Here is a 72,089-nt window from a genome sequence, read left to right as displayed (position 1 = left end):
TTCAATTGAGTCGAGTTTGATGCCAAAGACTTCGCATACCACCCACATCAGCAATGCAATTTAATACCTCTACCTGGTATTTTAGACATACCCCCTACAATATAGAGAATTTTTTTATACACCCTGTTTATAGGAAAATGACTTATATACCCTCTTCTTCATTAATAAAAAAATTCTTATTTTTTCTTTTTCAAATCAATTATCCTAAACTTTCATTTTCAATCTAATTCAACTTCCAAATTTCAAGACTAAATAAGTTTTTTTTTAAAGTAGAAAACAATGAAATTATTGGTAAAAATTGAGGGATTTTTAAGTTGCAAAGGGCTACGTTGAAATTGAGAGATAAATATATGAAAACAATTTACGCTTGAGATTAAAGAATTTAAAAATAACTCAAAAATCAAAGATATTTTTTTACATTAACCTTTCTAATAATAACTTGAATTTTCTACCCAAAAATTCCTAATATTTCATATTTCTCAACAAAAAAAATCAATATATTCTCGTTTTAAAGATTGAAGATGATTGATTTTAATGATGGAAAATAAAAGATGAATGTTTTTGAGATTTTAAATTTTTTCGTGAAGATGAGGGTATCTAAAATATTTTCTAAATTCTTACTTTATCAAGTTTGCTATCCAACCAACCTTAGAGTAGGTATCCACGTCATAAAATTCAAATTGATAAAGTTAATTTGTTACTTAACATACCTTGGAGTGGATTTCAATTGTATCAATTTGTGGCATCCAAAAATATTATCTGAAGATAAAATTCTAAGAACTTAAAAAAAAATATTCATTTTCACATTTGAATTTGAATTTGAATTTTAAAAGTTCGGTAGTCATTCATTTTCAACACTTTCGATCAAGTTTAAAAGAAATTTTTAATTTTTTTTAATATTGAATTTGAGTTTTTCTATAAAATCTACAAGGCTATGGTGTTGGATTGCCAATTTGATAATCCATGTGGGCCCAATCACACTTAATAAGATTTGAAATCATACTAAGTAAGTCATGCTAGTCTCATTTATAAAGTAAGGTTTATTCTGTAACAAACTTGATGAAGTAAGGGAGTTTCGTAATAAAATTGCAAATCTGCCGAGTAAATCTATCTAGAAATAAGGGTTGTACTTTCAATGAATTAACTTTATGACTGACGTGGCAAGCATGCATGACGTCCAGCAAATCCTTCGCATCAAACTCTAATTCAGTTGATTTGGCATAGAAATAGGGGTCTTACCTTCAACAGAGTAACTAAATGAGAACGAATTTCCCGATCTCCATTTGAACCGGTTGTGCCGTTGTTAAGGCAATTGTAAAACTCAATAACGATTTGAATCTGAGTCAAAACTAGGTGTCCATAGGCGGGTTCGGGCTGGACTGGTCAAGCTCTGATCCAGCCCTAAACCCTAACTTGACCCTCTAGGACTTGACTCAGGTCGGGTTCGGGTAAAATAAAATGACTAAAATTCAATAATTTTATGAAAAAATTTATTTTTTTCAAATAATTTTTTGTGTGCATGTTTGAAAACTATCCAATCGAAGTTGAAATTTGCATATTATTAACTTATGAAGGTTATTGATGAGAGTTAAATTGTAATCATATAATATATTTTAGTTTTATTAGTAAAATATTTTCCTATTAAATATATTGTAAATATTTCTATAAGATTAAGTAGAAGGCCTGACGGGTTCGATACTATAAGGCCTTAGCTCGACTTGGATTTATCGGGCTGAAAATTATTAAACTTGGCCCCACCTTTACGGGCTCAATATGAAAGCCTTTGTTTTGTCGGGCAAGTAAGGCTAGTAGGCCGACGAGCTCAATTGACACCCTTATATACAGAATCTGGAGTCAACATTTTAGAAACTTCCAAACAGATTGAAGTAATATTTATAAACTTTTATTTTAAAAAATTGTTAATATAAAAAAGGTGATTTAGACATGCCCCTTGGGATTAGAAGTAGAGATGGCCATTGACCTTGATTTTTTTAGCTGAGATTGACTCAAAGTACCTTAATATCCTCATCTTCAATTTGTTGGTCAAAATGCCCATTTCGAAACTTCTAGCCCCATGTTTACAAGTTGAATAATCTTGAACCGTCCATTTTTATAAACCATTTTTTATAGGGTTAGAAATTTCGGAATGAATTGGTTTTTGGTGAGGATGATTACCTCACCATAGAGATCATCCTCACCAATAATTATCTCATCCCATAATTTTTAACTCATATAAGATAAACATAATTTGGCTATGGTGTGGGATGTCCTTTGTTATTGGAGTACCTTTAACACTATTCCTACCGAAATTGTTTGAATGAGTGATACAATGTTTTGTAATGTTGAAATTATAATTTGAGCTATGTCTTTGGAATGTTTTAATAGCGTTTTAAAAAAATTTAAGAAATTGGGTGCAATTAGCAAAAGTTGGAGTGCCAATAGCAACTCTCTTATTTGATTCTGAGGTAGTTTTAAAACCTTTTTCGTGTCTCTTTCTTCAATCTTCACTATTATACATACATTTAAGAGTTTTCTCTGTTTCAATTCGTTTGTGTTCTAGGTATCTCTAATTCACTTTTTTATGTTTTGGGTGATATTTTGAAGAAATTGTTTCTGAATTTTAATTCGTTCCACTAAATGATCTCTGATTCTTTAATTCGAGTTTGAATTATTCTTTTTTCTTCTCATTTTGATTTCTTGACTGTTGGTTTGAACTGCATGGAAACCCTAGAAAACTTTCTGTAGAGCTTCTAAAACTAGAACATATCTACCGTTTTGGATTAAAAAAATAAGGGTTTTGGTAATTGGGGTTTGGAAGTTGTGCTCAAACCCTAATAGTTATTTGAAATTCTTTATTGGAAAGCTGAACTTGGATAAGCCCCTTTATAGATTTGAGGGTTTCAGTGGGATTTGAGGGTTGCAGAAGGATTAGATTTGTTTCTGTTGTTGAAAGAATTTTTCCATGGATAGAACAGAGGGAGTGGAGAAGAGTACAGATTGGGAACAAGCACTCCATCTATATGAAGAAGTAATTTCTTCTAAGAGAGAGGATTTGCAAATAAGGGCCACAATCAAGCTCGGACGTCTCTCAAATAAGGTGCCTGAAAATGTGTTGGCACGCACCGTACCAATCCTCATTGAGTTTCTAGGAAGCCCTTTAAGCTTTTCAACCCTTTCGAACAATTCAAGTCTGTCGATTCAAGAAGCCGCTACTTATTGCCTGAATTGTATTGCCCGACGAAGCGAGGGTGAATTAGCTGTCGTTATTGGGCAGTCGGGTGCTATTCCTTTCATCTTGAAGTTGTTGCGGCAATCTGAAGGTAGTAGGTTTAGGAAATTGTTGATAAAATTTCTTTGGAGAATAGTTAATTCTAGTAGTCTTAATCGTGTAATGGTAGCTAGAATGGTGGGTTGGAAGTTATTCTCGATCTGTTTGGTTCATGTAATAAGGATGATACAAGGTTGTATTTGTTGGAGATTTTGAGTTCGTTGGTGTTATTAAAAGAAGTAAGGCGGGTTGTTATTAATTTGGGGGGTCTTCCTTTGGTTGTTGAATCTGCTAAGTGTGGTAGTATGGTCTCTAGAGCTAGAGCTGCTCAAGCGATTGGGTTACTTGGTGTAACAAGAAGAGTTAGACGGATTCTAGTTGACTTGGGCATAATACCTGTTCTCATCGAGTTGTTGCGTGATGCTGATATTTCTACAAAGCTGATTGCTGGTAATGCTCTTGGTATAATTGCATCTCATATTGATTATCTTAGGCCGGTCGCTCAAGCGGGGGCCATACCCTTATACGTAAACCTCCTTCTTGGACCAGAACCCCTTGGTAAAGAAATTGTGGAGGATATGTTTTGTATCTTAGCTGTTGCAGAGGTGAATGCAGTATCAATTGTTGAACACTTGGTTAGGATTCTTAAAGGTGATAATGATGATGCGAAAGCTGCTGCGGCAGATGTTTTGTGGGATATTTCGGGTTACAAGCATTCGGTGCCTATTATTCGAAACTCAGGTGCAATTTCTGTTTTGGTTGAGCTTTTGAAGGATGGGAATGATGATGTTAGAGAAAAGGTGTCTGGGGCTGTTGCCCAATTGAGTTACGATGAAGTAGATCGAAGAGCTCTGGCTGACGCTGGAGTCATCCCACTTCTCATCAACTTGTTGCAGGATAACTCAGAGGACCTGAAAGATAATGCAGCAGAAACCCTAATAAATTTTTCGGAAGATCCATTACTGCGTGACAGGGTATCCGAAGCATTTGATATCCCTTCGTTCAGAATATACAAAATAGACTTGTACGGAATCGCTCATCTGATGAACATATGCTTAGATCTTTGAGACAGATGAGCATTGAGCAGTTCACGTGGGATCCAAATCTTGCTTGAATGTTTCCATAATATATTATTTTTCTCTCAGGTATTTGTGAATATTACTTCCTCTCTTCTTGTAGTATGCTTGTATTCAATTGATTGATATTTTGGAACATGAAGCTAAATAATGAGACAAAAGAATGTGGTACACTTCACATTCCACTTTAGTGATTTTGTTTTGGAAATATTAGACCTATTTAACCATTCAACTTTATCTTTAGCCATATCTTCTGTCTAGACTCATATTCAGATCTCTGTTTTACTACCCTTATCCACGTCATTCTTAGTCTTCTTGTCAACACTTTAAAGCCTTCAAGTTTCATGAACTTGGGGGGTTAGTGAGTGAAAGTATTTGATGTGGACCAAAGGCCACTAGTTTCTCATTCTGCTATAGTTTCCAATTTTTAGCTTATGTTTGTGTGTACTCATGATGATATGGTATTCTTGCTTGTAGGCTATGGTTCTACTTGGCATTTTTACATTTTTTCATTATCTACGACATTTGGGTCATTTTCATGAATTTTGTTTTAGCCGTTCAACTCTATCTACTGTTATATGTCACTGACCTAAGCCTCTTATTGCGTACCATCCATGCGGTACTCTAGCTACTCTCTCATTGTAGCTCAAGCCAGCTTTACCCCAATGAGTCATAGGAGTTCCTCCAATTCCCTAATGAAAATATCGGGCTTTGTACCGTGTCTAGTCGGGGGGGAATAGGATAATTAAAAACTTATTCAATTTAAACTTATGGTAATTTGACTATATGTTCTAAGTTATTCGCCTAACCTCGATTTTGCACTTATGTCTCTAATTTGCATTTAATAAAAATACACATTAAAGAAAAACATTATTTTTTTTATGTCAATTCAATGGGTCATTTATATAAGATTTACCTATTCGGCATTCATGGCATCTCATGACATACAATGCATTCAAGTGTAAATTGTGGAATCATAAAACATGCATGAGACATAAGACTATAATGGTTCGGCAATGTGCTTACATCCATTCTCACGGCTTACCTTTAGTTTGCAATGTAATTGAGGTTTACTTAGAGTCTAAACATTCATTGCATGTCATACATAGTATAATATCCATTCATGGCATGCATTTATCTAAGTATAAATTGATAAAGGCATTTTCACAAACAATTTTATAGTGGTTTGGCAACGTGCCTACATCCACTCCCAAGGTCACCTTCGCAAAGGTCTTGGTGTTCGCTAATCAATGGGTTTATGGTTCACCTCGAATTGTACATAATTTTTTTTATACCTTAGGCTAAATTCTAAAACCTTAAGATCGAGAGAAATGCATCTTCTCGAAATGTTGTAAGTTTTGTACCTCGGAAACTCACGAACCTCTACTCTTGTCAAGAATCGTCGATTCTAACATGAGCTTGATTTTTGAATGTTAAATCAAGTAACGACATATAAGGTTTTGAAAATACAAAACAAAATAAATAAGGACTCACTTAACATTTTAAGATTTGCCAATAGTGATCTTGAGTTATTCAAGTCCTTGAGCTCACAAGTACGTCCTCGACGGTTGGATCTTCTAATCAAGTTTTCGAGTTTGTTGGTTCCTTGTGATTACTTTTTCCATCTTCTCCTTTTGCTCCTTACTCCATGAATGTACCAATATATGTGTAAGAAAATGTTTGATGGTTGAAGTGGGATCAAATGAGAGATCAAGATAGGTTGAGAGAAGGCTCACCTAATGCTAGATTCTCATGGAGGTTGTTTGAGTTAATTCAACTAAGGCATGATCCTCCAATGTTGTAGAGAATGCTCTCTAAGAAGGGAGAGGGGAGTGCACAAGTTCTTTAAGATTGATCCAACCCACAAATGAATTCAAGTTATAAGTTTTATACACATTTGGGGGATTTTTCGGGACCTACTGGTGGCGTCGTGGTTATTACCGGCAACACTAGAGGCTCAACGGTCAAATATATGACTGTTGGAGTGTGCTATCAGCGGCGCTGGTGGCACCGTTGGAACTACGGTGCTTGCTGCCTTAATGTTACCCCTGTGGCGTCAATAAAATTACCAAAATGCCCTTTTGGGTCATTTTGGCCATATCCTACTCTAGGAAATTCCGATGAACAAATCGTTCAGCGATTTTGTATATCTTAGCAAGTAGAAGGTCCTTAAACTTTCACCAATGGGTGGGTCATGACCTAAGGAGGGTAAAATTACCAAAATACCCTTTTAGCCATTTTAGGTCAAATTGAGCTCTCGGGAAGTCCAGTGATTAAACGGTCGGGAATTTAATAGATCTTGCCTATGTAAGATCCTCAAACACTCACCAAGGATGGGTGATGGTCTAAGGGTGGTCAAATTACCAAAATACCCTTTATGATCATTTTTGGCGCTCAAAAGTTCCGATGAATGAATGAGTTGAAGAATAAGATTTCCTTACCAATACGAGTCAACTTAACAATCATCTAAGTGTTGGAGAATAGTCTAGGTGGCCTCATTACCTTTTAGATTTTGTGCACACACGTATGGAGCATTTTGTTGATGTGCTTGAGGTTGAGCAGCTTTACCAGAGTCTTTACATGTCTTGAAATGTAAACTGATTCGACACTCAACTTAAGTCTCAGGATTGACAAAATATGGAACTAACACGTAATACTCTCACTCGCTTAAGAGACACAAGTGATTTAAGAAGGAAACATGTGTTTCTTTATCACACTACTAGTTTAGGTGATTCTAAAGAGGATGATTACAAATGAGGAGCTCTCCCTCTAATATTGACTTGGGGAGAATTTTCTAGAATACTATATCATTATTTTTTATAATCTTCTTAGGATAAATATAGAATTACTCTAGAAGATTCCTACTCTAGAACATTCTTATAGCATATGAGAATGTATATACATTTTATGGAACATTAGAGGATATTCTAAATTCTTCCAAACTTCTTTAAAATTTTCTATACTTTTCTATAACCTTCTGGAGATTTCTAGGATCTTTTGGAATATTTGAACATCCTCCTGATTTGATGATGAGAAAAACCTCATTGTGTACTATAGGACTGTGACATATAGCTTCTAGCTATGTTATCTCTGTTAGATAATGATATGCATCGTACAAAGATACACGGGATGCATTGTATCATTGTCACTGCATCTCATCATAAATGGAAGACTATATGAATTAGTATCCTTTTTATTAGTAAATATCGGTGATTAGGATATTTAAATAATAGGAATGATTTAAACTAATTAGGAATGCAGGATCTTAATATTTGCTTACTCTCTATATCTTGGCATGATGTAACCTGTGTACTCTATCAAAGTGAATGTAAAATCATCCAAGATCCTTTCTTACGATTGAAATCCACTCCATTTTTTGGCTCCCCCTTTTCTTTTTCTATCTTCAAGTTGCACAAAGCACTCTTCTACTGATTTCAGATCACTAAGAATTGTAAGCAATACAAGTCTTCTTTCCATTACTTCTTTGAATGTTCATTTGACGAGTGAGAAAGTTGAGGGAATTCCCAGGACTCGTTCGGGGAAAGTTGACTTGATCTAGACTGGGGATTGGTTCGAATGCAGAATGGACACTATGAACTAGACAATGGGCTTCTCATGCACTTTGCCCTTTAGAGATAGTGGATGACTGTTCTTATGAACGAGTTTTACATTGTAGAATTAGACACTAAATTACGCTGAACCCGGAACTGTGAAGTGAACGTATCGTGTATGTTGGGTCCCGTAGTTGGACAGGCTTCTATAATACCATGAGATACGAATCCCAATATCCCATGACGCCCATACATGCATCATATTCATTGCTGAACTGAAACTGAGTTCTTTACTGTATTTTCTGACCCCAACTTCACAGTAGTGGCTTGCCTGAAAGGGGAGCAAAAACCTGCCTGCCATGGTGGACCCCAAGCCTTCTGGTCTTCCATGTCAGTTATCCAACTCTGAGTCAAACCATGTTATATGGCCCTTGGTGCCAAGAAAAAGACCGGTTTTATTGATGGATTCATATCCAAACTGGAGTCTTCTGCTAATCCAATATATTCTCAGTGGATGCGATGCAACAATATAATATTATCTTGGATTTTGAATTCCTTGTTAGCTACTGGCATTAAATGCTAAATCCGTTCATGAGGTATGGAGTGACCTTAAGGAGCATTTCTCTCAAAATAATGCTCCAAGAATCTTCCATATTCAGAAGGCTTTATCTTCTCTTGCTCAAAGACAATTATCTGTGGCTACTTCACCAAATTCAAGGGATATATTAGGATGATCTCATGATGTATCGCCCCTTACCATCTTACTCTTGTGGTGCCAGGAAAATGTTGGTCTACTACCAACAACAAGAACACATTATGTAGTTCTTGATAGGCTTCAATGAGGCTTGTGTTGCAGTTCGGGGTTAACTTCTTCTTATGGATCCATTTCCGCTACTAATGTTAAACCTAAGTGATTGCTTTAGATCTAATATATTCTAAACTTGAACTTGATTATGGCATAACTTTTGATTTGTTCATCTGTTTAGGTAATTAATATATGTTCTTTTGGTGTGTTTGCGAAGATTTCTCCAGCTACATTTAAGTAGCAATCGTTTCACTATGGATGTTGTGCCAAATCTAAACTTAAAAGAAGCTCATGTTCTAGGCTTCCATTTAACTATATATATTTTCTTCTTTTAACAATTGTATCTTTTTATGTCACAACAGTATCAAATTTCAACTATGTTAGATAGGGAATACTTGATGATGATAAATCATCCAATGAGAGACAACTATCCATAGAATTATTTTGTTTCTAATCTTTTAATACCTAATTCCAACGGATCTTTTTATATTTAAGATCAAACTTTGGATGACATGCATTTAGATTGAATTTCAATTTGAAATTTAGTTTTTCATTCATCTCAAGTATTTGGGTCAAGAGATCCCTGATTCACTCTAACATTCTGCTTCATTACGTTAAGATGATGAAAAATTGCATGAATTCTTCGTGTTAAATCATAATTTTTTTCTTCTCTTTTGAAATACATCTAAAACGTATTTAAAATGATTATGAAATTAGTTATCCAAGAAGTATCTCACAACCTAATCAGGGTTGTTGCCAATACCACATGAAAGTTCTCATTTATAACTAGAATGAATTTTACATGATTTTTTCATATAAAATTCTATTTTCTATTAGCATCTTTTAAATTTCAGAGAGTTAAAATTTCAGTGTGTTTCTTTTAACATCTTAAAAATTACTATATACAAAAACTATTGAGATATTGGAGCAAACTAAATATTTGTTAAATAAGAATTTACAATGAAGTTGTTCCCATCATATTTAAGGTAATTTTGATAAAAATAGGATCATATATGAGATTGTAGGTTTTTCAAGTGGTGAGATTGCAGTTTTAAAATGACAATCTCGCATGTTTATATATAGTGAAATTAGCTAACATACCTGCATTGTCACTTTAAAACCTGAGGATGTCTACTTTTGGTAATTAAAATGAACACTGGCTGTAATCAGAATTTCGTCTAGGTAAATTTCTCTAGAATCCTAAAGTTGAAAATGAGAGGAAAAAGCTTTTCCAAGGTATAGGGTGTTTTATTTTTATTTTTTTTCCGTTACACGTGGAAGGTATTTGTATCATTTTATATTGTCTATGACAAGACTGAGGTCAAGGAGATACTTTGAAAACATGTGTAAAAGAAAAAGAAAAAAAAAAAAAAAACTTGGGGCATTTTTAAAAATAAGAAGACCATTTTGGTCACACAATAGAGTCCTTGCAATTTAAAAGAAGCAAGGATTATTTTTTTAAAATGAGAATTTATAATTAATTATTTTTTGTTTCTACTATTTTTATTTAGAGTAATTTATTAGATAAATCTCAAGCCCAAGTATCACTCAGATTCTCCTTTAAAAATGAAGCAATTTATAACTTTTAGTTTATTTTACTTTCACCAACCCATTAGTCTTTAAAAATGAACCAATTTATAACTTTTATTTTATTTTACTTTCACCAACCCATTAGTCATTAATGAAAAGATTATCCCCATGTAAATATTGGAGCAAGAAATTACGGAACATAGTCAGGAACGATAGTCAGACAAAAATAATCAATCGGGTCGTTAAGAACCTATGGTAAGTAGGCTCGGTTGCTTTCTTATTTTCTTTATCTTCATTTATATTTTTTTCACCATGGCATTCTAAAATAACATAAAAGAAACCAACAAAATTATATATTACTTAATTTAATTTTAATTGTTTAAAAATATGTTAAAATATTTTTCTATGATATTTTTCTTTTTCAACTTAAAAACCTCATAGTACAAGGAAAAAAAAATCCACTGAAAAGCTAAAATTGGAGATAAAAATTAATTTTGTGTACCATATTCATGGATATACAATAATTTTTCTTTATATTTTATTTAGAAGGAGATTGTTTCTCATCCATTATAAATGAGAAAATCTAATGGTATTGGATGTCCAACATCTTTGTCCCCAATTATTATTCTTTTGTGATTTCTTACTCAATCATGGTAAGGTGGAATCAACTAGCGTTGGGCGCAACGGCCAAACTATCCTTCCAAAGAAGGAGAGTTCTTGAGTTCAAACCCCTTCCATGGCCAACCACAAAGATTTATCCATACTTACTTGGTATATGTGGTTTGTGGGGGTATTACATGTATTGGATGAGATATGGTGCTCTGAGAGGCTAGTTGCCTTGCCCTGCTAGTCGGCTCTACAGTTTTGGAAACTGTGACATAAAAAATAAAAATAAAAACACTGTAAAGTAGGATAATCTAGACATTTAAAAAGGATTTAAAGTTTGGGAGAGGAGGAGTTGCTTCAACTTTGCTCTTTTGCATGATTTATTTAATTAGTACTCAATTTGAAGTTTGATTGATAAAAAGAGTCTCTTTTATTTATTGAAAATGTTGAAGTATTGAAATTGGCATCGTTTCAGACATTGCTGAGGTGGATGTGTCTAGAGAGTCATAGATGCTTTTCATCGAGATACGAGTACGAAGAAGAGAAAAAAGAAGGGTTTTGAAAGGATCTTTCAAAGTAGATTGGATCTACGGATGTATACTAGTGGGATCAAAAAATCAAATTCAATCACCAACTGAACTCACTCAAATGCATCAGTAAAGAAAGGATGGGAGGATCTTTTATTGATTTCTAGCTTATATATTGCAAAAGGAAATTCATAGAACTATAGAATTGTTATTTTGGTAGAAGAAGGAAAGGCACCTCTTTCCAATAACCTACGTAACCTCCATTGTACATTATCGTTTGCCGTACACTGAGAATCGTTGACCATGGTCATTTCCAAATCCAGGGAAGCAACTTTCAGACGGTTCGACTAATATCGACTCAAGTGCAACAAAATCGTTGAGAATGTAACCTAATATATCCATTTGTTTCTCAAAACCGTTAAATCCGTGAAGTACAAAAGACTTGTGGTGATCATTGGAAAATTTACAACTCATCTTCATGAATGGTAGATCTTCATTTGAAAAAAATAAGTATCATATAGATAGAGTTGGAGATTTTGCACTAAAGGGGAGGCCTTTAGAAGACATCAAATTTCAACCCCTAGACAAGTTTGCAATGACAAGAAAAAACAAGTATTGTAGATGGGATTTTCTTGTATATTTATTTTGGTGCATATGTTATTTTCTTATGGACAAATCACAAATGAAAATGTGGCAAGTTAAATTGCTAAACCAGTTGATTAAGATTTAATTTATCATATTCTTAATGGTCGACCACCGAAATGTAGTCCATTAATCTCTACTTCGACTTAGTCCAGATCTAATCCCATCACTTCAGAAGAATTGCATGCACTTCTTATATGTGATTGAGTTTGCTTACCAAGACTGAATTTCTCCTAAGAAATTAACAGCCAGGATTGCAACTCGTATACTCCATCAACCAATATTCGTCCTTGGTTTGTTGGTTTCGGTGCTACGCACCACATCACAGCTGATCTTTCTAATCTTTTAGTCCACTCCACTCCAATCTAACTAACAATCGATAAATTTGAAAATAATAATGCTGGAGTGACCTCAATATTCACATTTTCCTGACGTGGATGTGTATTGAGCTATAGATGCTTGTTATCTTGGTACGAGTAAAAATCATCTATGATTCTGTACTCACCTCCACATCAGCAAAGTGTCAAGTTCATCAATAATATTTTAAAATAAAAAATAATTATTGATGAACTTGATGCTTTAAGTCATGTTTAATTATGGTTGAACTCAACAATAAAAAGTGATAAACTCAATAATAAAAATGTTGAACTCAATAATAAAAAGTGGTGAACTGAACATTAAGTGATGAGTTCAAAAATATAAAGTTATGAACTCGACATTGTAAATGTGATTCGGATTTATTTATTTATTTCTTTCTTTCACTTCAATATTGGTCCAAAGTGTCCAACATGTTAAGAAAATAGGTGCAATTGAAAAAAAAAAAAAATTGAATCGAAAAATCAAATACAGATGCAATCACAAAAAAAAAAAAAACACAGAGATTTTACGTGATTCCCTCTAGATTGAGGTACGTCTATGGATCACACCGATTCCACTTTGAAGAAAAACTCACAGTTACAGATTACAACTTTTCACCAAAAACAAGAAATATAAATAGCATAGGAAACCTAAATAGAGTTTTACATAATATTAGTGAAATTATAAAAATACCCTTGACTTCATTTACAGTACCTCCTCGTTGACCAGTAGTATCAAGCTCTACACATCATGACACAACATCCAACCTTGACCATAACCCAATTCTTTGGCAAGGATAACTTTTTCTTGTACAACATCGTCACTAGACCCTACTAGCAGAAAACACCCATTCATACAGTGACTGTTGTGTTTTAAATTGTAGCTTTTGTATACACTTAAAGGTACCCCTACTAGGATATTACTAATTGCCTAAAAGATTATCAATTTGTGGATATTTTTTAGGTCGGGATCATCACTTTCCTGCAAGATTGTAAATACAGCGTTAAATGTCTTGATGATCATATTCAAAAGAATGTTGTGGTGATCATATTCTAAAGAAAATGCCTAATGTCGCCATTTGAGAACATTGCATAATTTTTTTTTGTTTTTGTTTTTGTCAAGTAATTGGTGATCATTGAATTGATCTTATCAAACTCTAATCTATATTTGTAGTGTTCGACGTCAATGCAATAGGGTCACAACCCGACCTTTTTTTATTTTATTACTTGTGTTTCAATTAGGAAACTATAGACGTAAGGACATATCGTGATCTTTGACTCATGAGCGGAAGCAATAAATATAATACTACCATCGATTATTCTTTACATAACAATGAAATACAGAAATTATTATTTTTGTCTTCATCTTATCCGCATCTTCAGCTTTCCTTGTGGACATGAAAAGTCCATGAGCGGTGAAGCAAGTAAGAATTTTAATCATACTAACATTAATTTAAATCAATAAATCAACCAACTCTAAAGATGTGCAAGTTTTCTATGGTACCAAGGGCGGAGCCAAGATTTTCCTGTAGTGGGGGCAAACTATGGTTAATGTATAGTGAAGATGAATGGTTTTAAGGAGAAATTAAGAGATTTTTAGTTAGTAGTTGAAGAAAATGATATTTAGGTCATTTCTAATAAATATTAGAGAAGTCCCGACAATGTCATCAACAAAAAATTAAAGAGGTGAGGGAGTGGGGACAAATGGGCATGTAATTAGTTGCAAGTCCGAAATAGATTCAGATTCAACCTATCTTGAGTGTCATTAGGCTTTAAGGTATTTCACCCATCTTTGTTATTACATTTTTCTACCTTTCGTCATCAACAAAATGGATTGGTTCTAAACCCTAAACATTTAGTAATTGGGGTGATAATAGTACCTCTATCTTTTGGATTAGATCCAGATGAGACAATACTTATTAGAATATGATAGTCAATCATGGGAAAAATCATCGAAAGAGAGAAAATTTTCAAAATTCTTCAAAGAAATTCAAGAATTTAACTAGTAACACTATTCTTGAAATTAATAAAAATAATTGTACAAAATCATATAATGTTTAACTATGTCACGTAAATATTTCAAAATCATATCCAATTACATAATTTTGCCTATCTCTGTAAAATACCCTAATTAAAATTTAAATCCATTATAACTGACTTTAAAATGAAAAAACAAGGGTATTTGAGTAGAGGTAGAATATGAAGCATTTGGGTATTTTTCCATTTGTTTATTAAGAAGACTCGTGTCAAGGGAGGCATGTCATCATTTTCAAAATACAGGGGCATCTCTAATATTTACTATTTAGTAAAATTGTAAACTAAGATTAATGTTGTTTGTTCAACGCTACGTGAAACAAGGATTTGCTGATGATTGGTGATAATATTTTTTATGATTGAATAATTGATAAAAGAATGATTATGGCTCATGTACAAATTTTTATCCTACACAAACTTAGCAATCATTGAATCATCCGATGAAGGTCAATTATATCCATAGAATCATTTTGTTTATAATATTCTGGTATTTAGTCCAATGGATCTTATAGAATTAAGATAAAACTATGGATCACTCTAAGATTGTGCTTCATTACATTAAGATGATGACATTGTATGAATTCTTTGTGTTAAGTCACATTGTTTTTTTTTTGGAAACATACCTATATTGTGAAATTACTTGTCAAGAAAAGTCTAATAGCCCTCTATCATAAAAAGGAGCCCTTGCCAATATCACATGAAATTTCTCATCTATAACAACAACCGGTTTTTGTGAGTTTTATCATACAAAAGTCTGTTCCTCCTCTCACAAATCTCTCTAGATAAAGGATTTTATATTTTTCTTTTAACATGTATAAAATCAATGTATAAATGGACTATTTAGATATTGGGGAAAACTAAATATTTGCTGAAGTTACAAAAAATTATGTCGGAAAACCTTCAAGTTAACTTCCCTGGAAAAATAGTAGATGCAATACAAAAAACTGAGTTGGAAGTATCTACTCTGGATTGGTTCATTTACAATCAGTTGATCCGTTACATTTTAATCATTTTAAGCATCTCCGACGCAAAACCATCTACCCATGCTGCCCATAAATGAGTCTATTAGGTACCATGGGTAATAATTATGGGTATTCATGTGATGTACACTTCAAGCGTGCTACCCATAAATTGTTTAATAATTTTTTAATTCTTCGGATTTAAAATTATTTGAATTTACTTATTTTCAACATAACTACCTGAATTTTTTCCTTTCCAAAAAGTATGAGTAATCCAGTGGGAGTACCTTTTTTAGGTATTGAAAATGTCAAGACCTAAAAAATGGTGAGGGATGGGTCTTGTGTTGGAGACACTATTTTTGGACTCCACTACCCAAACATCAGTTAGGAGGAGGGATGGGTATCGCATTGGAGTTTCTCTTAGTATTGTCAACGTCTTCTAGGGTTTTGTCATTTAGATGCCCAATCAAAATAGAAGAAAACTTACTAAGCATTCTTTTGACATTGGGTGTATTAATGTGATATTGGAGATTATGCAGTCGAGAAATCTCGGGATAGCATGGTGTTTAAGGATTGGTTAGGTTGTCATTATTTCTCTTGTTTTATACCAATCACGGTTTATATTTATATCATTTTCACTCCTTTGCTACTTCCACTCGTTTAAAAATGAGACTTTGGATTGATCACCTGATTTTGTTATCTAAGACTAATAGGTGATTGTGCAGTTACCATGACTCGATTGGGAATAACTTCAGCGATGACCATAAATAGAGATTGGCAAATACCAATTAAAATCCATGATTATGTTGAATATTTTCAAAATAAAATTTAGATTTTTGCGATTTAATTTGTTGATTTTTCTTAAGTTAGATTTTGAAGATTTTTGTGTATATAAGGTTTAATCTCATATTACTCACAGGTTAAAGGTAGTGTACTTTATAAGTAGAAGTCAACATAGTTAATTGTATTTATATCACACTTTTGAGACTTTGATCCGGTGCTTTGAGCTGGTGTGAAGCACCACCCGCTCACGTGCGAAAGAGGATTGGGTGTTTAGGGTGCATCGTCGCGAGGAGTTAGGGAGTCTTAAAGTTTTCGGGATATGAAACTATCCAACAATTGTGGTTAATCCATCACGTGTGATAAATCGGATGCGATCTAGTGCATTGGATCAAGTTAGTACTCGATCAAAATCGATTAGATGTTGATTCATGATTGGTATTCGATCAGGGATGATTGGATTTTAGATCAAGTGACAATTGATCAGATGCGATTAGAGCCATTCAATCATGTATATTCAACTAATAAGTGTTGATTAAAAAGCATGAGATACATACTTTCAATAGGGTGCAATTAGATCGTCAGACACAATCCAACGGCTATTGAACTAATAGACATTAAATCATGATTTTTGGTTAATAGACACATAAATAATTATAAAAAGTCAATCAGAAATCAGATTTCTTCATTGTAAATTTTTGTGTTTTCTTTTTTCTAAACTTAAACACTTGACACTCTCAGTTTCTAATTATTCCGGAGTGTTCTAGATTAAATCAGATTGTACATAATCCGATTTAATAACTTGAGTATAGATTTCTCTGCATCCAAAGACATTTATTCTTTGACCCCTTATATACTGTGATTCTAATTAATAAGAGAGAATATTTGTCTAAAAGAAATCTAATTAGATTCGAACCTAAAAGTTATTTTCTCCTTTCATTGAATTACTCCTGATTTTAAGGTCATAATTTCTAATAGATTAATGTGGTGTTGTTGCATAAGCCAACTCAATAATTCTACAATCGATATAATCTGATAACAAAAAATAAGAAAATTAGCTTAATTGGTATCTTACAATTGGTGCATCATCTCCATAATCACAATACATCAAGTAGACAGATTACATGAAATAAACATTTGTAATAAAAAAAATCAGCTTGAACAAATGATTCAAAAAAGTATCTATCAACCAAATGGACCTAGCAGGGGCACTCCAGTAAATACACACTCATATCCAAACCAAGTAAGGTGGATCCCAATAACAGATCTTCAAATGCCACATGGCAGAACTATAGCCTATTACTCTTGCCACCACAAATCAGAATGGATATCTGTACTCAAGATGAGAACCAATAGAGTGGTGGTGGCTGCTGACTTGTGGATCTCCTCATCCACTAATGTCTCCTTATACTCTTCTATTTAAAACCTCTACTTTCCTCCTCTTACTACCAATAAGTTTCATCAAAACAACACACTACAACAAATAAGCCAATCTCTAGGAATCATGTCAGCCTCTGCAATCCAACAGTCGGCATTCGTCGGCCAGACAGCTTTGAAGCCACAGAATGAGCTCGTTCGGAAGGTAGGCGACTTCGGAGGAGGTCGCATCACCATGCGCCGCACAGTAAGGAGTGTTCCACAAAGCATATGGTAATTTCTACATGAAGTTATATGCTATTATGTTTGTATAGTTCTTAACTTGTCACCATAATCTGACCCACATAAACTGAAATCTGACAAACAGGTATGGTCCTGACCGCCCAAAGTACTTGGGCCCATTCTCCGAGCAAACTCCATCTTACCTGACTGGTGAATTCCCCGGTGACTACGGGTGGGACACTGCTGGATTGTCGGCTGATCCCGAGACATTCGCAAAGAACCGTGAGCTTGAGGTGATACATTGCAGATGGGCCATGCTCGGTGCACTTGGCTGTGTCTTCCCCGAGATTCTTTCGAAGAACGGTGTCAAATTTGGTGAGGCAGTTTGGTTCAAGGCTGGGTCTCAGATCTTCTCGGAAGGTGGGCTAGACTACCTCGGCAACCCAAACCTCATTCATGCCCAAAGCATCCTTGCAATCTGGGCTAGCCAAGTAGTCCTTATGGGATTCGTCGAAGGGTACCGAATTGGTGGTGGACCACTTGGGGAAGGATTGGATAAAATTTACCCTGGTGGAGCATTCGATCCCCTCGGATTGGCTGATGATCCCGATGCATTCGCGGAATTAAAGGTGAAGGAGATCAAGAACGGTCGGTTAGCAATGTTCTCTATGTTTGGGTTCTTCGTTCAGGCCATTGTTACTGGTAAAGGTCCAATTGAGAACCTTTCTGATCACCTTGCCGATCCAGTTGCCAATAATGCATGGGCTTATGCCACAAACTTTGTTCCCGGAAAGTGAAAATGACCAGAATTCTCACCCTTTTGGGGTTGTATTATTAATCAGGCTTCTTGGGTATGTTGTAGTTCTTAAGTTGTGGAATTGGCAATAAATATGTAATTTTACTGGTAAAAACTGTTTAGCTTGGAACTACATTTCTTGTGAAGTAATGGTGAACTTTGTTGCTTCAATCTTTTGTCTATAAACCTGAGTTGGGATTCAGGAATACGCCGTCGACAAGAAAAAACTTTGAAAAATAAAAAATAAAAAGAAAAAATTTGGGGAAATGGTATTAGAATAAGAATTATATAATTGTAATGTTTGCAATTTATATAATTAACTCCCATATTAATATTCAATTAAAAATTATGAAATCCCGTATTGACATCCTCCAAACATCTACAGAAATAACAAGAAGTCCACACATTCAAGGTTAATATTGCTCGAAATATTAAAAAAATAAAAAATTACAAGTATGAATTAAAGTTGGTATTCATCAACCAATCAAATTCAATATCAACCTCATTTGCTTCTCATTCTCCATCTTAATTGTTAAAAATAGTCACCATCCTCCTTATCAAAATAATATCATCTTACTAGTGCATCATTTGAGATTAATCATGGCCTTCGTAGAAATCACAATTCAATATATGATGGAAAAAAAAATCACAATTTAATAAGCGGTTTTTTCAATAAATCGCCAAATTTGGTGACGAGTGTAAACCAATAAAAATGGCTTCCATGGAGGATAGGAGATATTGCAGACAATGTTGTGGATCAATATCTCAAAGAGAAATTAATTGGGCTCTCAGGCAGTCAGGCTTCTTATATAATTCATTCAAGAACAAAATATTAGTTTTTCTGCAGGATTTTCAACTTAGCCCTTACAAGAGGCAGGCTGCAAATTGAACAGTTTGGATAGAATCATATAGGTGATCATGCATACAGTATTGCACATAACAGTACTTCACCCAAAAGGTTCAAATCGATTCTTAATGGTGATCACAAAATAAACAAGCATAATCTACTTCCCCAACTTGCAACAATTCATACAACTTTCTGAGGAAATGTGTACTTTTTTTATTTTTCGCTTTTATAATAACAGAACCAAAACAGATCGATATGTCAAGCGAAGCAATAAAATGAAGATAAAACCCGTTTACGTCTTGAAGCACATGAATCAGATATCGTCCAGTAGGAACAAGTTAAAAACACGGAAGCAGTACTTTGGTTCACTTGTAGAGCTGCTTCAGTCTTTTACAAGCCTCTAAAACATTGTCCCTATGACCAAAGGCGCTAACCCTTATAAAACCTTCGCCACCAGGTCCGAACCCACTTCCAGGAGTTGTAACTAAATGGGTCTTCTCAAGAATCTCACCGAACACATCCCATGAGCTCCGACCAGGGAAGTGGACCCACACATATGGTGCATTCTTCCCTCCGTAAACATTAAAACCAAGTGAGTTAAATGTGTCCACTATTATTTGGGTATTTTCCTTGTAGAAACCAATCACACCACGCATGGCCTGCGTTAAACAACAACAAAAAATGCACTAGAATTTTTGTGGAGGATGATTTTGTAGCATTAACTGGATCATTACCACAAAATCTGACCTTAAGGCCCTCAGGGGAAAGGCAAGCCAGTGCACCAGCTTGGGCGATGTTGGAGGCACCGTTGAAACAAGTACAGACTATGCGGTTGAAGTCCTTGGCTACGGGAAATCCATCTGAGAAAAGAAGTTCTTTGGGAACAACAGTCCACCCAAGACGAACTCCAGTGAACCCAGCATACTTGGAGAAAGAAGATGTCTCAAGTGCAACCTACATAATTTTCATGTTAGATGCATGTTTCAAGGAAAATTAGTATCAAAGGGGGGGGGGGGGGGGGGGGGGGTCATTTTCAGACTGACCTCTTTCGCTCCTGGAATTTCAAAGATAGATCGTGGGCTGTCATCTGATGAATACATGGCATATGCAGAATCATAGACTATAATTGATCCATTTTTCTTAGCAAATTGTACAAGCTGCGTCAGCTGTTCCCTTGTTGCAGAAGAACCAGTAGGGTTGTTTGGTGAACAGAAAAATATTACATCTGTTCGTGTAACAGCTGATAAATCAGGAAAGAAACCATTCTCAGGAGTGCATCTCATGTACTCAATGTTTCCAAACTTCTCAATATCCTTCTGGAATTCACCGGTTTGGCCCATAATAACACTTGAATCAACATATGCCTGTAAATATGAAAAGTTACCACATTTAGAAAAGAAAGAATTTGCAGGGATCTAACCTTGTGCAGTGTCAACTAACTACAGCTAAGTATTTGACACTGGAGTGCCACACTTCATGCTTCCATTCCCTACACTGGAGAGCCACAATTAAGTATACTTCCCTATACTTCATGCTTCCATCCCTATACTTCATGCTTCATTTTCATCCTTTACTATGAAGACATGACATGCATGTAGGTGGCCAATGTCATTCAATTGACATGACAGTTAGGATCACCTAACCGATCAGGAAAGTCTCAACTCGGTGAGGTGGTGAAGTCTGTGTGGGTAATGCCACAGACGTGTTCAAAACCTCGCTTTCACAAATATACCAATCAAAAAATTCCAACTGATCTGATTTTGACCCACTATATGAATGGTCTGTAGAGATTCACTTGCATGTCTGCCATGTAGATAGCAGATTGCAGAAGAAAGAGCAGAAATTTAGTGGTAGAACTCATTAACAAATACTTCTTTCGTTTATATCGCACAGGTGGTGAGAGGAAACCATACATAGAATAGAGAAATGCCTTCATCCAAGGACAATCAAAACAAAATGACTTAAATGATGCTTAGTACACCATCTCCATTTCCAGACTTGAAATATCGGTTCCAATAAAAGTAAAAATAAATACATACAAAAAAAATTCAAAAATAAAAATTGAACATTAATATGAAAGTGACTAAAATTTTGTGTCGTAGATGAATGAGAATATAAGCTGCAAGAAGATACCGGGTATGATGGGTCTTGCACAGCCATTGTCACATTAGATCCAAAGAGGACCTGCCAAAAAAGAGGATAACAAATATAATGCCAAACTTCTTTACAGGGTAATAGTAGATAATCTATAGTTAGCATAAACTTAGACGCAAGCTTGAGATTCTAAACATTAACATAGCTGCTAAGTTAGAATTAACATCAACAAAGTATGCCTCTAAGGCAACATAGGCAGACATCAAGCATGAGCTCACATTCAAATAAAAAATATTAGTAAACTGAACAACACCCCATGACTCCATTAGAAACTACAGCAAACCTGAAGACGGGAAATGTCACATTTTGCACCATCTGACACAAATATATCACTTTCATCTATGCCCAGGTCGCCATAGAAAGTTGATGCTATTGCAGCCCTCAATTGCTGCATGAAAAACAATTTGTGTTATTCTTCATACTTAGAGGGAAACCTTAGGGAGGAGGGGAAAACAGGAAACTACATGAAAAAACAAAAATTTAAAAAAAATTACTGATTCCATAAGAGTTTGATTAAATATACACCCATTTTCACTCCTGGTATTAGGCCCACATGGAAATCATGTTGGACAATCCAATCACACAATGATTCACACATACAATGGAGACTAACCTCGGAAAAGATCAGTCCATTCCAACTTCTTCATCTCATGAAATGATGGCTTGAAGTTGAAAATCCAAACCATCAACTTAAATAGTTACCTCATGCCAATTTTTTACGAGATAACTAACATCAGAATTGGCTGATTTTTGGTGCTGGTGATCAATATGGTGGGGAAAACTCACAGTACAGTTGGATTGTCTAATATGATCTCCAATGGGTGTAAAAAGCTAGAGTAAGAAATGGGTATAGATATAACCAATCCATCTAAAATGGTAGGAAGTTCATAATATTCTGCCAAAGTCATCTCTGATAGATGAAAAGAACAAAAGAGATATGTTGCAGGATATTCATTTTCTCTCCATTTTCGGAGAGTGCAGACTCACAAGATATCAACATAGCACAATTTTTAATCTAATTCTTTTTGCTACTCAAATTCTTCAGGATATGAATTTAAACATTAATAGAATGTAATCAATGACGAAGGCAGTGATGGCAAAGGTCAGAATCATAGGTGTTTGTGAATTTCAAAATTGTGAGATACCCAGAAAAACAAACAAACAAACAAAAGAGTTGCATACCTTTTCACCCTGTTCAGCTCCATAACCACTGTAACCCTCCAAGGTTGACAATGCATGTGATCTCTGCAAGCATTAGAACAATTTCAGTAAAAAAATCAGGCATTTAAGAGCATGGTTTGATACAATTCATACAACAGATTCAAGTCAAGTATAAATGTCAATCACATCTAGGACCTCCGTTTAAGCATTCTTTGGATATTACCTGAATTCTGAAGTTGGAAACACAATGCTCAACTAAGACATTCTCATTGTAGTGACCAAATAAATAATAACAGCATAGACCGAAATAAGAATTGTACTGTTAAAAAAAAGAGTTTCTTGACAATGGAGATGCATATATATGGACTGGTCATAAGGATGAAAATGCAATTAAAGAACAGACCACATGGGGATCTCCAGACACTTTAAATTAGACAGGAATAGCTAATCAATAAATGCTTCTGTTTGAATAAAAAGGCCATCCAGTTACACCAACTTCACTAAATCGAAAGAAGGAATTGTAGTTTTCTGATGTTGCTAACCCTAAAGAACACTTACGCTTAAATTGTGAGGCTTAAACAAAGTAATGAGCTTTCCAATTCTATAATCAGTAAATCTCAGCAAAATGAAATAGCAATGTTCTTGTTGAACTATTTTTTTATAAGCATAAAATGTCATAAATGAACTTGTGCAGGGAAAAAGTAAGACCTCTATTGGTTGGTCATCCTGGCCTTTCCATTAAAGGAAGACCAATGTACTTTCTGTTAGAAGAACTCGTGTACAGTCATTGTTCAATGGAATCTTTAGAGAGTCATTTTTTAGGATTTGGAATTTATAAGGAGGGATAGCTTGTGTCTTATTTCTTCCATTTTTGTATTCTTTTTGCTCGATCTTTGGTAGGTCATACTGACTTCCTAGGATGGCTCGTACTGTTTGTTTCTCTTTTGACCTTTCAATAAAATATTCTATATTATAAAAAAAAAAATTTAAAAGGAAAATAAAGAAATTAATCCGGTAGAACTTGGCACAACAAAAGACAAGATGCAAATAATCATTTATTTTTTTTTATAAAGGAAGTGTTACCGCTGCCATGGCAGATGTTATAACTTCTGGAATGGGCTCAGTTGTGTCACCAATTCCAAGGCTTATCACCTGTGCATCAGGGTACTTCACCATATGTGCTGCCTTTCTTCTGGCAATCTAATTTCACAGAGGGGGAAATGAGAGAATAAGTTAAAAAAAATCTACTCAAAAACAGAAAATAGTTTCAGACATAAGGTATCAATTATAATCCCCTGCTAAATGGCAGCCAGAATTTGAAATAAAACCATGAAATAAAGAACATTCTTTAGCCATTGGGCTACACTGAACAAATTGAGAAACAACAGGCATTTTCAGCTTTCTCCTTTTTTTTCTCTTTGATCCTCTTTCAAACATTCATGGATGAATTGCATTGTTTAATACTGACATATTACTTTACAGGTTTTCCCTTCTTTTTTTTTGGGTACTGCTATATCTTAAGCTGTACAATATATTCAATCAGATAAGTTAATATTTTTACCATTCCTTTTTCAGCTATTAAAAACTGTGAAAACATTAGTTTGGCGACTTGCCTGATTCAACTCACTTAAATCAACTACCAGCAAAGTTGAATGTGACTTGGCTAACCCATTACTACTTGAAGGCATACCAATGTGAATCAATAATGCAAAAGCATATTTTGATTTCAGTCAACAAATTACACAATGTTCTTCAATAATCTAACATTATAATAATAATACACGAGCGACAAGGAGCATGTTGAGAGATCTAAAAGAGCAAGGCAGGCATGAAATGACATGTATGGATTTAAATGGAGAAATAGGACTCATGTTGCCGACTCCAGTATTTAGGATAAGGTTCATACAATGGTGATGATGATGACCGAGATTGATTAAATTCAGTCATTCAAAAATCCATGATTTTTAACAAAATGGGTTGCATCTGATTTGGCCTACTATACAATTTTTAAGTCCACCAAGGAGAGGAAACCCTGAACGAGGACAAGTCCAGAATTTATTTCATCTAATCCAAGCAATCGCCCATTTACAACATTTTATTCACAATATACATATACATAGTAACAAAATTCTCGATTTTCTAAAAAGTCATGATACTTTTAGTCGGCAAGTCTATCCTGACTTATTCACAAATCTTTGAAAATTACATTTTTATATTATATTTTAATATGAAATTTTGTAGAAAAAAATTCCCCATTTTTCCCCTTTTGCCGATTTTTTTCCAACCTTTTCCCTTGCCAAATTTTCTGAGTCCTGACTTTGTCACTATGTACATATATTATTTGAAGAACAAGTAATGGGGTATTTCTTGTTATCAAATTACAGTAAATGGCATTCAATTTGATCAAGAATAACAGAGAACAACCAGATAATAATTAAAGCAAGTAACACTTACTAACCTCAGGAAACAAATAACCAGCTTGGAGTTTTGCCATGTTTGCATTGCGAGAAACCTTCGTCTTGAAAACTTTGCAAAAACATAGCCAACATTGCAATCTTTATTACTCAAAAAATGTAAAATAATAAAAAAGGATGAATTGTGTTGAACCAGCCACGACCCAAGGCCCCCAAATGCGTCACAAACACCATTGTTTCACACAATATCAGTAATTCAAAGAAAAACAAACGAAAATAATTACCAGTCTTCTCAGTTGGAGACGTTGCAATACATTTACAGATCAAATTGTTTCTTGCAGGAACCGAAACACGCCGATTTCTGCAATGATACAAACAAAGAGATTTTAACACAAGGCTAAGCTGAGAAAAATGTAAAAAAGATTGAATTTTTCACAGAGATTTAAAATAAAACCTCGAATTTAAGCTGCTTTGGCCTAAAAAGGCGGATGAAGAAGAAGAAATCGAAGTTGAGAGCTGCATCAGTGACATTTTCTACAGAAACAGAGGCCGATTCCCTCACTGGATTTGAAAAAGAAGAAATTTTTCGTTAGTGAAGTTCGATTTGAGTAAGAAAATCCTTCAATTAAAATAGTGAAATTTCTGTTTGAGAAATTAACGAAGTTAAATAGCTTTTTTAGGGTTTTGGAATCTACCTCTTATTAAAAGTTGAAGAAATGAGAAAGCCGCCGAACGTTCAAAACCCTATTGACTGAACGCAACAATGTCTGTTATTAGAAAAAAAGGGAACTTGATTCAATGGTTTTAACTCGCCCGAGTCCACTTAGATAAATTGTTTAACTCAGTTTATAATTATTAATTAGGAAAAATTACTTAATAGACCCTGTGATGGGATTTTTTTAAAATAGTCCTTGACTTTAGGGTAGAATCTTGATAACATGATTTCAAAACTCGTCTGAGACCCGAGTCATCTCAATATCAGGTATGGATGAGATAGATGGATGGACAAGTCAATGTATCGAATAAGATTTAAAACCCCACGTTCATTTTTCTCGTTGTTGAACGAGACGTCTCAAACATATCAAAAAACTCATCTGAAACGACTTGGTATCTGACATAGACGAGACAAGACATGAAATCGAGGTTTAAAACCATGTTGATAGTCCATTTAATAGTAAAATCGTTATATCAAAATAGTCCTTCAAACTCATCTCTCCTTACAATATTTTTTGAAATATCCAAACGACTATTTTCTCAAGATTTTTCAATGGTTGGAATCATTTTCAGCAATTTTTGGCAATGAATGATAAGTGGAAAACGATATACTCCTAATTTTAAATATTAAAAATGACAAATAAAATTGCTAAATTTTTTAAAGTTTTCGTTGCAATATTTAGCTCAAGTTTTCATTTCACAACTATACATAGATTCAATTGGGTATTTTGAGAAGATCTATCCAAGTCGATGTCAAAAAAAAAAAATTGAACTTGACATTGAAAAATAAAAATGTTGATCTCAATAATAAAAAATGTTGTATTCGACAATGAAAAAATAAAAATGTTGAACTTGACACTAAAATTGTTCAGCATTGCAAATGTGATTCATATCAACATGTTGAACTCGACGATAAACAAGTGTTGAATTCAACAATGCAAAAGAAAAATGTTGAGCTCAGCAATAAAAATGTTGATCTCGGACAATAAAATGTTGAACTCAACAATGCAAAAAATGTGATTCAAGTTTTTTCATTTTTTCAACATCGATATTAGATAGATCTTCTCGAAATATTCAAAATAGATGTTTTCCTCGAGATACAAGTGAAAAAATATATAGTTTTGTACTCACCTCCTCGTCAGCGCAGTGTCCTACGGAGTCGCTCCAGCACGACTTTTTCCAAAATAGATGTTCTCCTTGAGATACAAGTGAAAAAATATATAATTTTGTGCTCACCTCCACATCAGCGCAACATCCTACGGAGTCGCTTCAGCACGACTCTTTCCAAAAACAGTGCATGACGGGCCACACCAAAATTATAAGCTAACATCTTGATCTTTCCTCATGTAGAATGGAGTAATATCTAGTGTAATCTGTTTTTGTTTATGTCATTTCTGTAGGAGTGTCAAAACTACTTATGATCGTCGGCAACCAATGTAAAATGCGAGTAGTTGTAAGATACCTAAATGTGTTGAATATTTTCATAAAAATAATATTATAAAAGTAATAAAGAAAAATGTTTATTTTCTTATACATAAGTGGTAATTAGGGGTGTCAATGGATACTCGAGAATTCGAATCAATTCAAATCTGATTCGAATTCGAAGTCGAAAAATCAGATATTATCCAAACATTTCAGATATTGGTTTCGAATTCAGATAGTTTTATATATTCAAAACTTTATTAGATATGGATTCAGGTATTAATATTTTGAATCTGATAATATACGATTCGAAATAATATATAATATATATTATTTTATTTGATTAATTTTTTATATAAATAATATAATATATATTATTTTATTTTTTATTTTTATATAAATAATATAATATGATAAGTTTTTTTTTTTTAATAATGAAAAATCAATTGGATAAGGAAAAATTATGTTTTTTTTATTATATCCAAATTATTCGAATTCTAATCGGATATTGTCCGATATCCGATAGGATAATCGGATTCGAATTCGGATAGAGTTTTAGAACATCCGTCGGACTCGAATTCGAATTCAAATTTAGATATCAGGTAAAAATTTTGGATTCGGATTTAAATATTGTTGTATCCAAACCTATAAGCATGTATTGACAGCCCTAGTGGTAATTGTCTCCTTTTCATAAGTTATTTCTTTCTACTAATTTTAGCCAAATGTACAAAATGAATTTAATTGAGAGAGAATAAGAAAGGGACATCTCTAGTAACCTAAAGTTTTGCTTGATATTCTTGTTTTGTTTAGTCCCACATCATTTGAAAATAAGGTTGTCTTTGCGTTTTTAAAAGTTAAGTTTGTTTCTTGGATCGGCTGGAGACGGACGGTGAGGTGTTTAATTATAAAACCTTTCTTCTTACTAAAAGTTTAGACTTAATTTCTTTTAATTAATTTTTAGTGGTAACATCTCAATGTCCAAAAATATAATATTTGTTACCATTTTTCTTTGACTCTTTCAACGTAATTTATTCTTATACGTTCTATCTTCTGGTTCTATGAGAATTAACAGAAGCTTTCAAGTTCTTCCCAAAACGTTTTACTCTTTCAATCACTTTTTAATTATCTGGGCAAGGAAATCTGGTGTGAATTTTGTGATACCTATCCTAGTATAGTGGATAGACGAATACTAATTTGGTGGTAATCGAGTTGTTGTATCTTGGGGGTGACATGTTGATACTTGCTTGCACACTCAATTTCCTGCAATTGCGTGAAACACCTTAAAGAGAGTGACTACGTACACGCCTCAACTCGATTTGATCTTTTTTCTATATTTCAGATCAGATTGAAGAATTTATTTATACATGAAATCGAATTGGAACATTGCTCAGGGTATTTTTATTTTGTTATTTCAATAAAATGTTACATGCACCTCACATACATGGCTATAATCCAGCATGATCAAACCTGCATTACAAGATTTGTTCCAACTAGATCGAACCGTAAACTGGTACAAAGTGAAACGGTTCACGATATGATTTGTACTAGGTTCAAGGAATAGAACGAACCATGTACTAACACAATTTGCAAAGCCACCAATCTAGTTTAGTGAATTTTGTTATTGGGTCCGATGAACCAAACATTATGTGAAAAAAGACCATATTTGACGGTCCCGTCAAATATTTTCTTGTAGAAATTTTTTTTTTTTTTTTGACAGCCCTGGAATATCAAATTATTGGAGAATGAGCTTAAAAAAAAAAACAAAAAATAAATCCATAGAGTATGACCATCGAATTTGAAAGTTTAACAAACAATAGCACGGTCCTCTAATTCACCAATCACAATAAACGAAACAATAATAAAGAAATCAAAAAAATAAAAAATAAAAGAAAAATCATAAAACAAACTCCAAATTAAACTAAACAACTCAAAATTCATATTATATATTGAAATTCCATTACTCAACAAGCTCTAATAGAAGCAATTGGGCACTAACAAATGAAATTGAGTTATATAATTACTAAAAAATAAAACACAATAGAAGCAAATGGTCGTGATGCCTTTCATCTCTTCTGGCTCTTTCCGCTCTATCGTGTCCTCTTATTTTCCTCAAGTTTTGGATTTTTCCTACATTACCACTATTTTCTAGATCAAATATTCCTTATTGGTTCGATTTTGAGATGGTTGAAGGCTTCACCGCCGTGTCAGACATATGGTTGTTTGGGATGACCGCTTTAGAACATATTTATGGTAAACATCATCTCTTCTTTGAAAATGACCAGCTTTTTACCATGTCTGATTTTATGAGGATAGGAAGCCCATTACTCATCTCTGATTACAAGAAGCAGAGGTTCATGGTTTCTACACAAGTATTTAAAGAAATGGTCCTTCTTAGCCTAGCTAAAGATCCAAAAAAGAGAGCCACTTTAGATGAGTTACTAAAAGACCACTTCTTTGAAAACTGCATGAGTGTGTATTCTCTTGTCAAGTACATCAATGAAAAGATATCACTTTCAAACCCATTTAAGAACGTAGTTACTGAATGGGATTTTAAAGAGCATTTGTTGAAGTTTCGGGTGATATATAAAACAACAAAGAAATTTGACCTGAAAAAGGAGATTTAGAATATATGATATGTTGATGATTATAAAACTAGTAGTAAAGAAAGTGTAACAGAGTGGCTTATTAGCAACACAAACAAGATGATGGCCGGCTTGAGCTTGGTGAAAGAGGGGCACTTACCTCAAGAAGTGGTCGGTCAAGTTCAGCCTTTGGAAGAACAGATGAGAGTGATCATACACACTAATGCGACCATGGGCAGTCCTAGAGTTGGTCCGAGTAATAGCAAGGAAGGCAACATTCAAAATGAGTAATAATGTATAACTAAGAGTACATGAGGTAAAGCAAAGGAGCAAGACCTGCAATGAACATTGTGAAAGTCATTAATGTATTTATATGATTAAAATCAATAAAATTTTATTTTGAGTTCTATTTGAAACCAATATAACATAAAACCAGGAAAATGTAGAATTCTTGTTACCTTAGAGAATTGGCGTTTATCTTTCATTGAAGTGTATAAGGAAGGAAAAATTGGACGGGCACAATAACAACAAACATGTAAACTAATTGCTCCACGGATTGTATTCAAATGTAAAAGGTTTCCTTTTTCTTGGAATTCGACTCCATCGAATGCACCAGTCCACATAAAACAGCAGATGATGACAATAGAAGATACGATCCCACTTGCAGATATATAAGAGAGCTTGCTCAAGTCATCTAACCACATCGAAGGTAGAATTACAAGGGCCACGATTACAATGAATCCTTGTTTTCCACTAATTTTTATCCCTACTAATTCGAAGTCCATGTTTGGTATTAAATTATGTAAATTATCCCCTTCCAATATCAACATTCCCGTTGTGACTAAGTAGAGTTCTAAGAAAGTGAAAATAGTTACTAATATTCTTCTTGTGCACCCAAAAGCACGTTCACCAATGTCGGGATAAGTTCTTATATGTGAATCCAAATCCAGCATCTCCGAATTAGAAAACCAGTGAAGAAAGTTGTGATAGCGATGATGAAAAGAAGTATCAGGCTTAGCCATCCGCCCGAGGATAGTGCATACGGAATTGATAATATCCCAACTCTTGAGAAACAAACCGTGGAAATATTTCAATTTGAACTTCAATCAACAACATTCCAAGAATTGCACAATTGGATAACTAAAGCTCCAACCATCAAAGAAATTAATAACAAGATATCGAAGAACTTCGATCCATGTAGAGAATTTTAGGAGCCAAAGTATTGGACATTATTCTATAAAACGAGATTGTCAAGTAAAATAATGGAAAACATGTTACAATCTATTATTATCTCTAAATATGGCAATGTTGACGAAAACCTTCAAGGATTGAATTGAGAGATGCTAAGACAATGAAGAAAACACCAGCAAACCTTGAGCTAAAACTATATTTTAGTAAAAATTACATGATGATGATGATCATGAGAAAGGATGGAGAGCTACTAAGATATCATTGTTACTTCATGAGTAACCCTTTCGAAGGAAGTAGTGTTTAGAGGGAGCCAATTTTACCCAAAGAGCCAAATCTTGGTTGTGGTCCATTTTAATTTCAAGGACCCGATTGACAATCAGCACAAGTATGAGTCTATTTGTACCTGGCTTCTGACACATTGATCACTTACAAAGCAGAACAATGCCATGATTTTGGATCCAATTTATAATGGAGGGATCAATGAGAAATATTGTTTATGTATGTCCTTCAAAACAGGGAAGCTTTTAAATATATATAATGGGCTAACACTACAAGTTAAAAGATAGATTGACTGAGGCACCTGTTCAACCCAATAGAATAAAAGGTTAAAAAATAGATGAAGTACTGTGTAGATTAAAAAATCTGGGTTTTAAGTTTACCAATGTTTTAGAGTTGGCCAAACAGTTTTATCTCTTACATAACACAAGGAGAATGGACCTTCATGTGTCAGGTACACTTTTGATGAATTGGGTTACAGAAATAATTTGATGTTCAGGAGACTATTTAAAAAATTAATTAATGGTTTGATTTTAATATGTAGGCATCAAAGTTGGTGCATGAATTTTCTAGGGAATCAAATTTTAATTTTAATTATCCAATTCTTGAACTGTGTATCAATGTCACACGTCATAAATGAGCCTTCTTGGCTATAGATCACTGGGTTAATTGAGGGTGACAAATCCTAGATTTATACTAAATTCCTTGAAAACAAAAAAACCTTTTGTATCGAATGAAGTCATTTCAAGAATTATTTTGATACAAAAGATAATATCTTTCTCGTGATGGTAACAAAGTTAATTAAGGGTGGCAAATCCTAGATCAAATACCCAAAATAGAAGGATCACACAAATATTCTAAAAATTCATGAGAAAAGGTCATAAGGCATTGCTTGATGTTTGTTAGAGGCAAAACATGAGGATCTTAAGAAAAGAAAATCAAAAGATGCAACTGAGTTTTTTTTATAGCAAGAGAAGAGAAAGTCTTCTTTTTATGATAGTGCCTCTCTTGCCAAAGTTTCTTTCTGTCCTCACTATCTCAATCAAGCCAAGAGATGAGGAAAACAGAGGTCTAATAAAAATTAAAGTAAAAAAAAAAAGACAAATTGAAAAGAAATGAAGGTTTTGTGTATGCACGTGTCCTTCCAAAAACAAAATAAAAATAAGGAGAGAGTGGAATACATACCTGTTGAGGTGTGTTCTGGATTGAGTCGCAATAAGAAGGGGGCAGCTCACCAACTTCTTTTAATTGCTCCTTGTTTCTTGAACAAACAAAAGGAGAAAGGAGCAAGAGAAATTTGGGAAATTAAGGAACTAAAGAGCTATGAAAGAGATATAAAGAAGAGAATAAATGGATTTACTTTGATAAGGTTGTTTAAAAAAGAGGAGAGAACTCACCTCCAACGATGATGTTTCCTTGTTGCTGCAACTTTAGAATAGCCAAAGATAAGCCTCTTTGTACCCTGTTTGCATCATTTATAAATGGATGGAGACGTGAAGTTCTTTAGCTCTTTGTTTGTGTTTGTGTTGAAGTTAAAGAGCTAGATCGGTGTTTGGGTTTAAGTTAAACTGTTAAAGAGCTACATTTGTTTCGTGGAGGAGAAGGAAAATGTGTGGGTTTAAATCATGCATGATTTGCAGCAATTGCCAGTGAGGACCCATCTCCCCACTCAACGACACATAACAGCTTAACCAATTCCAATTTCATGGAGTCAAAATGAATAGTTATAATAAAGAACAAAGTGAATTCAAAATGTTAAAACAAATGCAAAGGAATAACAATCCATAATTCATATATAATCATAAAAAACATTGGATCATGGTCAATCCAAGGCTGAGACAGAGAGGCTCAACCTTGAAGAATCTGATTCTAATTGTTTTAATCCAACATAAATTATTCCAACATATCAATTGAGAGTATAATCATACTGCACATAATTTCATAATATACTGGTATGTCAACATTTCGGAATGTTCCACCAAAGCATTCTGAAGTTGAGCAAAACTTTGTACAATGGATAAGCATAAACCAGATACTCTTATGTGCAAATGCAGCTTTTGGAACTGAAATATCTCTGCCAACCCCTACAAACTAGATGCATTCGAAAGTTGCGAACCATGAACCCAAATTCAAACAAAAGAAACAGGTAACATAAGATCAAACAGCCAAAAGCATTGTAAAACATCATATAGCCCTTATTCGGGGAAAGCTAAGATACATCAGGTCTAATTCTGAACTCAAGATCATATCTTTATTAATTTCGCACAATTATATGTGCTACAAAATCTAAAAGTAAAGTAAACTAAAAAGCTCAGTCTGCAACATTTGAAGATCAACTCTTGTATCACAATTGTAGAGAGCACTCCTCCTGGATAGCCTTTAATTCATGATAGGGCATAACCAAAAGATACGAAAAGTAGAACTCAAATCTGATATAGTCCCGCCCTAAAGCTCTTCGAACACTGAGTGGTTGAAGATTTCAACGAGCATTCCCAATATAATTACTACCTCATGAGGGACAACATCTATTGGATAAGTCATCTCTGCTGGGTTATCGTCATCATCGAAAAACCAACACTCAAAGTTCAGTCAAATTTTCGAAGCTAGTATTTGATCTTACAGTATACTCGGCAACTAGCTTTGCGAATGAGGAAGACTTGTCTTCTAATAACTTGCTTGGCGAGCCAAATTCCACGACCAGGCCTGCTCACAAAACAAGCCCCAATTGAGATTCAAACACCACCCAAGGACTTAAAAAATAAATTAGATTAAAATGAACCCATTTGATTGTACTAACCATTATCGAGAAGTAAGACCATGTCACTATCGAGAACAGAAGTTATCCGATGTGCAATTGTGATAACCGTACAGTCCAAGAACTGTTGCCTAAGTGTTTGTTGAATCAGGTTATCGGTTGCAGTATCCACCGATGCAGTAGCTTCATCAAGAACCAAGACTTTGCTCTTCTTTAGTAGTACCCTCCCTAGACATACCAATTGCCTCTGACCCATACTCCAATTCTCTCCATTTTCATTAACTGCACACCCAAATGAGTGAGCATCACATAAATAGCTGATTGTGTGTATACGTATTGGAGACGTCAGATAAAAGTATCCAATACAGATTTTTCACTTGTATGTGAGTTAAATGAGTTTCTCATGCAAATTAGATATTAGTGAACAAACCTGTAGAATCAAGCTTCGCCTCCTTCTTCCTTACTTCGTCTCCAAGTTGGCACCTATCCAGAGCCTAAAACAACAGAGCGATTTGTTTCAGCAACTTAAACTAATGTAGGATGTAAAGAACATCATCGATGAAGCAGATATGATGGATGTGCATAATGGGTGCAAATTGGCCGTGGGCCATCATCATATTATTTTGACCGAACTGAACCCTCATGTAATATATATATTCAATTAAAAATATCTTACTTCCGAGAAAATTTATAGAATATTGGCAGCCCATAGAACCAAACCGACCTTAGTTTGGTTTGGGTTGGTTCGGTTCCATTGGCATTTCGGTTCGGTTCTAATTCTTATTTAGTGGAACCGACCTATGTTAGTTTGGTTTTGGCCCCAAACTGAACTAAACCGAACCAAGTTGCACCCCTAATTTTGAGCTATGAAATAGCATCTATGTAGAAGAGTGTCCTATTGGTGAAACCTTTGTGCAAGTTAAAGTTCAACACAGTTTCTAGTATTCGTATAAATGAAAACCCACCTCCCAAATCTGTTCATCTGCGTACTCTTCGAGTGGGTCGAGGTTGCTTCGTATCGTCCCCTCAAACATGGTCGGGTCTTGTGGAATTATGCTTAACCTGGACCGCAAGTCGTGCAGACCAATCGTGGAGATGTTGATACCATCTATCAGAATCTGACCAGCGGCAGGTTCGACAATGCGAAAGAGTGTCTGAATTAGAGTTGATTTACCACTACCCGTTCTCCCAACAATACCCGTCTTCATTCCTCCAGGAAAATTGCACGTGAGACCCATTAAGACAAGTGGCATGTGTGGGGCATAACGGACCTACATACATGTGGCATAAAGATTCAGTATGAGTAGGAGTCATGTGTACAAGTGAGCATTGCTCACCTCAGATATTATGCAATAATATGTTTGACATAGAACAGATAGTACCTGCAGATCACGAATATCTACTTCTCCATTTGATGGCCAACGACTGTCTGGCCTATTTGCTTCTATAACAAGAGGAGGTTCAGTTGGGATACCTGTGTACTGAAGTATTCTCTCCACAGATATAATACCGTTCTCGAGATTGCAAAGATTCCATATGACTCTGGCTTGTAACATGTTCAAATTAAGTCCATATGTCACCGCTAATCCCGCAATGCCTATAAAACAAAAGAGAGAAAAAAATAGATTAATGTTCTTTCTGTGGGTCAATCGCTCATATTGCTTCACAATGATGGTGTCATTAATGATTTCAAATGGGATCCACTTACTGGGATCAATTACTCCCTCTGGCACAAAGATCAAGAAGATTAAAGAGAAGGTAAATGTGATTAACGACAACATATCCAAGCGAAAGCATAGCCATTCCATTGCAACAGCAGCATTAAATTTGGGCCGGGAATAACCATCCATCAGCTTCAGGTTCGTGTCCATGAATCTTGATTCCTAGTCAAAGCTTCTGATCGTTGTTGATCCCGAGATAGATTCTGAAAAATGTTGTATGACTGGAGCTTTACATACTCCAGTAAGCCGTGTTAGTTCTCGTGCTGGAGGTAAGTAGTATTGCTGGGGAAAAAAATTAAGAATTGTAACAAATCCTATTACTTGGAGTACTCAAGTGATTGGATATGGAAAAATTTTACATTGATGTCACCCTCCAATCAGCCGTGCTATTTTACATTGCATGGCGATTCTAACATTGCATTTCGTATGTCCAATACGATATTGTGCAAACTGACTCATCTCAAGAAAAAACTTTGAAGCGGCCATCCCAGTTCAAAATTTCGATAGAACCCTCTCCTTTGGATTGCACGTGGTGTCTCCAAGGAGGTATTCCAAATATTAACGAAAAAGTAGGGATGTGAAATAAATACAAAAGCCACATGTCATGTTACAAGAGGGTTTCTACAAAATTCAAAGTCGGACACCTCATCTCATACTTGAACACATCTACTGCTGCTTTGATTGATGGATTTTAATTGAGGTTATAATACTTGAGAAATAGAGTTTAAGGACATGAGTATTACCTGATACCAAATGCAGGCAGCAATGGCCGGAATAAAAATGATGAAAACCTGCGACATTACTGCTATTATTCCAAGAAGTTGTATGACTGAGTTAGTCAATCCTGAAAGTCGATATGAAATGTCCAAATCCACGGCACTTTGATCTGTAGAAACCTGGAAGAGAGTATAGCTTACATAAGTCCACTGAAGAACTATACTAGTATTTTTTAAATTCATCAAATAGACCTCAATTATACTTGCAAACAAAAAAAATGAAGAAATCACATACTCTGTTTAGTATCCGTCCACTTGGCGTTGCATCGAAGAATGACATGGGGGCACGGAAAATACAATAATGCATTTTCTGGAAGAGTAGTGTCGCTGTCTTGTAGGCAGCTTTCACAAGAAGCATGACTCTCACAAGGGCACAGAATGAGCTACCAATGGCTAAAGCAACGTAGACAAAGATGAGAGTAGTGCCTTTAACCGGAGCTTCTACATCCGCGGACACAGGAGTTGCCAAAGCCATCCAATAATTGCTCCCAATCTGAAGAATCTGAAAGAGAATCTGTCCTAGCAATATCAATGGCACGAGAGCTCCTTTATATGCCATAGTAATAAATTTCCAGTACACTTGAAGACCAACGCTGCCTTTCTCTCTCTCTTCCTCTTGAACAATCTGTGCTTTTGGCCCAATTATCTCATCTGTTTCACTTGGTTCCCCTTCTCTTTGATTTTCTTCTTTGTGCTCATCCTTCTTATCAACCTCTCTGTTTGTTGAATTTTCAGAAGCCGATCCCATCTCTACAGAATCAAGAGCTGACAAAGCTTTCCTATGTGCACCCACCAGTTCCATGAAGTCTGTTCCTGAACTGAGAATCTCGTCATACTTTCCTGCTTGTGTAATCCTTCCATCTTTCATTACCTGTTAAGTAAGAGAAGATAAATAATCACCATCGAATTGGGTTCCTTGAATCAGAGGTCACGTAGAAAAAACAAGAAGAGAAATGCTCACCAGGATAAGGTCGGCAGAAGGTAAGAACTCTACTTGATGGGTAACATAAATCACTGTTTTCGAACTCAAAAGCCCAAGCAAACACTCCTGCCATGCGAGGATTTGTTAGTTATATAAAAAATTGATCCAACTTTTTTCATCTGTTCCGGGTAGAGACTAAAGATCTCAAGCGACCAATCCATTAGAAAAACTCAAAAGTAAAGAAGTATCATTAGTCTCTTCATGCTCATTCCAAGCTCGACATATCATTCGTAGAAATAAGAATCCTAGAATGATTAAATGATTATTTACCCAAAATAGCGGGAAAAAAAGGTAAAATAAAAAGCTATAGTCTTATTGAAAGGATACCCAATGAGCTAAACCTACATAGATTTCAAAAGAAAAGAAAAAACCAAAATCTCAGTTACTAGTGAACGACAACTCAGAATCATTTTCAACGAAACAACAAGGAATTAAATGTCAAAGAAAGAAGAGTTACCTTAAATAAATGTGTTCCCGTGTGAGCGTCCACAGCACTAAAAGGATCGTCGAAAAGATATATGTCAGCATCTTGGTATAAAGCACGTGCAATCTGTATTCTCTGCTTCTGTCCACCACTCAAGTTGATTCCCCTCTCTCCTATAACTGTCTGATCTCCAAAGGACAAAATCTCTAGGTCCTTCTTCAACGAACATGCTTCAAGGACCCTCTCATACCTTTCTCTGTCCATCTCCTCACCAAACAATACATTTTCTTCAATCTTCCCACTCTGTATCCAAGGAGATTGATCAACATAAGCCTTTGTCCCACTCAACTTAATGGTGCCAGATACCTTGGGCACTTCCCCCAAAATGCACGAAAGGAAGCTTGACTTTCCCGAGCCAACAGTACCACAAATAGCCACTCTCATGCCATGAAACACTTGGAAATTAAGATTTTTCAATGTCGGATTAGTGGAAGAAATATCCCAAGAGAAATTCCCATTGTTTATCTCGATCGCGACCTTGGAAGTACCTCTCGGAAGTTTCTCTATCACATCAGGTGGAAGCTCATCGAGACGGAGGAATGACGCGATCCTGTCAAGTGAAACCTTAGTTTGAGCTGCCATTGAGATTGTCTCAGGCAAATCATAGATAGGTTCTTGCAATATTCTAAATGTTGCCAATGCAGATAAAATCTTTCCCGATTCTAATGGGATCCCTGTAAGCATACAGGTCCCGAATGTAACCAAGGCCACAAATGTGGGGGCTCCCGAAAAGACAAAGATGATCACGGCCAACATATACGAGAACTTCCTCAACCATCCTTCCTCATTCTTCCTGAGCTCAATTATCTTAGACAAGAACTTCATCTCCCATCCCTGAAGCTTGAGAATTCTCATGTTCCTTAGAATCTCTGATGTAGACTTCATCCTTGCATCTTTGGACTCCATCAATTTCCTTTGAAACTTCTCCTGTAATTTTCCCAACGGAACGTTCACCAACATCACTAGTATGGTAGCCACAAAAGCTGCAATCGTAGCAAGTCCGAGGTTCTTGTACAATATCAACAAAGCCAGAATAACTTGAATGGGAACCATCCATAAATAGTGCATGTACGAACTAAAATCACCAATCCTCTCAGCATCGACCATCATGAAATTAATCATCTCACCACTAGTATGACCCTGCCTCGATTGGCTTGAAAGGGTAAGACCTTTCTTGTAGACCGCCGCGATTAGAGCTGCACGGGCCCTAAGACCAACCTGTTGCATTCGAAAATACCAATGCCTCTGCGAGAGGCACTCAACGAGTTTCGCGACAAAGAATTTGAACTCTCGACGACCATTGAGGTATTGTACAAAAGTGTCGATCAAGTATGGACCGACATAAGAAGCAACAGTGCATATAAGCATGAACAAAGCCGTCAACATGATTTCTCTCCATGTCGAGAAGAGTAATGCCTTGACAAGTTTGAGACTTGTTACTTCATTAACATTACTAGTATAATCATCGAGCTTAGACTTAAAAATTGGGTAGACTCCATTGACACTATCTTTGCCACCCAGTTGAGGAATATCCTCGAGGTCTAATATCTTTCGGTTACCAGAGGCAAGTAAAGGGCTCATCCAAGAGAATGTGAGGATACTGAAAAAGTTCGCATTTGCAAAAGGACTTACATTTTCATCCTCACAACTCTTTCTTGAACCATCAAAATCATTACTCCTACTATCATTCAAAAGAGGGTCTTGAAGAAGATCCCCTAGTTCGACCTTCTTACTGAACAATCCGACGTAAAAGAAGAATAAACCCGCAAAGACCGATACAAAATTTAAAACCCAGATTTGGGTTGGTAAGAACTGATGTTTTCGATACGAAAAAAGGTCTGTAACAAGACAAGAACATGACACCAAAAGGTAGAGACCCCACCAAATTCTTAGAAAGATGGGGAACTTATTAAGCTCACTTGATTTAGAGAATTGGATATGTAAGTAAGCAAAGATTGCTATCCAAGCAAGTGTTCTAGTTCCTAAATCAAATTGGGTCACAAGGCTTTCATAAGACCAACCACTTCTATACCAATAAAAGTAGTTTAAAACACATAGGAGAAGATTAAGCAATGAAATACACAATGAAGAAAAAAGGTTCTGTTTGTAATATAAGAATCTGCTCTGTTTTGAGTTTTCAAGATTAGTGATTTTGTTGAGTCTCTTGTAAGCCCAATACATAGATAGAACAATCAAGAGAACAAGATGGGAAACAATAGAAAACCCATGCATGTAAATAGGTTTAGAGAGTAAATCACTAACTGAAGACATTAGAGTTGTAGAGTGTGAGAAGAAGAAGAAGAACATACCATGCTTTGTTTCATCAAAACCAACCATTTGTTCTTTGAGTTGTGTTGGATAACGTGGTGCACAAGACTTGTTGGACGGAGAGAACCAAGGAAGAGACGAAAAGCAGACAAAAAGGTTAAGGGCCTGATTGATTCAGCTGTCAGCTTCTGCTGTCAGAATCTGCTGTTAGAATCTGCTGTCAGAATCTGAAACCCTGAAAAGCTTGCTTGATAGAGCTTTCTAAAAGTGCTGTGCTGTCAGAATCTGCTGTCAGAATCTGGCAATTACTGCTTGATACAGCTTCAAGAATTTGCTGTATTAGGGTAAAATGACCAAAATACCCTTAAAGTTGATAATGCACCCAGAATACATTAAAAATTACCAGAATACTCCTATAATTATATAATTACACTAAATATATATAAATATAATAAAATTATATAAAAATTAAAATAATTATTATTTTAATTTTAAAATGTCTATAAAAATTATAGAAAAATTTATAATTCTATAGAAATTTCGGCAGCATCTCCTCTTAAAAATGGACATATGAAATTTTCCTGATAAACAAAATACCTGCATAATATACATTCTGACATCATTTAAACATCCAAAATTCACATTGTACATAAAACATCCACATTACATCGTATATACATAACACATCCACATAACATCTAATATACATTCTGACATCATTTAAACATAATAATCACAGTTAATATAATAAGTAAAACTGAAATAAAAAAAAACATGAAAAATATACATCCAACAAATGCATACAAAAGATATTTTTCATTTTCTTATTTGACTCCGTTACTTTATCTTGAGGCACATTATCATTGATAATGTCAACTTCATCTACCCACAGAAAAGACCCTGCATGTCTCTATAAAGTAAAATAACACATGAATTAATATCAATGTCACCAAATATAAATACGCACGCAACATTAACATCAATACCATATTACCTGCCAAGATGGACACCTATAAAACATCCTCCCATAATTTTCTTTTGTTTTAGCTGTGACTAATGTCATCACTCGACCACATGAACAACATGGTGGATACGTATAGTTTGCCATCAATGCTATTCATCATACACAAAGACAATAAATAAATAATCAAAGAATCTTCGAAATATACTTAAAAACATTATAATCTTTATTACAACATCGTTTAATAGTATTTATAATTACAATACAAAATAAAAAAACAGAATACATTGAAAATGTATCAATGATTGCCAGTAAAAATGGCATCAGCTATTAAATCCCTATGTATTTTCATTATTTGTTGACTCTGACGACCTACTAATGTGGGAACTGGATACTCTTGATTAGTGATACCTTCTTCTTCCACTCCCGTAGATCTTTCTTCCACTTCCATAGATCCTTCTTCCTCGAATAGAGCAAATTCTTCATCGACAATCGCTTGTTTTCTGATAAAATTATGCAATGCCATACAAGCAACAACAATGTTTCGTTGTTTGTCCAAATTATATGAACGCATCAACTTCAAAATTGGCCATTTTACTTTCAAAACCCCAAAGGTTCGTTCGATCACGTTCCGAAGTGATGAATGTAAATGATTGAATAGCTCATTTCGACCATTTGCCCGTGATCTTCGATAGTCTTGTAGATGGTATCGAACACCTCGATAAGGCGCGAGAAAACCATCCATGAGTGGGTACCCAGCGTCTACCAAATAGTATTTACCTATTATCCAAACAAAAATTACTAATTTCTAGAATTGAATATAAACAGATATAATTGACAAACTTTTAAATATATACCTGGTGGAGGATATGGAAAATTTAAACTGGGAGTATTCACTGTCTCAAGGAAGACACGTGAATCATTAGCCGACCCTTCCCAACCAACCACCACATGAGTGAACAACATGTCAAATGAACATGTTGCCATTACATTTTGTGTGAGTCCCTTATGTCCTCGATATCGTATTTGTTCTGCAATTGGTACAAATGCACTAACATGCGTCCCGTCTATCGCTCCAATACAATCCTACATATTTTTAAGGTATATTAATATATAAACATTAATAAAACAAATATTTTTCAAATATATATATATATATATATATATATAATTACCTTAAAATATGGCCAAAAACGAGGATTGTTACGGATGTGCGAAGAGACTTCATTGAGGTCGGGAGGTACAATTAAGGACATTGACAAGTTCACAATACTCAAAAGAACTTTGTTGAAATACTTGCTAACCGTTTGAGGTGAGTGATCGAAATGATTTGCAATTAATCTTTGACCTTGATTATGTCCTATTACCAATAAGAACATCGCTAGTTGTTCTTGAATAGTAACGTAACGTCCCATCTTCAATAAACCTTGATCTTTCAAAATACTACACAGATTTAGAAATACGTGTCGTTCCATTCTAAATAGTGCATGACACGTCGCACGATTATCATATAGTGTTTCCCGCACAAAGTCAATTCCCTTTAACTGACTATTACTATGTGGCTCCCTATATAAGAAATTATCACAATAAAATAATGAACCCAAGACGCCTCCTGTAGTGGCCATACGTAAACTACTTGACTCGACAGTATTGGTGGTATCACCATTTGAACCGATGGTATCAGTCGTATCATCTGAATCGATAGTAATCGTGGTATCAATTGTATCATCTGAATCCATATGACCTGCTTATAAATTCATATTAGTCCTATATATCCATCTAACCAAAAATATTAATCACAATATCCATCCAATAACAAATAAAATATCAAATATCCATCAACAAAAAATATATGATCTAAACTTCATAGTATATTACACCATAACACATCCAAAAAGTAACCAATGTATATTGCACCTTAGAAGTGCATCATAAAACCCACATAAAATATTAAAGTAACATATAAAGATGTCTAAACATCTTTCCCAGTCATAAAATCAGACATCTCGTCCTCCAGCCACCCAAGACGAACCTCTGCTGATCGTAACGCACAAAATATTTCTCTGAATTGTTTGTTCTTACCAAACATCTTCAATGCAAAACGATAAAGATCACTCTTGGGGGTTAAATCTGGTAGTTCATCTAAGAGAGACACCGAATCTTGAATACTGCCTTTCTTAATATTAGTGGGAGTGGGAGTGGGATTGGTAGCAGCATATGTCTGAACATGAACTGCATCTGCAAGCTTCTCCAATGACTGGCTAATTTGCATTGCAGTAGTCTTCTTCTGCCTACGACCATGAGGTGGTAGATGATCACCACTTCTACGTCGAGCAGGGAATGTGGGTAGGGGTACAGTATGGTTAGCATCATCCTCAAACTCATTATCAGCATCAGGAGTAAAGTCTAAAGGTGTATCAGACTCTGGAGGTTGGGTCGCCATAACATCATCTAGATCATCCGCATCAAGATTCTCATTCTGAGGTGTTGATGCAGATGGCATTGTACCAGATGCAGGCGACCACATGCGACTACCAGTGGCATATGTGCCTCCAAAAATGTAATCTAATTGTTGCGCAAACTTCAGAGGTTCCTTTCGGAATATTGCATCTTTTGGATGATGCTATAAAAAATATAAACCCTAAGTTACATAAAGAAACAAAAATTTTAAAATAAATAAAAGGTCAAATTAACAAAAAAAATATACCTCCAACCACCCATCCCACCACTCATCACTTGCATCTAATATGCCAGTCTCAATATCATAGGAGACGCCAGTATTCGTGCAAATCTTATTCCAACGTCCCCAAATGCCTTTTTGTCTATCCCATTTGTTCTTCATTTGCCCTCTATCGTAATAAGCGTTTGTTCTTTTATTAAACTCCTTGACCAAGAAATCATAACCGGTCTTATCAAGTACTTTATGCGGTCTCCTCCCCTTCTTAACTAAGTCATAACAGATCTCGACCCAAACTTCATGTTGTTTGGGTGTCCAATCTGCTTTCGTACTCTTTGAATTATTATCTTCCATCTGCCCATGGTAATAACAAGAGTAGCGTATAGAATGGAACATGTCATATTCTATTTCAATAATATAACATAATTCATTGGTTGAACAATAATTGTTGTGTGTGTGTGCGTGTAAGTTAAAGAAAAAAATATATATATTTTAACTTTTGCACAGTGTATAATCAAAGAGAGAAACCAGGAGGCAATGTCAGGTTACCATATAGATAGCCGGAAGAACGCACAGTTCTCAGTCCCACGGTGAGGGAGCCCTGTGTTCTCAATCTTTGACTGTACAATGTACAGTAATTGTTGTGTGCGTGTGTAAGTTAAACAAAAACATATATAAATTTTTGAACTAACAATCAACAGATGAAACTGAACAATCACAAGTTTTTTATTGACATAGATGAATGCAACTAGAAACAACAGATCACTAAGGATGTTAATGCATCATATCTCATCCAAAATTCAATCGAATCTAATAGATAGAAATTATATCTTCAACAAAGTTAATATTATCACATTGAATTCCAAGAGTTCTCTCAACAAGCAGGGATTAGGCCTCATCAAGTGTAGGTCTCATTCAAGATAATGTGTATCTGGACATCCAAGAAGATAGATCTACAAAAGTACTCAATGAAACACTAAAACCCAATGAATTTAAACAGAATCAAAACATAAAATAAAGACAATCCAATGTTTTGCCATAACAAGAAAGAAAATCTAAACCACAAACCAAACAAAAGTAACCAGAATGCTTAGCATCCTCATGTCTTCTCAACTCCAACTAATCATTGAAGATGGATGAACATGTGGGTTCCCTTAATACATTTAATTGGAATTTTATTATAGCGGTTTAAACATTTAAGTGGTCTAGAATTTCCCTACTTTTGAAAAGGGATAGCTTTCACATGTTTCATGGATTAATGATCACTCAATGGAGTTACATGCTTGTTTTTTAACCTTTGGAAGCCCTTTATTAAGGCTTGATTGGGAAACAACCATGGGGAACCTTTTAGCTATTCCTTTGCTAATGCTCTGAAAGAGAAGAAAAAAGATCAATCCTCACCTACTCATTGTTTCCACCATTTTTCAATTGTAAAGTTCCCAATTACCAACAATCTTCGACGGGATATCACCGTTGAATCTAGGGAAGTGTATCACCACAAGATTGATGACACCGAAGGTAATGACCAGATGACAATGATTAATAACTTACGAACACAATGTTGAATAGTGTTTCAGTGTTTTCCATCACTAATCAATCTTTCTTTCCTATAATAATCTATTTCTAGTGATTTGAATAATTGACATAGAGTTAGATTAATACAGTTGGGAAGTAAAATTGAAGATAAGTTAAAGATGAGGAGGTTTCCACAACAGATATCAAAGGTAATTAGTTCATAAACCTATTAAGAGCTATCCTATAAATCTGACCTTGGTTAGCAATTTCGTTTACGGCAAAAGTATGGTATGGGAATAAATCAGGTACAATTCGGAAAAGTCATGACCTCAAACCGAACTAAACTGAACCAAGTTGCACCCCTAGTTAAGGCAGACACAAACCAGCTACAACCATAGATAACATGCACCACAACAATCCTGATTAAGAATTATAAGCAGATCACTAGGGAGGGAATTAGAATCCAACACATAGGGGTGTGTTGTTGCCCATGGTATAAAATAGTTAACTATTTATTCCAATAAAATAGTTACTTTGTTTTCAATTGTACAAATCATATATATAGAAAGAAAAATGTTTAGTGTGTTGTTGCCTTTTGTACAAATTATAAAACATACGCATAGAAACAAATTTTTTGATTGGAAATTATTTATTACTATAAAATAATTATTTTGTTGCATATTGACTTAAATATAAAATATGAAGATAAAACATCTTTTTTCTATTTGGTAGCTATATACTACATAAAATATTTACCATGTTATCTATAGTACAAATCCAATATATAAAGAAACTTCCTTTTTATTTGTAATTATTTACTACTCTAAATAAATACTTTGTTGCTAATTGTATGACTATAAAGATAGAAGGTAGGGGTGGGGGTGGGGGGAATATTTCAGAATATTTTGATTTTTTTGGGTTTTAATTGGTTCCGTTTCAGATTTTTATTGGTCCCATTCATTCCAATTTTTGACGTCAAATCGAACTCAAACCAATTTTTTTTTGTTCGGTTCAATCCTGGTGGATTCGGGTTCGGTTCAAGTTCGATCCGGGTTTTAGGTAAAATGTACACCCGTAACTAGAGGTCAAAGGTGATGGAATTTATTTTTCACAACGGTTTAATGGTAGGTTGAAACAATGGAATTTTGGGTAGAAAATACAATGACTTTTAACAAAGGTTAAGGAGAGGTGGTAAGCGATGGATTGCGATATTATTGGCATTTGATATTGGTGTATGAATTTTATTATAGCGAAAAAACCCCATAGTGTTTTAAGAAATAAATCATGATAATTCCTACAAATTTCACTATAATTTCCAAAAAATAACTACTATTAATTCCACACAATATAAAAAGAGAGCTATCATCTCAGATTCCTACATGGAAACAATCAATTATCTAATAAGTACTCCAAATCCTCTAATTTGTCTTTAAAATACCCATTTTTCAATTTGTAACGTAGAGGATCTGTACACCATCAACTAACAACCCGATTAAAAGAACAAGATAAACCCAGATTTCACTTATCCAAATTTTCTCAATCGCATCCACCAAAGAGAATGAATTTCGTTGAATCCAAGTTTTTACCCAAATCAATTTGGAATGGAAGAATATCGTATTTGGGTACACCCGATCATTTGGAATGGTGAATAAAAATAAATAACAGAAATAAGCAAAAATTTATGTTAATCGAACAAGAAATTGGTGAATATTATTTGTTTCTATTATAATTTTTTAATAAAAAGCTAACAAGAAATTGAAAATTACAAAAACCCTAACAGAGAGTTTTCTGTTCATCGAACATTCAAGTTGGAATTTCGTAAAAAATCCAAATCCATAACAGAGAGCGAGAGAGAGAGAGAGAGAGAGAGAGAGAGAGAGAGAGAGAGAGCTCACGGCGAATGAATCGAAAGCCGATCGGAAAAGAGGCAAAGGAGAGATTGAGTTCACGGCGGAAAACTGATCGGCGTCGTCGTCAGTTTAACCAAGACAACGTCTTCGTTGTCGTCGATGGTAAATGGTCGGAAAACTGATCGGCGTTGTAGAGGTGGGTCACCGTTAGCTGTCGGAATCGATGAGAGAGAGACTGTGTGTGATATGGATCGATAACAGTCGAAGTTATAATCGCGGACTGAGCGTGTAAATTCGATAAATGATGAAGGGTATATTTGTCATTTCACTACGACGCGTTAAAACGCAGCTGCGCGAAACGGCTCACATGCGCTTTTCAAAACTCCATTTTTTTTTTCAAATTTGCGTTTACAACTTCAAAACGCTGCGTTTAGAAGTGATATCAAGCACGCGAAATTTCGTAAAATCTCGCTTTTTGACGCAAACGCCGGTAAAGCCGCGTTTAGAAGCGCAATCAATCGCACCCTAAATAACCAAGCAACAACGCGTGAGTGACAGACAGAGAGAGAAACATACGAAAGTTCGTCAGAGGGAGGTGCTGCTTACCATATTCAAGCCGGATATTGCACGCGGTCCTATGTTTTTAATATCCAATCACATTGTACCACGTAGATATTATTCCTATTTCTAGGAAGCGAATCGTGACTGAACCACTTCCCTGTCGAAACATTAATGCGATATGGTTTTAAAACTCAGTCTCGTCTCGTGCATGACAAATACCGAGTCGCCTCGGACGAGTTTTCTGATACGGTCAAAAACTTGAAAAATGGATGTGCGGTTTTATATCTAGTCCAAAAAATTGCCTTGTCCATCCATCTCGTCCATGCCTAATACCGAGATGACTAGGGTGATATGTCTCGATCCCAAATGAGTTTTAAAACTATGTGTTGGAGTAATCACGAGTTGGAGCCTATCCACTTTCACGTCAAAAAGTGAGATATTAGATTCCAGTCTTTTAGCATCATTCATTATTTGATCATGTACTCTTGGATGAATGATTTAAATCTTACATCTAACAAAGTAATTTATTAATTTTAAGAGAAAAATATTTAAATAATACAATAATAAAGTGAATCATTTTTAACCATCGTGGCCAAGGCATTCTTTCAAAAATGAAGAGGTCTTGAGTTCAAACCTCCCTCATTGGCTACTTATAGGGATTTATCCCTACTTACCATGTATGTGTGGTTTGTGGGGTATTAGGATTTGGACAAGATATAGTTCTAACATTATGTGAAAACTAGAAAATTTGACAGAAAAAATTCACGGGCCAAGGCTCACGAATTTTAGAAACTAAATTTTAACAATCTAGGACTGTTGAAATTCTTGATACTCCCAGATTTAATGGCTTATGGCTATTACATTTCTCTCATCTTTCATTAATTTGATAGTTTTTGCCCATCGAAACATAAAATTTGACAATGAAAAATTCGACACCAATTTGACCTCTTGGTCCATTGAATTTTATGAAATTTGATGACCAAAGGCCGTCACATTTGGACTTTTTTCACATTGTGTTAGAGGCCAGTTGCCTTTCTCCCCACTAGAGAACAACGAACTGATACAAATTGAACTAGATCGTGATATGGTTCAGGTTCGTAAAATCAAGGCAACCATGAACCCACCAAATTTTGGTTGGGTCAACAAACCAAAACATTGGGTTCAGTGAACCAAAGCATGAAATTCAGTGAACCCACCAATTTGGATCAACGAACCAAATATTTTTGTAATTGATCTTTTTTCATTGTTCATATTTTAAATTTAGAATATTTTACTAATTTATTTCTATTTAACTTAGAATTTTTAATATTATAATTGTAATTATGACTCTTATACTTGAATTATATATATATGCACAAGCAAACCAAGCTAACGAATAGATCTAGGAACAAAAAATGAATTTTCTCTACTACCCTTACGAATTGGGTTCATTTTAGATTGGCGAACCACGAACTCCGAATCTAAATTTGAACCGACAAACTAGGTAACATAGATCTTGCCTATGACATTAAATGAATTGGGTATTCATCTCATCAATTATTAGATCAATGACAAGTTCTATTTGGACTATTTGTGAGGCTATTGTTCTCTTATTGAGGGGGTGGGGTTTCAAGATTTTGTTTTTAATTGAGACACCTTTTGTAACTAGTAGATTCCTGTTGGGAGTGTATTTTTGTTCTCTTTTTCCTGTTTTGTTTGTTGTTTTTGTTCTTGTTGTTAGGGGGCTACCTCAGCCTCCCATTTTTCTTCTCTAATATAATATAATTTATATTTTTAAAAAAAAAATGGATTCAATGAAAGCTTAGAGTGCGGCATTTTAATTTTTGTTTTAAAATCTATTATGGTACATTTTGATATTTTGAAGATAATATATTTAAATTAACCTACCTTTACGTAGAATGGATGTGATGATTCAATGGATTACATCTCCGATATTGAGGGACTCAAGCCCAAATATATTTATGATTGATTTTCACTAGAATTTCTCTTTTTTCATTTGAGGAGAGTTTAAAGATAAAAGGGTTTCCAGAGAAATTAAAATTTATTTGACGTGAGTGATAATACGAGTCAATTGGGTATGATGATTTCTATAATAAAAAAACAAAACAGAAAAACAAATATATATTGATTTAAAATATTTGTGATTTATAAGAAAAATATTGATTTATAATAATAATCCTCCGTATAAATAAATATAAATGTATCAAATTATGTTAGAAAAACATAGATGTTTAAAAATTTAAACTGATTATAAAGATTTCTACAAAGGACGAGACATGAGATATGTTGAATATTTTCAAAATAAAATATAGATTTTGTATTTTTATTTTTTATGTTTTCTTAAGTTAGAAATTTGAAGATTTTTGTGTGTACAAGGTTTAATCTCGCATTGCTCACAAGTAAGAATATAAGATATCTTATAAGAATAAATTAACATAGTTAGTTGTATTTGTGTTACACATTTAAGACTTTGATCCGATGCTTCAAGATGGTGTGAAGTACACTTTATATTTCACACGTACGCATCATCATGAGCAATTGGGGGGTCTTAAAGTTTTCGAGATTCAAAATCATTCAACGGTTGTTGTTGATCTGTCACGTATGATGGGTCAAGTGGGCTGGATCAAGTTAGTACCCAATCAGGATCAATTAGGTATGTTGATTCATAATAGGTGTACGATTAGGGACGATCGGATCCGTTAGATCAAATAGTGCACTACGTCATAATGCGCGAAAAATGAGTCGGAATTGGGGTCGTTTTAAAATGAGTTATTTTGAAATTGCGACAGTCTAAAATAGTCGGCAAAAAACGACTGTCCTCGATAGTCGAAAAAAAACGACGGTCTTTGACAGTCGGTAAAAACGACAGTAATAGTCGAAAAAAACGACTGTCACAGACAGTCATTTTTTATTATTATTTTGTAATATAAAAAAATTACATTTTTTCCTAAATTTATAAATGAAAAAAAATGGGTCATTTTTAATTATTTTTCTGAAATACAAAACCACCAAAATCTGCCAAAATCCAAATGAATAACTCAAAACCTCATTTTGAGCCCAATCCCTCACTATCATTCCTACTTTCTCTATCCATGAATACCAGATCAATATAACTCATACCTGTAGCTGGAAAGCTCTAGCCCTTTCTCCTGCAAGGACTCCCCTTGTTGAATGCAATTCCTATTTTACATATATTCAATAGTACCGGTTCAATACGAATCAAAACTAAAACAATATGAGCTACTAATTCAAACCCAGTTACAGGAAGGGCAGATAAGAATGTGAACAGCGGCACACCTTTTGAGTATCATCCATAACTGCCTTGAGGAAAGCCACATCATGTTCAAGTCGTACATTGTCAGAGTGAATGATATTTGATAGGCGGTTGGCCTCTTCTTGTGCAAGCTCTACGCTTGCCATCTTCTCTTTCAGCAACTCCATTTCCTTCACTGTGTCAGACATCTTTTTCTCCGTGTCTTGTCTACTCTTAATAACAGAAGATAAATTCTTCTCCACAGCTTCTCTGCTTGCCAATGCAGCAATTACCTGTCCTTCTAGAGTCCTGTTTTTTCTTATCAATGCTGCCAATTTTGTTTCGTACAAATGGTGTAAACTCACTGATTTTCCATCTGTTTCTGGAAGCATTATTATGTTGTCCTTATCGGAGACAAGGTTATCATTGCCTTGCTTCTAAAGAGGTGAGTTTTCGGAGAAAGGCGTCTCTTCTACACTGGTCATACTTCCAGCAATGTCAGTATGAATTCCTCTATCTAGTGATTTCGTTCTCTGCTCCATTGCCTGAAAATATCAAAATTGGTTTTACTAGCAGAGACGATATAACCCATGTCATTATACAGTGGTATATCCTGAGGTAATTCAACAATGGTTTCACACATGCTCAATATATATATTTTTTGTTAAATTTTCTAAACAATCACTGATTCAGCTTATGACAGTAGAAATACTCAGCCCGCACATAGTTTTAGAATCAGGGTCAAGTAAGGTGTGTCATGTTCCTATAGAATAGGAACAGTGTCTATGTGGCACATCTTGGTTGGAGTTTAAAGCACATCGACTCCTAACCAAACCATTTTCTACTTTGCACGCAGCCCTATGTGTTTAATCTCCAACCAAGAGGTGCCAAGTAGACACTGTATGTGGCTAATAGCCTACTATAGGAACGGGACACCGCTCTGGATCACGACTCGTAATTTTCATAAAATTATTGAAATTCGACGGATTAGAATCAAGTTTTATAATAAGAACGTTAAGGCGAGATGGTTGATCAGATATCTATAAAAACCTCTATTGAATCAAAATTCAAGAACATTTTGTAGTTCAAAACATACCTCAATAGGTACAAGAGCTGTTGAAATGGCCCTGCATGTAAGAGATAAACCACAACCAGAAATTAACAACAAAAAAAAGCATTTTAATAAGAGCCAAAAGTCCATAGCTTGGTTTCATTATTAAATTTATATGAAAAATACAACCATCATGATATTTCTTAGTTACCCAAGAACATGGCAGCCACCATCATAAACTATCTGAGATATCAAACCCATCAATCCATAAACCAAATCAATTCTCCTTTTCACCTGTAATAATCAATACTCATTAAACTTATAAGAAAAACCCATAAAAGATTTCACAAAAGCAATCAAAAGAAATACACAAAAACTACCAATTAATTAACTAATATATGACTTACAACCCAAAATATGAAAAACGAAGAGGAACCCAATTCAAAACAGCAAATACCCATTAATCAAAACCCTTAAAATCATTTAAAATAACTTTCCTGGGATGGCCTAGAATCATCTGTTGCCCATACTGCAATTTAGATGGATATAAGTGTGTTCACTTTCAGAATTTAAGGGACATTTCAACCTTAACATGTATTAGTAAATTTCCAAATGTGTGAAGGGCATACCAGAGGTCCATTTGGATGGAAATATGCCTGTGGTGATTGGATTGGAGCAGTATATGTATTGTACGTAACAGGCTAGTGGGGCACTACAGGATTCACTAGTTTTATAAATGATGGCTTTAGAAGTTCTTTTCATGTCAAGAACCTTATCCATTCAAAGACACCTGCAGCACAAAGCGAAAATAAGCATAGACGAAAGTGATCTTCACTAACTTATGAGAATATATAGCTAGGACATGGTAGAGGTAATAATATATCAATAAAACACCACATTAAATATTCATACCTTGCACTTCGAGCAACCTAGCCAACAAGAATTGCAGGCCATGCTAAGCCTCGAATCTACCAAGAAAATAACAGTGAATATATTAAGAAGACTGGAAAAAAAAAAAAAGAGAGCACAAAAGCAGCTTTGTGACACAAAGTAAATGATTTGTAACTTATCAAAAGAAAATAAAAGACGGAGAGTTAACATTCATTTTAGAGGTGAAAAAGTCAACCCTGATTATTTCTAAAGCAGATTTGCCGCATAATGTAAAACAACTTGATAAAAGGTTTACTTGATAAATAAACCTGGACGTATGCATTTGCAGCTGGTACTATATGCAAATTCTTTGGCCCAGTAAAAGCTGAAGAGGAACATAAAAAATAAAAATAAAAAGTCAACTAGTCGCTGGATATCTTATGTTGTACTTCATTTTTATCCTGCAATAGCAATACCTGGGAAGTAACGCAATGGAATATAACATATAAAAGTGGAAGAACTACATGATTAAAGATGGTTGTTTACCACCATAGAACTAATTGGTTTCCCCACAATGGGTTTTCTTTAAAGTGAGAGTTGATAAATGAGAAACAAACCAGTTGCACCAAGTAAAATTCGATAGAGCAGTGAAACACAGTAATTTTTCTTTTTTCCAATAAGCAAAACACAATGTAATATTAACACTTACCTACAAATGAACTTCACATTTTATTTTACTTTTCAAGTACAAGTTAGCAAAGTGAGAATTATGTGAAGAACCATTCAAATAGAGTGGCCAAATTGAATCCTATTCAAGAGATATAAGCAAATAAAATCCATCAATGGAACCTATGATTTCTCTTCCTTCCAAAAAGTTTATTATTGAAGGGAAGGGAGTTCAACGCAAAGCCTCAAAATATGGTCCCATCACCTCCCTAGGTCCAATCATCGAGTGTTTTACGAAAGAAAAAATAGAGCACAATGGAATTCCTCACACATAAGGATGGTTATTTACACACATGTCAACAACAAATTAACATAGTCGAGATTTTTTTCTTTTTGACTGATAATGAGAAAAACTTCATCAAAATGGTAAAAGAAAAACTTTCAAGCAAGAATTGGTACCCAGGGCAGCCAGTTCAACAGAGCTCCCCTGCCCAATAACAGCTGTATCAATAGTCTCATTAGAGGACCACAAATCCACAATCCCACGGCAGGCCCTGCAAACAGAACAATCTCCTTCATCTGAATCCAAATGCTCCCATTCACGTTGAATTTCTCTTGTTCAGAAGAAATAATCCCATTAATGGTTTCTTCTTCTTGTACCAAATCGGTACTCTTTGACGAATCAAGTTGAATCGAAGACGAATGATGCAATGTCGAAACAATTTCTTCATCTTCATCAGTGATTTCAGACGAATTTTGTTTGAAAGGACTAATGCAAGAGGTTCTGAAAAATCGATTCATTCGAGATGAAACCGTTAGAATGGATGGCACGAGTGAAGAAGATGAAACAGGCTCTTACAAATTTACTGTAATGGCACGAAAAAGGATAAAAGCCCCCTACTGATGAAGCTTCTGCTGTCAAAAATATAGGATCTGGGATTATCCATAAATCATCACTAATATTAAGTTGCCTCTGCCATCAATCATCACTACATACTTATTTTTCTTCTCATTATTGTGGGATCATGGAATAAGTTGTTGTGTCAACAATTTCTTTATTAATTGCTATGGGTTTACCATAGAAGAAGAAATAACACACAAAACCACTATTAACCCAAAAGTGATAAAGACAGACAATCGACAAAGCAACAAAAGGTCATTTCTTGGCAACCAACTTCTTGGGAAGCATCTCTACAAGTGTACCTTCTTAATAAGGAATAATGCAACTATATATACGAAATTAAATTACCTTTTTTCCATTTCTTCATCAATAAAATTGTGTCCTAAATTTGGGCCATTCAGTGACATCTCCAATTGTCAAATCATCAAAAGTTCCCTCTCTATTTTGTAGTTCCACGCTCTCAACAAGGATATCATCGATAATGACATTGTAACAATCTAGATCAGTAGCAGACACACATGTCACTCTCCCTACGGTAATAGGATCAAACGGCTTTTGTATACGGAGCAGCTTACAACGGCCTCTAGCTGTTTGCGCAGTTGATCGATCTGATTGTGCATCTTGCTGTGTTGTATCGTGTCTCGCCTATAAAATTACAAAACAATAGATGCAACATAAATATTTTATAAATTCAAACATTTAATATGAATAAAATCTATTATTTAATTAAATTAAAATTTATACTTTAGAAGAACTTCCAATATTAAAGGAAGGTTGCATCAGTGTTCCAGTTTGGGTATAAAAAAGTAATTTTTCTTCTAATAACTTGCGTGCTCTAGACTCCTCTTGTAGTCGTTTTGTCAACTCTTCAAACTTAGCATTAAACTTAGCCTCCAAGCTAGCCTCGAATGTTTGATGTGATGCTTGTTGATCTTTTAGGGCTTTTTTTAATGGAGCTGTATAATGCATGGAGGTTTTGGAAACACCGAGACCCATGCCTCGCACAAGACCTCGATTATCACGACCATAAATCTATTAAAATAATAATAATAATAAATAAGTAATGTTAATACTTTCAAGAGACATTATATAGATTAATTAAGAGTTTAAATAATGCACATACTGTTGCAACTGGATCATGGTCCAAATCCCTATGTATACTAGAGGGATCAGTATCAATCATCTTGTCAATCGCTTCCTACAAATTAATTGAATAATAAATAAAAAATAATATTTAATTTAATAATTTCTAGGTGCAATTAATATCAAATGAATAAATTAATTAATTATTCTTACAAGTTGTTGTTTATCAAGCCCATCCTTCTTAGTATGGGTCGCAAGAAAGACATCTGTCCTTGTGATCTCCCCATTAGGATTTTTTTCTCTCTGTAAATAAGATAAGTAAATATATTAGAAATAATTAATATGTTTACTAATTTCATGCTTATAGTATAAACTTACCAACTCTTCGACAATCCTTACTTGTCCCTTTCGACCTGAAGTGTGTGTAGTCTTTTGTGCTTTCCTAGCTTTTTTTCCCATTATGTCTCAATGTTTGCACCTCGGGTCTTGAACACTCGTCAACGAAAATTTTTCAATCTTCTTTCTTTACGTATGGAGGTATATGAATTTTTCTTTCTGCATCCGTATTATATTTATCATATACCTCACAACGAAGGTAACTTTTCCAATCTTTCCATAAGATATTGGCATTTTTAAGGACCCATTCTCTATTCTCATCTGAAATAGCATATGTATTTTGCAAGGAAGATAAATTATTTTAAATTAACGGTTAAAATATGCATAACAAATAAACAAAATAATAAATATGTAGAACAAATAGACAAAAGAACTCACATTTATAACTTCTCACATTTGATTTTTAAAATCATTGGGCACATTGCTCCATTTGACATAAATCGACGATACATAAGTCTTCACAGCACGCCCTATAGATGTAGATAATTTGTTTGAGTTTTACCTAATAGGATGCCCATCTATACTAAATTTCATAGGAATATGTGCACCTGTTACAAATAGTCGATGATTTACAAAATCAAACATCTAATAAGAAATACAAAACACAACAATTAATAACATACTTTGAGAAGTAAACCAATGAGAATTAGATGTAGATGATCTATCGCTTGACATAGTACTTGTCAAACAAATACAACAATTATAAGAAACTATATACATTTATAATTAAAATTAACATGCATATAAAATTGATTTGTTAAAAATAAACAAAATGTCTAACCATTGATCACAAGCGTTGTCAATCATCATTTTCTATTTTATCGTCTTTTATGATATCATCTTGTAATGTTGTTGTTAAAACATCTTCATTCATTCTTGCCTCAAATACAAAGGGGACTTCATAAGAGTCCATGTTTCGATTCAAACTCTTCGGAACTTCCAAGACAACATGCCAATCATCTGTAGGTTTACTATGATCTTTGCAATAGAATATTTGAGTTGCTTGAGAAACAAGAATAAATGGCTCACCAGTTCTCTTGTATTTTTCATCAATCTTTTAAAATTAACATAAATCAAATTTGTTTCTGGATCAACTACATATCCAGTCACAATAGAATACTGTAACTCTAAAGTCATGATAATCAAGATCTAGAATCTGTTTCACAATGCCATAGTAAGTGACTTCTTTATTCACTAAATTCGTATCCATGACACTTGACCTAAAACTAGTTATGACTTTCATAGAGACCCCGTTGTTCTGTGTTGTTTTATTCATTTCTGAATCTGCTATACAAAAAATATATCCATTTACTGAATATGCACTATATGAAATGTCTTCAAACTTCGACCCATCAACAAGTCTTTTTAGAGGACAATTTGGTTCATTTTGTAATTGTTGTCTGAGCCAAGGAATGTAATCCATTGTCTTTTCTTGTCTTAAATTTCTTCTCCGAATTTGATTGTCGAATGTGTGGCTCTGAATATAAGTAGCATACTTCCTATGCATGAAAGTAACGTGAATGTGTTATATAATCTTTAACATAATGTTCAAGTTTATAAGAAGATCAAATTGTATATACCTTTCCCACTCAGCATTTTCAGGCGATTGGCGAAGTACTCATCTACGTGCTTGTTGGTATTGAACATTTTCAAGAATGCAAACCTTTCCTTTTTTATCAATAGGATAGGGTCCTTCACTACCAACATCCATTATTTTTTCACATACTTGTTTTTGGCATCCTTTTCTATCATTGGGCATGTAATTCATGGCATACATCATTGCCTCGTCCATGAGGAAACATTCAGTAATAGACCCCTCTGGATATGTATGATATAGTACGTATCGTTTGTACGTTTTCATCATCCTGATATATATATGTCGTCGAATATTAGAACTTGGCGTTAAACTTATTAATATAATATAGAAACATATACAGAATGTAAAACTTTTTACATACCTTTCAAAGGGATACATCTATCGATATCTAACAGGTCTACAAACTTGGGTTTTCTCTGCCAAATGCACAACAAGACGTGTCATAGAAACAAAAAATGACGGCGAAAAATACATTTCGAACACACATAGTGTTTTCACAATGCGTTCTTTCATATTCCAAAGTTCTTCACAGATGATCTCCTTCGAACGCAAGACATTAAATAATACCGATAACTGTCGAATAGCAACGCGTAAAGCTTTATGTGTCTTGAATGCATGCATCAGCAACACTGATAATACTGTTGCATGAGAATGTGATAATCGTGAGACTTTAAATTTTTTAACTCGTTATCCTCTAAGCTCACGTTATGTTTCCAGTTTGCACTATACCCCATAGGAACCTTCAAATTATACAAAGTCATACAAATTAGCTCTTTTTCCCGTCGAGATAGTACGTAAGGAGCTTCCGGGTATGTCAACTTGCCATTCTTTTCTATTAGTCACAATTTTTTTCTTATTCTCATATCCTTAAGATCTAGACGAGCTTGAAGACCATCCTTAGTCTTATCCTTCGTGTTAATAATTGTTGTAAATAGATTTTCTATTACATTTTTCTCCACGTGCATTACATCCAAATTATGACGAATAGGTAGATCCTATAGGAATGAAATACTATATGTTAGTTACAACCATTATTATATAGTATAAATCATTAATATTTTAAAAAAGTTATAACGTACCTTCCAATATGGTAAATAAAAAAATATCGATCTCTTAGACCATGCAGATGATTCATTTTTATCTACAGGTCTTTTCCGTTTATTGCCTGATACTTTTCGAAATTTTGTTTGAATATTTTTCATATTTTTTAATACCTCAAAACCACTCAAACGCCGAGGATGTTTACTATGTTCTTTATTTCTATTAAATTGTAATTTTTGACTCCTAAAAATATGTCTTGGATTTGTTAGAATCTTCTATGTCCCATATAAGCAAATTTTTTTTCATGTTTTAGCCACAATGCCTCTGTCCCTTCGCTACAAACAGGACAACCATACTTTCCTACAGTCCTACAACTAGACAAATGACCATACGCAGGAAAATCATGTATTGTCCACAACAAAATTGTTTTCATTGTAAAATTATTCTTTTTATGAGAGTCATATATTGTTGTTCCACTAGACCACAATTCATTCAATTCTACAATCAATGACTGTAAGTAAACATCAATATTGTATCCAGGACCTTTTTTTGTCCAGGAATCAATAATGTTAACATTGTAAACTCCTTTCATATGCATAGGGATGGAGGAAGATTGTACGGGACAATCATAACAGGCCAACAACTATAAGAATTATTATTGTTCCCAAAAGGATTGAATCTATCTGTTGCAAGTCCTAATCGAACATTACATGCTTCAACAGCAAATGTGTCCCACTTACGATTTACTTGTTGCCAACAGGAAGAATCTCTTGGATGACACATACTTAATTCATTCAGTACTGAACTTACATCTTTATGCCATGTCATATTCTTTGCAATCCACGATATATCGTATTCTTTGTAGTCTTGGTGTTAATGGAAAATATCTTAATTTTTTCCACGGTAAACGTGAGTTTTTCGATTTCAAATCGTTTATCGGTTTCCATCTACTTTCACTACACGTAGGACAACTATCCTTATTTTCATGTTATCTCCAGTATAGTATGCAATCGTTACGACATGCATGGATAATCTCGCACTTTATACGCAAAGATTTGACCATCTTAACAGTAAAAGTATTATCTGACAAAGTGTTCTCATCGGGTAAAATCTTTTTAATTAATTGTAACAACTCTGAGAAATTCTTATTAGACCATTGATGTCTAGCCTTCATGTTCAACAAATCAACTGTCACAGATAATTTTGTATTCTCAATTCGACAAGACGGATATAAAGGTTGCATCGAATCCTCTATCAATTTCTTATATTGAATATCCTCTGGTGAATCATCATGAACTTGAACATCTTCTTCGTCATTAACTTTAACCATTCTTGGGAATGCATATTCATTACGATTACTAGTAGACAGACCAATATCGATATTGACATCACTTATGGGGATTTCTCCGTGATAGATCCATGTCGTGTAGGAAGTATCTATACCATCACATATTAAATGTGTATGAATATCTTTAAGTGTTTTCTTTCCTCCTAAAAGATTACGACATTTAACGCAAGGATAACAATACCAATCATCATTTCCCAACTTATGGGTATTATCTCTTATGAATCTAAAAAACGAATTAACTCCTTCTAAGTATTCAACAGATAGTCTTGGTGTCATCATCCATTCTTTACTTAGGGGCGTAGACGAGGAAGACATTTTCTACGAATGGAAATAAAAATAAATTTATTCTTATGAAAAAATGAATAAAAAGCTAAAATAAAGGTAAAATAAAGTAAAATAAATGTCAACAATTAAAAATATCAAATACTATTCTAAAGAAAACAACCCACATAAAGTGAGTTATTGTATGAAAATATATTACCCAAACTTAGGGTAACGAGAACAACACTTAACTGATCTTAATCTTATCTCATCTTCAAAAATTGAGTGCTACATTTTATTAAATGATCTTGTAATTTGTGTAGTTATGTAAATAAAATATCAAAGAGAGAGAGAGAGAGAGGTTTCTTATTGGACCAAAATACAAACTGACACACCTTCCAACAGTCAAGAAACTCAAATCAAATCTGGAATTTTGGATAGATTGGTCTGCCCTCAGACCTCAGTTATGCCCACCACCAACCCCTACTAATACCCAAAACAAGGAAAAACAGAGGAGACTATGTGTGTGTGTGTGTGTGTGTGAGGTGAGTATTGTTTCTTCGAGTGAGACTGAATGAAAAGTGAATGGATTCCATTGAGAGAGGTAATACGGTATATATAGGAGTTCTAGTGAAGGCAAGTGTAAGCTTAAGGGGAAGATCATAGCTCATAAGTGGTCAAAAATAAATACCAAAACTAGTTAAACTTAAAGTAACATTGGTCACTTACCTTCGTTATTAACAAACTCTCTCCTTTATATTAACACCACCTCTAATGAAACTTATTTACACAGACATACAGAGGGAGAGATTTATAATGAAACTCAACATCTGTGTGAAAGCCATCCAAGTGAAAAATAAGTGATTGGTGATGTGTTACGTGGAGGAATTATGATTGTGATATCTAGTCAACCTAATGAAATGATTTGATGAACTAATTGTTAGAAATGTATGTGTAGACATGTTGTCAATAGTTTTGCCGAAATGGTCTTATAATTACCATTAGCGAATATGACATTTCGATCACTGAAATCTTAGCCATGCCTTACCCAAGAGAATGAAATTGGTCCGGATGTTGCCCTGGTGGAATCTAAAGGAAGTTTTCAACTTATGTTAACTCCTGTAGTAGTTATTCTATTGACCTGGCACTCTGTTTTATTCCATCTTCGGATGGACCTAATAAACCACAAATCCTTCTTGGTTACTTTTGAATTTCTAGAAAGTGTGCAATAAAAGTTTAACTCATTAAATCCAAGGGAAAATTTTTAGTCTCCTGAAATTAATCTCTTTAAAACCATGTTTGAAGGTCCACAGTTCTAAGGATCAGGAAGAACTCTGCAACGCCCTACACTTCGTTTTTCCTGAAACTTTTAAGGCGTTGTTTTTAAACTTAGCTGAGGTGCAGAGGTGGAACAAGATCCTTAATGTCCTCAACTATGTTCCATGTGAACCAGACTCACTTATTGCTTGAATCCAATACCAGCTTACACATTAGTTATTGTTCATGCATCAATTAAATTATACAACTCATCAAGTCATGACAATTTTGATCATTTCAATCTTACTAGAAATATTTACTTGCTTTGTATAAACGAGACATATATATTTGGCTAAAGAAAATGTAGATTGGTTGGCGTGTTATAAGTAAAAGTTGTATTGTTCTCATATACTAATGATTTAAAGAAACATAAAATAAGATTTTGTGTTTATAGCATATATTAGTCCAACTCATCACATATAAGAGACAATCTGCCAACCCAAACTGGATTTGGTACCTGTAGACCAGATCCCAAAATCAAGTTTTTCAACCACACCGAAACTGATTTTACATTCTACCTGAGAATTAGAGGATTTCTTAACTATTGAAAAAGAAAACACATGCTACAAATAGTTCATATGTCATCAACTATGTTCCATGGGAGTATTATATAGAGAGTGTGATACTCTAACAAAGGATTATTGGAACCCCCTTTGATCTTCTTCTCATCTTCTTAAGTATTTTTTTTTTCGGGATTTTCGGTCTGATTTTCAGTCCATGTACAAAATTAAATGCAATTTTAATTACATAAAAGTGTCAAACAAATGGTTGATATGGAAAGATATGCAGGTGTAGTGGGGCCATTGTTTGAATAATGATGTTCTTAAAGTCAACTAAATCGACTAAACATAATAAAGGTTGAGTTCATCATTTGGATGAGTTTTGGTTCATATATATTCTCTTACATCTCTTATTTGAGATCAGATCTAGCTCTTGCATCTGTTTATAAATGACATAGATCCCATTGAATTTGAGTAGAGCCAATGTTAATGAGTGGAATTGAAGAAAAAAAAAAATTGCAAACAAAATTGAAAAAAGTAATGGATCTTCTAAAATTTTCAGAAAAAGAGGCATATTTAGATCTCAAATTAATGAAAATGAAAGATAATCAAATCTAAAATTGAGCTTAAAGAAGGGTAAGAAAGGCTAGAACTCATGTTCAAAACTAAAATTAAAGAGATATAAGAGCTAGATCATGATATAAAACTCCATAACAAAACTCCATCTTATTGTTAAGAACAAGGGATCTAATTGCAGCTTGCAACAGAACCAAACAAAACCCTAAAACATGCTTTAACATTGAAGAAAACATTTGAAACCCTAAATTAATTACGGAAAATCAGAGATTCAATAAAAAACTTTAACATACATGAAGATTCGATCACAAACCAAGCAAAGGGAGGGAGATCGAACAAATCACTAAAACCTTCGATCAAACTCCGATCGATTCTGCCCTAAACTTGCAAATCAAAATTTGATTGCAAATCGAAATACGATCAAAATCACAGATTCTGTAGTGAGAGATCGAGCGCAGGTCTTTCGATCAAACTCTGATCGATTTACCTTCTAGATCGAAACTTAGAAGAAGATGATTTGAAACTTATTGAAATCGGGATAGCGTCGAGTAAGAGAGAAATAGATTTGAGAGAGAGAGAGAGAGAGAGAAAGACAGAGTGACAGATAGATTCGAGAGAGAGTGAGAAGAGCGACGGATTCGATGGAGAGAGCGAGATACAAACAAAGAGAGAGAAAGAGAATCGAGTGAGAGAGATGGTCTGAAATAAATAAAAAAAATTCGTTAGAGTGGCTATTGGCACCCCAAATTTTACTTATTTCCTTATTTCGTTGAAAACGACACTTAAACGACGGCTAACAACTGTCGCAATTAACGACTGTCTTTAGCAGTCGTTTTTAGCGCAATTGGGGCGTTGCCAAAACCGCAATATGATGTAGTGGTGACCTATCAGACACGATCAAAATCGTTAGATCACACAGATTCAACTAATAAGTATTGATTATAAAACACGAGACACATACATTTGATAGAGTGCGATTTAGATCGTTAAATCTGGGATCAGACGCAATTCAATGGCTCCTGAATCAAGAATATTAAATCATATCTCTTGGTCAATAGACACAAAAATAACTATAAAAATTCAACCAAAAATTATTTTCTTCACTGAAAATTTCTATATTATCTAATTTTCAAGTTTAAGAATTTGACATTTTCAATTTCTAAATATTTTTTGAGAGTTCTAGGTTAAATCGGATTGTACATAATCCGCTTTAACAACTTGAGTGTAAACTTCTCTGTATCCTGAAATCAATTGTTTTTAGATCCTATATGTATCATGGATCTTACCAGTAAAGGAGAAAATTGTCTAAAAGAGATTGAATCTTGATTCGAACCTTGAAGTCCTAAATTTTCCTCCATCAAATTCCTCATGTGCAAACACAAGTAATTTCAAAGGAAGAGTGACCTATATGTTAGTTTCTTGCTAAAGACCAAAGTCAAGGATACTTTCATCAATTTTAAAATGAAGGGGTATATCTAATATTCACCAAAATAGAAGGGTATGTCAAAATTACTCTTATTATTATAGTTGGGGAATCCACATCTTTGAAATTGGAATGTCGACCTTGACAATATATCTCGAAAATTACAAAATCTTGTAGATACTTGACCTTAGTCACGAATCTGGACAAAAAATTTACTCTCTCTACGATGTAAAAAACTTCATCTCTTGATATTAGGAGTGGCCACGTATCTCGGAGTATACAATTTGATAGAAATCCTCCTCCAGAGCAGTCAATGTTAAACCTATGGTGTACATTCGGATTTACCCGACCCGACCTAAACCGAATTTTCAGGTTTGGTTTGGGGTGTTGCCAAACCCAAAATTGGGTCAAAAGTTTCGGGTTCAATTGCGGTCCAGGTTTTGTTCCAAAGTCAAGACCAACCATTTGTTCTTTTTTCTTTTTTTGCAGTATTTCCTTGGTTTTTTGAAATGGGAAGTGTTGGTTTTGATGAAAAAGTGTAGATTTTGTTAAGAGATAAGAAGAAACTGAGACTGAAAGTTCAGTATATGGAGACTAGAGAGTAGAGAGAAAGAGTCAAAGATGGCTTCTTTGAGTAGTGACAGACAGACAAAAAGCTTAAATTACCAAGCAACTACGCGTGAGTGAGAGCCAGAGAGAGAAACATACGAAAGTTTATCAGAGAGAGGTGTTGCTTAGAAAATTCAAGCAGGATATTGGACGAAGGAATGTTTTTAGTATCAAATCAAACTGTACTACGTAGACCTTATTCCTATTTTCTTGGAAGCGGATCGTGACTGAAACTGAACCACTTCCCTTTGGAAACATTAATGCGACGTGTCAACCAAAGTGTGAATAATCGTTTTGGTGCATGGTTTGAAAACTCGGTTTCGCGTCTTGTCTCGTGCATTACAGACACCGAGTCACCTCGGACGAGAAATTGCGTTGTCCATCCACCTCGTCTATGCCTGATACCGAGATGACTCGGGTGATACATCTCAATCTCGAACGAGTTTTGAAACCATGTGCTGGAGTAGCCTCAAGTTAGAGCCTCACATGATCGCATATCTTGATGTAAAAGTGAATAGGAACCATAGATGCTTTTCACTCGTATTTCGATGAAAAGCATCTATGGTTTCCATATACTTTCACGTCAAAAAGTGTGACATGAGATTCTAGTTTGAAGTCACTTCAACATTATTTATTACTTGATCATGTATTCTTGGATGAATGATTTAGATTTTACATTTAACAAAGCAATTTATTGATTTTAAGAGAAAAATATTTAATTATTACAATAATAAAGTGGACTATTTTTAACCAACGTGACCAAGGCATCCTTTCAAAAAAGAAGAGGTCTTGAGTTCATGCCCCATGTTGACCACTTGTAAAGATTTATCCCAACTTACCTTGCCCCTACTAGAGAACTACAAATAAATACAAAGTGAACCAGATCGTAGTATGGTTCGAGTTCGTAAAATCAAGCGAACCATGAACCCACCAAATTTTGGTTGGGTCAACGGACCAAAACATTGAGTTCAGTGAACCAAAGCATGAAATTCAGTGAACCCACCAATTTGGATCAACGAACCAAATATTTTTGTAATTGATCTTTTTTCAATGTTCATATTTTAAATTTAGAATATTTTACGAAATTATTTCTATTTAACTTAGAATTTTTAATATTATTTTTGTAATTATGACTGTTATACTTGAATTATACATATGCACAAGCAAACCAAGCTAATGAACAGATCTAGGAAACCAAAAATGAATTTTCTCTACCTAGCATTACGAACTGGGTTCATTTTAGATTGGCGAACCACGGACTCCGAACCTAAATTTGAACCAATGAACTAGGTAACATAGGTCTTGCCTATTAAATTAAATAAACTAGGTATTCATTTTATCAATTATTAAATCAATGACAAGTTCTATTTGGATTATTTGTGTGGCTATTGTTCTCTTATTGCCTCAAATCCTTGGAGTAAAATAATCATGCAAATAAGACAATGAATATTAAATAATTAAATTTTGATATTTTGAAAATAATATATTTAAATTAACCTACCTCTATTTAGAATGGATGTGATGATTTGATGGATTACATCTCCAATATTGAGGGACTCCAGCACAAATAGTCCCCATGTTTTGAGTGTCTCTGGTCGTATTGTCTAAGATTTTCTTCCCTTAATTATTTCAAGAACACAAACCCTCTTTCACATTTCCTTATTTCCTTGTTGGAGAGGGTATTGGTAAGCAAACATGAACACAAAAGAATAAGAATGTACAATATAAATTATTTTTGGATTACATTTCTTACTGTTCTACACTTTCAAATGACTCCATGTACCGATATTCACACAACCCTCCCCTCTATGTGCTTTGAATCCTCAACTTTCAATTTGTCAAGATGAGATGAGCCAATAGAACTCATCATACATGAGAAATATTTCTACATCTCATTCATAGGTGAGCCCCTCAGTGATAGAATCCACTGGCAATGATCCCAAAGGAAATGACGTCTCTGCCTCTTCAAATGAATCACCAACATTGTCTTCATCTTCATCACAATCAGCATTTGTAATTGAGCTATTGACATCATCCTCATTTGACAAAATCAATGTAGGGTAGGAGTGTTATGTGGCCTGTGAAAGGCCCTCAAATGCCTCAACCTTCTCTAGAAGAGCATCTAGCCCAAGCTTGATGCCATCCACCAGTAATGCCTTGCTTGATTCAATTGCAAGTTTCCATAATGACATAAGTCTAGGGGTAGATACCTCCTCCATCTCGGTGACTGGTCTTTGAATTCCATTATTTGATTTACCTGGAAAAAAAAAAGCCTAAAAATAGTGTTCACAACTACAGTCCTATACTAAAAAATAATCTCTCTTCCAAACTCACTATGTTCCCACTATTAAACAGTAATTTTTTCTCATAGAAAATTACTTTAACATTGTCATGAGAAAGAAGTTTAAAAACATCTATGTACAATAGATTGTAAATTAGCTATTGATCCATAGAATTTGGTTATAATGGTTTTAGAAAACTATTCACATTGTATAATTTAAAAGTTAGAGGGAGTTGTCTCTGATTTTAAAATCAATGGAGTGCTATTGAGATTTAATACCACCTGCACGTGAACCACGTACATATTGGAAGTTGGAAAGCATATTCTATGGTGTATGTGGCACAGGTCTAGATGGCATATTAGGAATATGTATAGAAACCAATACATGATAAACTACATAATGAGCAACAACAACAACAATTACATTATCTCTAAGTTAAGAACTAGTACCTCAGATGCACACAAGTGCTTGTAAATATCACAAGCAAAGGTTGCACACAATTGAGGATCATTGTGATTGTTGTCAACATCAACAATTCTGTCATTTATTTCCATCTCTATTAGTATATCTCTCTTACAGATAGTTCTTGAAAATAATAAGACATCAGCAAAAACAAAAATGAGAGCTGTAAGAATGAATTTCATAAAAAAACACAAATAAAAAACAAAGAAAAGAGTACAGAAAGCATACTTGCTACGACATCCTTCGTTGAATCTGTTGGAGTTCAAATCGACACCAACATATTTACTCAAGTTTGAAGGAACACTTGGGCAATCTAGAAGGTGAACAACATATTTACTGCAAACAGTGACACTTTGAGCAGCAGATCGAATTTCTAAAGGAAATATATCACTAGGAACCAACCACCCCAACGGACCCATGAACACGCAAACCCAGACACATAGACACATATGCATACAACCACCATAGTAGCATAACCTGGGCCTATAGTCGCCACACCATCAGTTCCAAACTTAACTGCAATCAAATTTCCAACCAATAACTGCATACAAGATCACATAAAAAATAAAAAAATAAAAAGATACGGTAATTATTATAGATTATTAATAAAAGTAACTAGATAAAATAACAATGATTAATTATACCAAAAATGAGTCATGTAAATTTACCAGAGAGTGCGTAAGTACTCCAATTTCTTCAACTACTTCACGAATAATAATGTCAAACATCTCCTGAGAAACCTTCCTGTTTGTATGCTCAACATCTATCAAGTCTTGGTGGGCTATTAATTCAATTTATTGGGGCTACCAACCATAAGAACATTACTCTTGACCCCAACTAAATAAGACTTGCTAGCTATGCATAACTGCATCATACTTGTAGAAAAGAAACCACAATGGCAATATTTTCAAATTCGGTGTTTGTGCTTCAAACACATAAAAATCAAAACTAAATTCCCTATCTATTATCTAACTAAACTATACATATGAACGAACTCTAGCTAAAACACTCCACATGATGGCAACAGGAAATGTTAATGCACCACAAGTATTAAACATCAAAGATAAGCTAAATACTAACAATACTGGATAAGCTCTTCACCAAGCATCCACACAAAAGGAACAAGAAAGAAACAGAAAAAGTGTATTTGATTCAACTAACAAAAAAAAAAAAAATAAACAAATATGTCAGAGGATACTGCAAAGAAGAAAAGTTGTAATATTTATACTCAAAATCAAATAATGGCATACAAACAATAATAATCTTGAAGTTAGCGCATAAACACAATTGCTCAAGGTTTCTATAGCCCATTAAAGACTAGATAATTCGTGGGGTGTTGATGATTTAGCTCTTGAGACCCTATTTAGTGAGCATGGAAATGTAACAGACGTCAGAGTGGTTTATGACATGGACAATGGTAGGTTTGAATTGTTTCATTATCAGTTAAATGGAAACCAAATCGGAAAAAAAAAAAAAAAAACCTAAATAATTCTTGAATTTTTGTCTTCATAAAATCAGAAATCAAATCGTCAATCCCAAAATTAATATAAAAAGAGTGATGGGAGGAAAGAGAGAGAGAGTTGCAACAAGAGAGAGCGAGAGAGAGAGAGAGAGAGATGGAGTTGCAGGGATTTCGTTAGGATTATTTTTGCAACGAAAGACAGAGAAGGAGAAAGTTTCAACGAGAGTGAGAGAGGATGTGCGAGAGAACGAGTTTCAGCCTTCTAGGAGAACAGAACTCTCTGTTTTGTTTTGATATTTTATTTAACCAGGGATGCAGCACTAAATCCTTAAAAATTTAAGGATGGCATTGTAAATAATCAATAATTTATACTTTAACGCTCTATCGCTGCAATTTTCAATCTATGTCGTCAATCTACGTCTTATCTAACGGCCTGAAAATATTTGACAAAACGTCTAGTGAATAGTTGGGCACCGAACGGCTCCCATATATCTATCGGGTCCCGTTCAACACCCTAAGCTTTACCACACACTTTAACAAGCTTTACCACACACTTTAACAAACGTGTTTTGTCTTACATGGGTTAGAAGTTTTGGAATGGATTGATTTTTGGTGAGGATGATCTCTATGGTGAGGAGATCATCCTTACCAAAAATCAGCTCATTCCAAAACTTCTAACCCCATCAAAAATGGTTTACAAAAAATGAATGGTCCACAATTTTTCAACATGTAAATATGGGGCTAAACATTTCGGAATGGGCTGATTTTTGGGGAGGATGATCTTCTAATCATAGAGATCATCCTCACCAAAAATCAGCCCATTCCAAAACTTCTAACCCATGTAGGACAAAAAACGTTTGTTAAAGTGTGTGGTAAAACTTAGGGTGCTGAATATTTCCCATATCTATATAGGTTCGGATTCCATGTACACACATATCAACTCATATATCTACAACGTGTTTTGTCCTAGTGACTAAAATTTTTGGATTAAGCTGATTTTTGGTGAGGATGATCTCTATGATGAGTAAATCATCCTCACTAAAAATCAACTCAATCCAAAATTTTAAACATCATCAAAAATGATTTATAAAAAATGGACGATCCAAGATTCTTTAACTCATAAATATGGGGTTAGAAGTTGTAGAATTAATTGATTTTTGGTGAGTTTGGATCAACAGCCAAAGTGTCAAACCAACATTTACATAAAAGATTGGTGTCGTTGGATAAATAGAGATCTGGCAAAATCCAACGGTAGACAACTTGTAAACACCATGTGCTAATTTTTTTCACTTAAAAATGTTTTTATATTTGCAATCACCTCCCCAATACCCAACCTACTGTGACCAAGAAATTAAAAAAACCAAAATTATTTCTCTTCTCTAACCCTAACCCTCAACCTCTCTATTTTCCCACCTTCCCCACTAATCGAAGATGACGACGATCTAAGGCAACGATTTATTCATCTTCTTCGATTTTTGACCATCATGACTCAAGCGGCGACTTACAACAAACCTCTTTTGCCACATGTAAAAAACCCTATCAGTCGAGTGAAATATGGAGGATCATTCCAAAAACCTTGAACACCATCAAGACTTCAAATAATAATAATAATAATAAATAAATAAATAAAAATTCACTTGGACGTTGGTTTCAGATATGGGAAATGTTCAACACCCAACCATTTTTGTCTTACATGGGTTAGAAGTTTTGGAATGGGCTGATTTTTGGTGAGGACATCCTCACCAAAAATCAGCCCATTCCAAAACTTCTAACCTATATAAGACAAAAATGGTTGGACAAATTGTTGGGTAAATGGTTGGTGCCGAACGGGACCATATATATATATATATATATGTGGCTGGTTCAAGGGCCATATGTAAAAACATATGAAAAAAAAAATGTAACATTGATAAATTTTCAAAATATGGGTTAGAAGTTTCGGATTGAACTGATTTTTTTGTGAGGATGATCTCTATGATGGGAAGATCATAAAAAAAAAAAAAAAATAAGTCCAATCTGAAACTTCTAACCCCATTAAAAGTGATTTAGAATGTGGACCATCGATTTTTTGCCAATAATTTGTAAATCACTTTTGATGAGTTTAGAAGTTTTAGATTGAGCTGATTTTTTATGATGATGATCTTCTCATCATAGTGACCATCATTGCAAAAAATCAACTCAATCCAAAATCTCTAACCCATATTTTGAAAAATCATTGTTTTTACATATGATTTTACATATTGTAGACACCCCATTTTTGCATCCGCTTGATTAATCAAGTCATCAACCTGATCGCAAAGGTTCCCAATGATGGATATCTATTCCAATGCTTTATTTTGTTACCAGATATGTTTCAGAAATCCGGATGAGGTATCTCGAACTGACAAAACTTAGAAACCACGCTACACTAGGAAAATACGACCCCAAAAACATAGAAATCATCATCTTGCAAATCAAAAAGAAGCTTCATGATAAAAATCACTAAAAATGATCAAATTACCAAAATACCCCTAACATCAAAACAACCTTAGAGCCTGCATTACGCTTAAGAAAATCCACTCAAACACATAAAACAATAAATCGAAACCAAGTAAACCACTTCGCCAATTTTCACAAAATTTGACAAAATCACGAAAATACCCCTCATAAAGTTCACAAACATTTCATACAAAAAACTTCATAAATGACAAAAACTAACATTTTCATTGAATTCCTTATGAAAAACTGATTCAAAAACATCCTTGAACATGGAAAAATGACTTAAAACGTAAAAAATCCTCTCCGAGGGTAAAATGGTAATTTCACAATTTGAATAATTAAAAATTTTGAAAGTAATAAATAAATCATTAAATAATGTAAAGTGAAACATTAATAAAATTAATTATAAAATTTAAACTAAAAATTGATCAATCAGGCTTTCAAGAAAAATTGTTGATGGTTCGCAAGATATTTCTTTAAAGACCCCTCCATTTGGGGGTCCAAAGAATCAAAGATATAATAGAGGGGGGTTCTCCAAAAATTTAAAGTCAATCAAGTAAGACTAAAGTCAAGATATTAAAGTCAATCAAATGATATTAAAGTCAAAATTAAAGTCAATTAAGTAATACTAGAGTCAAGTATTAAAGTCAATCTCATAAGACTAAAGTCAAAA

General features: G+C 34.4%; 4 protein-coding genes, 2 long non-coding RNA genes and 1 pseudogene across 14 annotated transcripts; 2 read left to right on the top strand and 5 right to left on the bottom strand.

The window, feature by feature from the left end:
* Positions 1 to 2,501: 2,501 nt before the first annotated feature.
* On the top strand, positions 2,502 to 4,591 carry LOC147391856 (ARM repeat superfamily protein). The gene is given in 3 exon segments (XM_086460039.1): positions 2,502 to 3,398; positions 3,401 to 4,270; positions 4,273 to 4,591. Coding segments are annotated over 3 exon segments (1,416 nt in total). The 5' UTR covers positions 2,502 to 2,962; the 3' UTR covers positions 4,383 to 4,591.
* A 12,979-nt stretch (positions 4,592 to 17,570) lies between these two features.
* On the top strand, positions 17,571 to 18,700 carry LOC147391855 (chlorophyll a-b binding protein 5, chloroplastic). Its single transcript, XM_086457706.1, has 2 exons — positions 17,571 to 17,784; positions 17,879 to 18,700. Exons 1-2 carry the CDS (start codon positions 17,639 to 17,641, stop codon positions 18,528 to 18,530), a joined length of 798 nt encoding a protein of 265 aa, XP_086313832.1. The 5' UTR covers positions 17,571 to 17,638; the 3' UTR covers positions 18,531 to 18,700.
* Positions 18,701 to 19,475: 775 nt separating this feature from the next.
* AGD2 (Pyridoxal phosphate (PLP)-dependent transferases superfamily protein) lies at positions 19,476 to 25,916 on the bottom strand. 2 transcript variants are annotated; one of them, XM_086457705.1, is made up of 11 exons: positions 25,801 to 25,916; positions 25,560 to 25,666; positions 25,390 to 25,466; positions 25,150 to 25,217; positions 23,775 to 23,891; positions 22,713 to 22,775; positions 21,814 to 21,918; positions 21,510 to 21,560; positions 20,420 to 20,740; positions 20,124 to 20,330; positions 19,476 to 20,035 (listed from the first exon to the last, which is right to left on the bottom strand). In XM_086457705.1, exons 2-11 carry the CDS (start codon positions 25,634 to 25,636, stop codon positions 19,742 to 19,744), a joined length of 1,380 nt encoding a protein of 459 aa, XP_086313831.1. In that variant the 5' UTR covers positions 25,637 to 25,666; positions 25,801 to 25,916; the 3' UTR covers positions 19,476 to 19,741. The 2 variants fall into 2 exon arrangements, with proteins under 2 accessions (XP_086313831.1, XP_086313830.1); XM_086457704.1 differs by having other exon boundaries at positions 25,390 to 25,470; positions 25,561 to 25,666.
* Positions 25,917 to 33,435: 7,519 nt separating this feature from the next.
* LOC147391853 (ABC transporter C family member 3-like) lies at positions 33,436 to 40,431 on the bottom strand (annotated as a pseudogene). Its single transcript, XR_015182746.1, has 10 exons — positions 37,982 to 40,431; positions 37,504 to 37,590; positions 36,778 to 37,413; positions 36,510 to 36,662; positions 35,754 to 36,048; positions 35,428 to 35,642; positions 35,011 to 35,316; positions 34,476 to 34,539; positions 34,088 to 34,327; positions 33,436 to 33,993 (listed from the first exon to the last, which is right to left on the bottom strand). The product of XR_015182746.1 is annotated as an ABC transporter C family member 3-like (transcript).
* Positions 40,432 to 50,837: 10,406 nt separating this feature from the next.
* On the bottom strand, positions 50,838 to 53,440 carry LOC147391852 (putative cytokinin riboside 5'-monophosphate phosphoribohydrolase LOGL3). Of its 7 annotated transcripts, none has more exons than XM_086457247.1 (7): positions 53,331 to 53,440; positions 53,057 to 53,112; positions 52,774 to 52,934; positions 52,356 to 52,438; positions 52,190 to 52,220; positions 51,103 to 51,638; positions 50,838 to 51,020 (listed from the first exon to the last, which is right to left on the bottom strand). In XM_086457247.1, exons 6-7 carry the CDS (start codon positions 51,483 to 51,485, stop codon positions 50,945 to 50,947), a joined length of 459 nt encoding a protein of 152 aa, XP_086313373.1. In that variant the 5' UTR covers positions 51,486 to 51,638; positions 52,190 to 52,220; positions 52,356 to 52,438; positions 52,774 to 52,934; positions 53,057 to 53,112; positions 53,331 to 53,440; the 3' UTR covers positions 50,838 to 50,944. The 7 variants fall into 7 exon arrangements, with proteins under 7 accessions (XP_086313373.1, XP_086313374.1, XP_086313376.1 ...); XM_086457248.1 differs by having other exon boundaries at positions 53,344 to 53,416; XM_086457253.1 differs by having other exon boundaries at positions 50,843 to 51,020; positions 51,138 to 51,638; positions 53,331 to 53,431.
* Positions 53,441 to 55,343: 1,903 nt separating this feature from the next.
* LOC147391851 (uncharacterized) lies at positions 55,344 to 55,968 on the bottom strand. The gene is made up of 3 exons (XR_015182609.1): positions 55,878 to 55,968; positions 55,705 to 55,779; positions 55,344 to 55,613 (listed from the first exon to the last, which is right to left on the bottom strand). It is a non-coding gene; the product is annotated as an uncharacterized LOC147391851 (long non-coding RNA).
* Positions 55,969 to 66,493: 10,525 nt separating this feature from the next.
* Positions 66,494 to 69,049, bottom strand: LOC147391850 (uncharacterized). The gene is made up of 4 exons (XR_015183264.1): positions 68,145 to 69,049; positions 67,705 to 68,017; positions 67,464 to 67,551; positions 66,494 to 66,989 (listed from the first exon to the last, which is right to left on the bottom strand). It is a non-coding gene; the product is annotated as an uncharacterized LOC147391850 (long non-coding RNA).
* Positions 69,050 to 72,089: the final 3,040 nt, after the last annotated feature.

This window comes from Akebia trifoliata, chromosome 11 (genome assembly GCF_017979445.1).
Source record: "Akebia trifoliata isolate Shusen 1 chromosome 11, ASM1797944v1, whole genome shotgun sequence".
Taxonomy (NCBI): Eukaryota; Viridiplantae; Streptophyta; class Magnoliopsida; order Ranunculales; family Lardizabalaceae; genus Akebia; species Akebia trifoliata.
The sequence above is the reverse complement of the archived record's forward strand: the minus strand, read 5'-3'. Positions and strand labels throughout refer to the sequence as shown.

Bases quoted from the DNA above. Each gene is read 5' to 3' on its own strand.
- LOC147391855 (XM_086457706.1), top strand. From the start codon at position 17,639: ATGTCAGCCTCTGCAATCCAACAGTCGGCATTCGTCGGCCAGACAGCT. The intron at 17,785-17,878 runs GTAATTTCTACA...TCTGACAAACAG, and splicing joins AGTGTTCCACAAAGCATATG to GTATGGTCCTGACCGCCCAA.
- AGD2 (XM_086457704.1), bottom strand. From the start codon at position 25,636: ATGTCACTGATGCAGCTCTCAACTTCGATTTCTTCTTCTTCATCCGCC. The intron at 21,919-22,712 runs GTATGCAACTCT...TTTTTCATGCAG, and splicing joins GAGCTGAACAGGGTGAAAAG to CAATTGAGGGCTGCAATAGC. The intron at 20,036-20,123 runs GTCAGATTTTGT...TGTTTAACGCAG, and splicing joins TTTCCCCTGAGGGCCTTAAG to GCCATGCGTGGTGTGATTGG.
- LOC147391852 (XM_086457247.1), bottom strand. From the start codon at position 51,485: ATGCTTCCAGAAACAGATGGAAAATCAGTGAGTTTACACCATTTGTAC. The intron at 51,021-51,102 runs GTAACTGGGTTT...TATGTAAAATAG, and splicing joins CATTCTTATCTGCCCTTCCT to GAATTGCATTCAACAAGGGG.